The sequence below is a fragment of the Castanea sativa genome, chromosome 9 (genome assembly GCF_040712315.1).
Source record: "Castanea sativa cultivar Marrone di Chiusa Pesio chromosome 9, ASM4071231v1".
Taxonomy (NCBI): Eukaryota; Viridiplantae; Streptophyta; class Magnoliopsida; order Fagales; family Fagaceae; genus Castanea; species Castanea sativa.
Window position 1 is genome coordinate 43,458,871 of NC_134021.1, and position 60,948 is coordinate 43,519,818.

The 60,948-nt window shown below is 34.3% G+C and overlaps 2 protein-coding genes and 1 pseudogene across 2 annotated transcripts; all 3 read right to left on the reverse strand.

Annotated features, from left to right (window-relative positions):
- Positions 1-14,210: 14,210 nt before the first annotated feature.
- On the reverse strand, positions 14,211-15,762 carry LOC142611127 (zeatin O-glucosyltransferase-like). Its single transcript, XM_075783165.1, has one exon. The coding sequence runs from the start codon at positions 15,709-15,711 to the stop codon at positions 14,302-14,304; it is 1,410 nt and encodes a 469-aa protein (XP_075639280.1). The 5' UTR covers positions 15,712-15,762; the 3' UTR covers positions 14,211-14,301.
- An 18,590-nt stretch (positions 15,763-34,352) lies between these two features.
- Positions 34,353-36,987, reverse strand: LOC142609271 (protein FAR1-RELATED SEQUENCE 11-like; annotated as a pseudogene).
- Positions 36,988-41,902: 4,915 nt separating this feature from the next.
- On the reverse strand, positions 41,903-49,094 carry LOC142611136 (TMV resistance protein N-like). Its single transcript, XM_075783176.1, has 6 exons — positions 48,398-49,094; positions 46,098-46,634; positions 44,703-45,789; positions 44,366-44,581; positions 42,427-44,261; positions 41,903-42,025 (listed from the first exon to the last, which is right to left on the reverse strand). Exons 2-5 carry the CDS (start codon positions 46,607-46,609, stop codon positions 42,468-42,470), a joined length of 3,609 nt encoding a protein of 1,202 aa, XP_075639291.1. The 5' UTR covers positions 46,610-46,634; positions 48,398-49,094; the 3' UTR covers positions 41,903-42,025; positions 42,427-42,467.
- Positions 49,095-60,948: the final 11,854 nt, after the last annotated feature.

Genomic DNA, 60,948 nt, shown 5'->3' on the forward strand with positions numbered 1-60,948 from the left:
AATCGTGACTAATTTGTTGAGAACATATTTTATGTAGTTGGCTAATCCTTTGACAAAACGTACTTTACTTGTAATTGGGTAGATCTAGGATATGTTTAATACTTCAAAGAACATGTTGTTCAAGTTTAGTATTAAAGCCATGAAGATTGGACCAAGAAACAAGTGAAGAAAATGTGTTTACTAAAGCTGGACACTTGCTGGACACCTGCGAATAGCTGCTGGACACCTGCGGACAGCTTCTCAACAGCTGCTCGACAGATAGCTATCTATCGAGGTTTAATGAGACTCGACAGATGCTATCTATCAAGGTATCTATCGAGGTTACGGAAATCATGATTTTCAAATCTAATTTTTGGGCCAGGCTTTTGTATTTGTGTAGGGTTTCTTTTCTCACAACCCTAAACATATATAAGGCTTATTTTAAAGGTCGTCACAAAAGATAATACAAGGAGAGCATATGCAAAAGGTGACCGAAACCTTATTCTCTCTAAAAGAAACTACTGCGTCTTTGCGCCTTAGGGTTTTGTAACCAAATGCTTCTTGATCTTCATTGTTGATGAAGTGAAGAACTTTGCAACCAACATTCTTCTTCCTTAAGTTGGTGAGTGAGTCACGTATTGGGATTCGTGCAAAGGAGTGAGTTACGTACTGGGATCTGTGCATCAAAGGGTGGTGTTCATATATTGAAGAGTTCAGAGGTTCTGAAGCGGTAGAAAGTTTCTGCTGTGAGTTCATCTACGGGGATTGTAGAGTCTAGAGACAAAGGTTTTATACTAAATCTGAAACTTCTCTTTACTATAGTGAATTGCTTTTCGAGAAGGTTTCCCCTCAGGTTTTTACTGTGAAACTGGTTGGTTTCATTGGTTTTCTTAAGGCATCATATCTTGTCTTATTTATTTTTTCGCTGCACTTAGTTTTGACATGATATTGATGTTTGTTTGTTTTAACAAGCTTTATGCATAATAAATCTAATTAACAACTTGGATTTAAAACTTGTTAATTTTATCAACCAGAGTCTAAATTTCCACAACAAGTGGTATTAGAGCAGGTACACTTTGATTGGATTAATTTCCTAAGTGTGATCCTTGACCCTCATTGTCATGGATTATGGACAATCTCTTTTGATTCCTCCTTTATTTGATGGCACTAATTATGCGTACTGAAAAGTTTGTATGAAAGTTTTTTTGCAGGCTCTAGGTGAACAGGTATGGCAAGCTATTGAAGTTAGCTAGATTAAGCCAAAGAAAGCGCCAGTGGATTTGGATGATGCAACAATCACATCGGCAAATTTCAACAATAGGGCCTTGAATGCTTTTTTTTTTTTTTGGGTGGAGTGACCAATGAGGAATTCAAGAAAATATAATCCACAGAAGTTGCCAAGGTAGCATAGACCATTCTTGAGACCACCAATGAAGGTACCATGGCTGTAAAGACTGTGAAGTTTCAAAGACTCACTAGTAGCTTTGAAGAAATAAGGATGGAGGAGGATGAGACCTTTGATGAGTTTTATGCTAAACTCAAGGATATTGTGAATTCTGCCTTCAACCTTGGAGAGTCTATAGCAGAATCCAAAATTGTTAGGAAAATTCTTAGGTCCTTACTCGAAAGATTCCATGCCAAGATCACTACCATTGAAGAAGCAAAGGACATTGATCAAATTCCTTTGACTGAGCTTGTAGGGAATCTCCAAACCTATGAGATGGGATTGGGCTCAATAGGAAAAGGTGGAAAGAGTAAAAACTTGGCTCTTACGGGTATAGAGGAGGAGATTGAGGACTCTGAAGATGAAGATGAAGATGAGGATGAGGATGAGGATGAGGATCTAACCTTCATAACTGATGAGATTATCAAGCTTCTTCAATTTAGGAAAAAGGATAAGGGCAAACCTCCTAGGAAATCTAAGAAGCCCTGCATTCAATGCCATGAGTGCAAGGGGTTTGGTCATATGAGGATAGAGTGCCCAAACTACCTTATGAGGGAAAAGACCAATAAGTCAGAAGATAAAAAGTTGGTTGCTACTCGGAGTGACATCGAGAATGACTCTTCTGATGAGAGTGTGGATGAATGTAATCATGTTATGGCCTTTACTGCCTCAACTGATAAGATGATTATGGAGAGTACTAGTGACAGTGAGGATTCTTCTGATGATGAAGTATCCAAGAAGTTGACCCTTCAAGAAGCCTATGATAAGCTATGCACTGAATTCATAAAATCTGAAAAGACTTCTCATCTTTGTAGAAAAGAGCTAAATGAGGTAAAAACTGAAAAGGTTGATATGTTAGTCAAACTGGATGAGACTACAAGGTTAGTTGAGACTCTCATTGTAGAGAACACCTCATTAGAAGAGAAGGTCAAAAATCTTGAGGTTGAGCTTAGTCAAGCTAGAACTCAAATAGAGAGGATGTCTAGTGCAAAGCTTGAAGAAGTCTTGAGTACTCAAAAGCCTAGTTCTGATAAGACTGGCTTAAGATATGCTGTCTCCTCCGGCCCCTCCTCTTCCATGGCTTTTGGATCAAGGACTATCATTGTGCCTCAATCCAAGAAAGGTAATAAAGGTATGAAATCCAAAACTGTTTTGGCTAATTCTAAATCCTTTGTTAGACCTCATGTTTGTCACCATTGTAGTGTTTCTGGACATATTCGTCCTAATTGTTTTAAGTTGTATCCTCAAAAGCAAGTGTCTAAACGGTCACAAGTTTCCTCTCAAGGACCTACACCTTTGTTTGGAGAGTTATTAGAAGCCTTGAGCTTTTTAACTCAATTTCAGGAGAATTTTAATTCTTTTATGTTCTTTAGTAATCATACTAGGATACGTGTCTTTTCATTTTTACGGCCAAAGACTCGTGCTGTGTGGGTGAGAAAGGAGCCTAAGACATAATTGTCTTTTTTGTTTGTTCTCTGCTTTAATTCTTTCTATCTAAAGTAGGATTCTCTTTGCTTGATTTCTTATCTGCTTTTGAAATTATGCTTTCATGCATCTGCATTCTTCTATCATGCCTTCATGCATTTGCATTTTTCTTTCATACTTTTATGATTGTTTATCTGTTTTTGTTTGATTGTTTAGTTTTTATTTTGTTTTGTTTTCAAAATTAAAAAAAAAATGAAAAAAACAGAAAAATACAAAAACAGTGTGTGTTTGTGTACATCGGTTCCTGTGAACTTTAAAATGGTCGTTGAAACAGAGTTTTCTAAACTTTGTATAGCTTAAATGAGCATTCTTATGCACAACTAAGTAAGTGAGTTTTGTGGCTCTTTGTTTGTGATGAGTAAGGTTAAGTGATCTCTTGTACTTAACACTCGTATCACTCTTTTTAACGGGTAGGACTAGAAAATTCTAAGAGAAAGACATAAATAACCATCTCACCACTGTTACTCGCCAATTATGTAATGACATCTATATGCTTCGGTATAGTAAAAGTGCAATGTTAATGACATCTATATGCTTCGGCATAGCAAAAGTGCAATGTCAAAAGCTTAACATAATTGGGTCTTTCTTTTCTCTCCTTTGTATACCCATGCATGATTTGCTTAATAAAAAGAAAATATGCGAAGAAAATAAAAGAAAAAAGACCAAAAATGCTTTAAATATGGTTGCAAGCGTGTTTTCTAGGAGATGTGGGAGCTATAGGATGTACCTCAAAGGTGATAGTCCCCATCAAATAGTTATGATTGTGTGTGAGTTAAAGTGATTTTCTCATATCTCAAATCGTCATAACATAGAGACACTTATGCAATCTTGGGATGTTTTCACACACAACAAGAAATACTCTTTGCTACTTTTGATACATGTGCAGGTACAATGTGATTTGGCCATCACAATGTTTACATGTGTTGATATATGCTCACTAAACTGTCTTGACTTATTTTTGACATATAAAATTGGTTAGACTTGTTTAGTGTGTGTGTGTGTGTGTGTGTGTGTGTGTGTGTGTGTGTGTGTGTTTTTAGGAGCTAAGTGCTTAACTTTTTGTTGTTTGGGAGATGTTTTTGAGAGGTTAAAATGTTGGTTGGATCATTAGCTGAGTTGCATGTTTGATTGCATTCATATCTGTGTTTTTCCCTTTTTGAAAAACTATTTTTAAACCATTTCGATACCTTCTCGACACCTCTAAATACCTAGCTTATCTGTCGAGATCTTCTATTACATCTTATCGCAATCTCGACACCTCTCGATAGCTAGGTAGATCGATCGAGATATCCCCTGTCTTCTCAATAGCTTCTCGATAGCTGTTCGATCCATCGAGGTATGCTCAATAGCTTCTCGACACCTCTCGATTGATCAAGATTCTCTTGCTTGCATTGTTTTTCACATGTTTTGCATGTTTCTCTTATCTTGTCATCCATAGCATCTTATTTCATTACATTCATGCATTTATATGGATTCTTTGTATCCCCTTAATTATTTTTGATCATCTTTATGTTCCTCGAGTGAAGCTTTCTAGTTTCTTGTATCCATTGTCAATCGTGACAAAAATTGGGAGAAATTGAAGAATTTATGATTTCTTTCTTTAAGATTCTACAAGTTAGGGGGAGAAATACATGTCTTTGTAAGAAGGAGTTGTGTTTCATCTTAATAGGGGGAGTGTTTACCTCCTTGCTATTGTAGGAGCTACTTTTAGCTTCTTGTTCTTGTACCTAGATCTTGTGACTATGTTTACATACATTGTGCTTATCTTTGATATATATGTGATGATGCATGTTTTCTTCACCTATCTCTACATGTGTTGTTTCTTTTCTCTCTTTATACACATGTTTCTTTATTTGTATGCAATCTATTATCTCTGTTTCACACTAAGATGCCTTGATGAGTTTTGTTTAAAGTGTTTCAGAAATAAAGGTTGTCAAAGTCTACTTGCCATAAACTCTCTTCTTGCAAAGTTTTTCAAGAGTTTGTGTTAGGATAGATTTTATTGTAATCAACAAGTGAATATGAGTTGAGTAATTTATAACTTCTCTCATATGTTCATTTGTTAGTTGTGGTTTTGTCACGGATTGACAAAGAGGGAGATTGTTAAGGACATATTTTATGTAGTTAGCTAATCTTTTGACAAAACACACTTTACTTGTAATTGGGTAGATCTAGGATGTGTTTAATACTTCAAAGAACATGTTGTTCAAGTTTAGTATTAAAGCCATGAAGATTGGACCAAGAAACAAGTGAAGAAAAGGTGTTTAATAAAGCTGGACACCGGTTCGACACTTGCGGATAACTGCTGGACACCTGCGGACAGCTTCTCGACAGCTACTCGACAGATAGCTATCTATCGAGGTTTAATGAGGCTCGACAGATGCTATCTATCGAGGTATCTATCGAGGTTACGGAAATAAAAATTTTCAAATCTGATTTTTGGGCCAGGCTTTTGTATTGTGTAAGGTTTCTTTTCTCACAACCTTAGACATATATAAGGCTTATTTTAGAGGCCGTCACAGAAGAGAATACAAGGAGAACATATGCAAAAGGTGACCGAAGTCTTATTCTCTCTAAAAGAAGCTACTGGGTCTTTGTGCCTTAGGGTTTTCTAACCAAGTGCTTCTTGATCTTCATTCTTAATGAAGTGAAGAACTTTGCAACCAACATTCTTCTTCCTCTAGTTGGTGAGTGAGTCACGTACTGGGATTCATGCAAAGAAGTGAGTCACGTACTGGGATTCATGCATCAAAGGGTGGCGTTCATATATTGAAGAGTTCAGAGGTTCTAAAGAGGTAGAAGGTTTCTACTATGAGTTCATCTACGGGAATTGTAGATTCTAGGGACAAAGGTGCTGTACTAGATCTGAAACTTCAAAGAACATGTTGTTCAAGTTTAGTATTAAATCCATGAAGATTGGATCAAGAAACAAGGGAAGAAAAGGTGTTTACTTAAGCTGGACACCTGCTGAACACCTGCGGATAGCTGCTGGACACTTGCGGATAGCTTCTGGACAGCTGCTCGACAGATAGCTATTTATCGAGGTTTAATGAGGCTCGACAAATGCTATCTATCGAGGTTACGGAAATCAAAATTTTCAAATCTGATTTTTGGGCCAGGCTTTTGTATTGTGTAAGGTTTATTTTCTCACAACCCTAGACATATATAAGGCTTATTTTAGAGGCCGTCACAGAAGAGAATACAAGGAGAACATATGTAAAAGGTGACCGAAGTCTTATTCTCTCTAAAAGAAGTTACTGCGTCTTTGCGCCTTAGGGTTTTGTAACCAAGTGCTTCTTGATCTTCATTGTTAATGAAGTGAAGAACTTTGCAACCAACATTCTTCTTCCTCGGGTTGGTGAGTGAGTCACGTACTGGGATTCGCGCAAAGAAGTGAGTCACGTATTGGGATCCGTGCATCAAAGGGTGACGTTCGTATATTGAAGAGTTCAGAGGTTCTGAAGAGGTAGAAGGTTTCTGCTGTGAGTTCATCTACGGGGATTGTAGAGTCTAGGGATAAATGTTTTGTACTAGATCTGAAACTTCTCTTTACTACAGTGAATTATTTTTCGGAAAGGTTTCCCCCCAGGTTTTTACTGTGAAACTGGTTGGTTTCATTGGTTTTCCTAGGTCATCATATCTTGTCTTATTTATTTTTCCACTGCACTTAGTTTGGACATGATATTGATGTTTGTTTGTTTTAACAAGTTTTATGCATAATAAATCTAATTAACAACTTGGATTTAAAACTTGTTAATTCTATCAACTGGGGTCTAAATTTCCCAACATAATTCTTTGGTATTATTAGATAAGTCTTTAAACAAAAGTAGAGTTAATAATTCTTGAAATAAAATGACCGTAAAATTAGGTTGTGAAAATTTTCCAATCCCAAATATGTTCACAATGATTAAATTGCTTCAAAGGTGTTTTGTTCCCCTTATTCAAATTTCGGAATTTGAATCAAAATATTATTTAAATTCCGACCAAGAAGCAAATAAAAGAAAGAGATATTTGCTTAGACATTCAACTTCTTAAAAAAAATTATTAGTTCGATTGTCATAAAAGCATGGTCCTTGAGATTAAAACCATTTATTTGACCCAAAACCAGAATTAAGTCGATGCTTAATTAAATACAATGTATATGACTTAAATGTCCATCATTTAAAATTGGGCAAAATTAATTTGATGATTTTAAATCAAAAACCTCACTTTAAGTACGAATTGGCATGATCCTTGTCAAGGCAACGTAGGCAACCTAAAAAAATTATTAGGTGCAACCACAAATAACTAAAAAAACATATCCCCTTAAACATGAAAATTAATAAACTCGAAAGTGGGTGATATTAAAAACAATTGAAAAGCCGAAAGTGGGTGATGGCATGAACGTGAAAGAAGTTAATGGCCCATGAATTTTTCAATTAACTGAAAAAATAGGGGAAAAAGGTTTCCCCAAACATCTATAAACTAAAGCGGCCTTCATCAAGAAAAAAAAATGGAAAAAAAGAAGAGAAGCAGGCACACACAAAAAAAAAAAAAAGAGACACAAGCAGAGATAAAGAGAAACAAGTAAAGGAGGAACACATAGCATTATGTGAGGATTTTATTAGTCCCTTTCTTCTCTAAATCTCAACTTCTTCATCTTTTTCAAATCTGAATTTTTGTTAGGTAAAACAAATAGGGTAGGGTTTCATTAGGAGTTCCCAACTCTACGCGTGAAGCTTTAGGTATGAGTCCCTGACTCATAAATCAAATTTGAACTTTACCAAATAAAAATTCTTTCAAGCTTTTGTTCAGTGTTTTCTCAAGCACAGTCCTTGACTCTACCAAATCAAATTCGTCAATGGATTCCTCGACTCTACCATATTTTATTTGAGTCATTCACTCTACCAAATTAATGGAGTCCTTAAATCTACCATTTCAAAGGATTCCCCGACTCTACCAAATTAATGGAGACTTCGAGTCTACTAAATCAATGGAGTCCTTGACTCCACCAATTTATAATGGCTCCACCATCAAATTAATGGAGGCATTAACTCTACCATATTAATCGTGACTAATTCTTTGGGAATATTAATTAATTCCTTAAACAAGATTAGAGTTAATAATTCTTAAAATAAAATGACTGTAAAATTGGGTTGGGAAAATTTTCCAATCCCAACTATGTTCACAATGATTAAATTGCTTCAAATGAGTTTTCTAATCCCCTTAAACATGAAAATAAATAAACTCAAAAGTGGGTGATATTAAAAACAATTGAAAAGCCGAAAGTGGGTGATGGCATGAACGTGAAAGAAGTTAATGGCCCATGAATTGATCAGCTAACAAAAAAAATAGGGGAAAAAGGTTTCCCAATCCCTCTATAAACTAAAGCGGCCTTCAGCAAGAAAAAAAAAGTAAAAAAGAAGAGAAGAACGCACACACAGAGATTAAAAAAAAAAAAAAAAAAAAAGAGACACAGGCAGAGATAAAGAGCTACAAGTAAAGGAGGAACACACAGCATTAGCTGGGGATTTTATCAATGCCTTTCTTCTCTAAATCTTTCTCTCTTCAACTTTTTCAAATCAGAATTTTTGTTTGGTAAAACAAATAGGGTTGGGTCATTAGGAGTTCCCAACTCCACGAGTGAAGCTTTAGGTATGACTCCCCGACTCGTAAATCCTATTTGAACATTACCAAATAAAAATTCTTTCAAGCTTCAGCTTAGTGTTTTCTCAAGTAGAGTCTTTGACTCTACCAAATCAAATTCATCAATGGAGTCCTCGACTCTACCATATTTTAATGGACTCCTTGACTCAACCAAATTTATGGTTTCCTTGACACTACCATATTTTAATTGAGTCCTTGACTCTACCATTTTATTGGATTCCTCGACTCTACCAAATTAATGGAGTCCTTGACTCTACCATTTTAATGGAGTCCCAGACTCTACCAAATTAATGGAGTCTTCGACTCTACTAAGTTAATGGAGTTCTTGACTCTACCCCATCAATGGAGTCCTTGATTCTACCAATTTTTAATGTAGTTCTTGACTCCACCATCAAATTAATGGAGGCTTTAACTCTACCAAATTAAAAGAGACTAATTCCTTGGGATTATTTATTAATTCTTTAAACAAGATTAGAGTTAATAATTCTAAAAATAAAATGACAGTAAAATTGGGTTGGGAAAATTTTCCATTCCCAAATATGTTCACAATGATTAAATTGCTTTAAAGGAGTTTTCTTTCCCTCAATTGAATTTTGGAATTTTGATCAAAATATGATTCAAATTCTAACAACAATTCAAATGAAAGACAGTGAAATTTGCTTAGACATTCAACTTCTTAAAAAAGAATTATTAGTTCGATTGTCATAAAAGCATGGTCCTTGAGATTAAAACCAATTATTACATCCATAATAAAAATTAAGTCGATGCTTACTTAAATACAAAATATTTGACTTAATTGTCAATTTAAAATTGGGCAAAATTAATTTGAGGATTTTAAATCTAAAACCTCACTTTAAGAACTACGAATTGGCCTGATCCCCGTCAAGGCTTTTAGGCAACCTAAACAAATTATTAGGTGCAGCCACAAATAAATAAAAACACATATCCCCTTAAATATGAAACTGAATAAATTCAAAAGAAAAATATTAAAAACAATTGAAAAGCCAAAAGTGGGTGTTGGCATGAACGTGAAAGGACTTAATGGCCCATGAATTGATCAGTTAACAGAAAAAATAGGGGAAAAAGGTTTCCCAATCCCTCTATAAACTAAAGCGGCCTTCAACAAGAAAAAAAAATGGAAAAAAGAGGAGAAGCACGCACACACAGAGATTAAAAAAAAAAAAAGACACAGGCAGAGATAAAAAGCAACATGTAAAGGAGGAACACACAGCATTAGGTGGGGATTTTGTCAGTCCCTTTCTTCTCTAAATCTCTCCCTCTTCATCTTTTTCAAATCTGAATTTTGTTAGGTAAAACAAATAGGGTTGCGTTTCATGAGGAGTTCCTAAGCCCATGCGTGAAGCTTTAGGTACGAGTCCCTGACTCGTAAATCCTCTTTGAAAATTACCAAATAAATATCCTTTCTAGCTTTGGTTCAGTGTTTTCTCAAGTAGAGTCTTTGACTCTACCAAATCATATTCATCAATGGAGTCCTTGACTCTACCAAATTAATGGAGTCCTTAAATCTACCATTTTAATGGAGTCCCTGACTCTACTAAATTAATGGAGTTCTTGACTCTACCCCATCAATGGAGTCCTTGACTCCACCAATTTTTAATGGAGTTCTTGACTCCCCCATCAAATTAATGGAGGCACTAACTCTACCAAATTAATCGTGACAATTCTTTGGGATTATTGATTAATTCTTTAAGCAAGATCAGAGTTAATAATTCTTAAAATAAAATGACCATAAAATTGGGTTAGGAAAATTTTCCTATCCCATATATGTTTACAATGATTAAATTGCGTCAAAGGAGTTTTCTTTCCCTTAATTAAATTTTGGAATTTCAATCAAAATATTATTAAAATTCCGACAAAGAAGCAAATGAAAGAATGAGAAATTTGCTTAGACATTCAACTTCTTAAAAAAGAATTATTAGTTTGATTGTCACAAAACCATGGTCCTTGAGATTAAAACCAATTATTTCACCTAAAATCAAAATTAAGTCGATGCTTAATTAAATACAAGGTATTTGACTTCAACGTCGATCATTTAAAATTGAGAAAAATCAAATTGAGGATTTTCAATCTAAAATGTCACTTTAAGAACTATGAATTGGCTTGATCCCCGCCAAGGCTACGTAGGCTACCTAAACAAATTATTAGGTGCAGCTACAAATAAAAAATAAAAAAGAACATATATCCCCAAAAATATGAAAATAAATCAATTCGAAAGAAAAATATTAAAAACAATTGAAAAGCCGAAAGTGGGTGTTGGCATGAACATGAAAGAAGTTAATGGCCCATGAATTGATCAGTCAACAGAAAAAATAGGTAAAAATGGTTTCCAAATCCCTCTATAAACTAAAGTGGCCTTCAGCAAGAAAAAAATTGGAAAAAAAGAAGAGAAGCACGCACACACAGAGATAAATAAATAAAAAGAGTCACAGGCAGAGACTAAGAGCAATAAGTAAAGGAGGAACACACAACATTAGGTGGGAATATTATCAGTCCCTTTCTTCTCTAACTCTCTCTCTCTTCATCTTTTTCAAATCTGAATTTTTGATAGGTGAAACAAATAGGGTTGAGTTTCAAAAGGAGTTCCTAACTCCATGCGTCAAGCTTTAGGTACAAGTCCCAGACTCATAAATCCTATTTGAAAATTACCAAATAAATATTCTTTCTAGCTTTGGTTCAGTGTTTTCTCAAGTAGAGTCTTTGACTCTACCAAATCAAATTCATCAATGGAGTCCATGACTCTACCAAATTAATAGAGTGCTTAAATCTACCATTTTTATGGAGTCCCTGACTCTACTAAATTAATAGAGTTCTTGACTCTACCCTATCAATGGTGTCCTTGACTCCACCAATTTTTAATGGAGTTCTTGACTCCCCCATCAAATTAATGGAGGCACTCACTCTACCAAATTAATCGTGACTAATTCTACGAGATTATTAATTAATTCTTTAAGCAAGTTTAGAGTTAATAATTCTTAAAATAAAATGACCGTAAAATTGGGTTGGGAAAATTTTCCAATCCCAAATTTGTTCACAATGATTAAATTGCTTCAAAGGAGTTTTCTTTCCATCAATTAAATTTTGGAATTTCAATCAAAATATTATTAAAATTCCTACAAAGAAGCAAATGAAAGAAAGAGAAATTTGCTTAGACATTCAACTTCTTAAAATAGAATTATTAGTTCGATTGTCATAAAAGCATGGTCCTTGAGATTAAAACCAATTGTTTCACCCAAAATCAAAATTAAGTCGATGCTTAGTTAAATACAAAGTATTTGACTTAAATGTCCATCATTTAAAATTGGGCACAATTAATTTGAGGATTGTAAATCTAAAACCCCACTTTATGATCTACGAATTGGCTTGATCCCCATCAAGGCTACGTGGGCAACTTAAACAAATTATTAGGTGCAGTCACAAATAAATAAAAACACATACCCGTTAAACACGAAAATAAATAAAGTCATGTACAACATCAACGTGGTTGGAATCAAAGGGTTTTCCCTTGAAACAAGGGGTTGTAATTAAAAGATACATTATCTTGAATGGGCACTACTCACATCAATAAAACTCATACGCCAAAAGGCCTATGGGTGAAATTATGTTTGATGAATTGTTAAAAATAATTTGACAACATTTGTTGAACTTAATTTAACGACGTTTGTTAAACAAAAGTCGATAATATTTGTTAAACATAATTTGACAACGTTTGTTAAACATAATCTAACAATTTTCGTTAACAATTTTTGTCAACAAGCATATAAAATAATTATAAACTTAGAGGGTATCAATATTTTATTAATGATCTACATATCAAAGTTGTGTTATTTCTAAATCGTCTGCAATATTGGTGGTTCACTTTAGGGTTATTAATTTAAATTCATGAGTAACCTTGCCTATCCTTTTTGTGGACTAAATATATATATTTTTTTTTATACATGGACTAAATGGTTTTTGAGATGTCTTGAAGATTGCAATTGAAAATTTGAATTTGGATTTAGATTTGGATTCTAAATCAATATATTGAAAGTCCATGATTTCAAATCCACTGAATTTAGATATCACAATTTCAAATCCAAGGATTCTGGAGGTTTAAAATCTTTGGTAGATTTGTCAAATTCAAATCCTTAACCATTTTTAAAGCATCCAAACATAGTTCTTAGATTTTAATCACTCGAATTCAAATCCACATGCCAAAATCTTGCCATCCAAACCCACCAAAATGGTATTTCAAATATAGGTTTAGGACCATGAATGATGGGAATATTTGGGGCTGGGACGGAAAAGGACACAATGAACATTTGAAGGCTTGTATTTTTTAATCCCTTTCAAAATTAAACTATTAATTCCATATGCATGTTTTTTTCTTTTTTTCCAAAGCAAGTTTGCATCATTTTAGTTTCCTCTCTTGGTGTATTTGACCCCACACTATGCTCTATGAGGCCTGAGGTTCCAAAATGATTTGGCAGTGAAAACGATTCTTTTTAATGTAGATTTTATGAACCAAACACACATTTAAGATTTGGTAGTAGAGTCTCTCTATCTCCACTATATCTACCCCTCAATTTGTTGGGTCGGTTATTACTTATTAAAAAAAAGTTGGTTTTTGTAGCACAGATTGTCAAACACCTCTGATTTTGAAGTAGGCCCCTTACAATAAAGGCTAGTCTTTCGATAGTTAGTGCAAAATAATCTTGGTAATCCTTCCATAATGAGATTCATACAAATTGAGTATTGGCCTTAATAAATCTATCGTGTCATTGTTAGTAACTTGACCTCTTATAAGAGGTGTTGTCATTATAGTGATTCTAGCTATGAACGATGATAGATAAATCCATGTGTTAGAATGGAGTTACAAAAGTAATAACACGTTAATGAACTTCTTCATTAATGAATCTAATTAATGAAGTTGTTTATTAATGAATGTAACATATCAGTTACACGAATTGTTGTTACGATAGAAAAGATTTTATGGTTGGTCATGCCCTTTCTAGGTTTATGTTTCCGTACTTGATGACTTTTAAAATAAGCCTTATATATGACTAATTATGGTTGTGAGAAAAGAAACCCTAATCATCCAATAGATTGAGCTTGTGTCGTGCTTCTCTATCAAACTTTGATAGCAGCATCTGTCGAGCTTTTGTCAAGACTTAACGAAACAAGTTTTCTTCACTTGTTTCTTTGATCAATCTTCATGTATTTAATGATGCCACTTGATGTATTTGAATAACATAATTCTTTATATATTAAACCCCACTTAGGTCTACCCAATTACAATAAAAGTGCGATTTGTCAAAGGATTAGACAATTATATAGAAAATATGACCCTAACAGTTGGCAATAGCCATTCTTACTACTAAATGATTAGCTATTATACCACTTGATTTGTTGGAAATTAGTTGGTCTTTCCGCACTTGCACATCCAAACACTCACACACTACTCAAAGAAAGTAACTCACTCACAAAGTACACAAAGGGAGAAAGGGTAAAAAGGGAAGAGTCAGAGAACTCTCTAATACTTGTATTTGTCCTCTTTTTGGATTTATAATTGTATATAATCCACATGCAACCATAACTTTCCTTATGTTTATTACACAACTTCCAAAAACTCTCAAATACATTCATTGCATGATTCTAAAAAAAAAAAAACAATAAAATACATTCATTGCATAAACTTCCCTTATTATTTCATAACATATATTAATAATTTCAAACTTTCCAGGGACTCTCTACCTAGTAATATGAGCAATGAAAGAATCCAACTCCATGCCTGAAACTCCACCTTCTTCAATGGACTGGCCGATAGCACCTCCCAAATCTGCTGTCCTCTTCCTTATCTCATCCCCTTCTTTTGATGCCATCAACAATTTTACAGCCTTTTCTACAGTGGATGATGTCACTAACTCATTTCTACGTGACCAGTCCTTCACAACAATACCAACTTTGAGCAATTTTGTTATCAAAACAGTGTTCATCGGCTGATCAGAGGCCATTGGCCATGCTGCGATTGGCACCCCCATAGTGATACTTTCCACGCAAGAATTCCATCCACAGTGACTCATAAATCCACCAGTTGATGGGTGACTTAGAATTTCCAATTGAGGTGCCCAATCTCTCACTACCATCCCCCTGCCTTTAACTCTCTCTTCAAACCCTTTGGGAATCTCAGCCTTTCTAAGCTCTCCATCAATAAAAATATCACCTTTATCAGCATCCCTTAATACCCAGATGAACTTTTGCTCACTTTTTTCCAACCCAATTGCTAGCTCCTTTATTTGCTCGTCTTCCATGGCAGTTGTTGTCCCAAAAGACACATATATCACCGAGTTTGGTGACTCTTTATCCAGCCACTCCAAGCACTTGTGCCTTTTATTTGAACAAATATTTCTCACAGGGTTGAATGGTCCAATAGCCCAATGCTTCTTGTCTCCCTCTATCTTTTCCATTAAGTCCATATATGCACCCTCTATGACCCTGCATGTATTGTAAAGGTACCCGAAGCTTAACTTTTGGAACTTTACTTGTGAATCAACAAAGTTCATGAACTCGGTTGGGAAACACCCTTCAAGAGATGGAAGGTCTTTTGTGATTATCTTGGACTGCGGATCTAATTCTAGAGCTTTTCCCATTGCTTCCCACAATTGAAAAAAGCAAGAAAAAGCTGATATGCTCTGGAAAGTGTATGACTCGGCGTTAGGGATAGTAACCAAGTCTTGCACCACTGAGCCCATCAATGAATCGTTGATGACAATGATTCTTGTTGCTTTGGATGAAAGTTCACGTAAAAGTGAAGCCATGGGTTCACGAAGATGCAAGGAAGCAATGACTAATGGTTTGAGATGTGAAGGGAACTTGTTTGGTGCATTGGGATTTGGCGATGGGGTGAGAAAAGGTGGGATTTTGAGGTCATGGAAATGGATGTCTGAAACTGAATTTGGGTCCCAACCATGGACTCGAAGCATGGCTTGACGGTTGTGAGTGGCAGTACAGGCATAGTGAACTGGGATATTGTAGGCTAAGATAAGACGTGAGAGGTGAAGGAGTTGGTTGAGATGGCCTTGTGCAGGAAAGGGTACCATGACCACTGCCACCTTGGTTTTGTTTAGGCCATGGTTTAGATGTTGTTGTTGGTTAGCCATTGATGAAAGTTGGAAAATGCTTACTTTGTGGATTGGGTCTCGGGGATTTGGGGGTTTGGAGATTTGTGTTTGGGTTTGGGTTTTTATAAGTAAAAGACATTGAGATTTTCACCTTTTCCTTCCATGATAATGATGATATCTTCCCAAATTTTGAAAGAAAATAGGAATCTACCACTATTTGTAAAATAATTAAAGATTTACCACTTTTTAAAGCTCGAGTTTAATGAAAAATAGTTACCAATTTTTTAATGTAACTCAAATTTCATAAAATAAAATAAAAAATAGTACGGCAAACTTGAAAGCTATTTTTTCAAAGAACTCAAGTTTTTAGAACTCGAGTTACACGGCAAGCTCGAGTTCCAAAATAGTGGTATATCCATGTAATCCAAAATAGTGGTAAATCTCTGCATATTTTGCTAAATAGTGATTGTCATCAAATAACTGTTCTCGTCTCTTCTTATGTTTTGGTTATCTCTTACTTTCTTTTTACTTTTCCTTTTATTCTTGCTTTTTTCTTTGAGGGCGTGATACACGCATGGTTTTAAAAATCAAACTGAACTGGCCGGTCTAATCGGTTCAACCGGGAACCGGACTTTAATCCGGTCCGGTTATTATTAAAAATCAAAAATTAAGAAAAAAAAATGTAAAAACCACCGGTTTAACCAAAAAACCAGAAACCAGTACGGTTAAGCCGGTTTTAAGCTGTTTTGTTCATAAACAGCTCAGCCACTGTGTTTCTAACAAAAAATAAAAAAGATAAGAGATTTCGTTTTAGATTTAAGAAGAAGAGAGTTTTTGACCTTGAAGATGCTATTAAGTCTAAAGCTGTGATGCGCAAGACACCCACATTGACACCAAAAACATCCAATTTACTATTTATGAGTTGACACAGTTGAGGAAGCCCAACTTCCCATTGGTGCATCCCAATGGTTGTGTGGTGCAAGTCAAGGGACGAGGTTGACGCTGTTTGCTCCGCCGTTTCTAACCTCTTTTACTTTTTTTTCACCTCTCTATACAATGACCTTGCGAAGGTAGAACGTGCTCTAGTTTTGGGCAAATTTCGGCAGGCCACAATGAACAAGAACCAGAATATTAGTGCCTAACTAGGAGAGGACAGTGAAGCTTTTTTTTAATCCGGAGAGGGTAGTGAAGTTTTTTGTTTTTTTTAATCCGAAGAGGACAGTGAAGTTGGAAAAGATGAACCAAAAAAAAAAAAACCAAGGTGTGAATGTAAGATTTCAAACTATGTGGTAGGTTGAGTTACTGGAGTATCAACGTGCAAAGGACTAAAGGTAGATATGTGGTGGAAAAGAAATGGAGTGTGGTACTGGTACGGTCAACATGTAAAGCAGTAAAGGTCGATATGTGGTGGAAAAGAAGTATTGGGAAATGATATTGTCACTCACTCTTATGGCTTTTTGTTATTTAAAAAAATGAAAGAATAACTACAATCATTTTTGTAGTGGGATTAAGTTTTGTTGTCTAATATATAAATTAAGAGAGATGCTATATTCACAATATTTTCACAACAAATTATAAGTAGTTAGTTGTTATTGGTTCAAATTTGAACTTAACACTAAAATTACCTTTTTGCCCTAACAATAACAACTAGTAACAACTTGCCACTTAAAATTTGTTGTAGAAATGTTGTGGACATGTCATTTCTTATAAATTAAAGTTAAGGTTTAATGTTTTAGTATTATTTTATTTAATTTTTTATTTAAAATATTAGTTATAAATTTATTAACTTATATTTTATAATTATTATTTATTTATTTATGACATCATCGGTTTGACTATCGGTCCAACCCCGGTCCGACCATAAAACCGAGAACCACTCTCCATTCCGGTTGTTTGACCATACCGGGTTTTAAAACCATGGATACACATACTGCTTATTCTTCTTTTTTCTTCTTTTTTCAGTTTGATTATTCTTTCCTAATTTCTTTCACTTTTTTTTTGGGGTTTTATTGGATGTGCCTTTCTTTTTACCTTCTTTCTTTTTTTTAGCTTTTCTTTTGTACTGACCATGTTTTTTTTTTTTTTTAACAAATTTGGGTGATTGTCATTTTTTTTTGGTTGTTTATTTTTTTTTAGAGAGTTTTAATTTATGGCGTCGGTTCTTGATTGTAGCTTTTTATCATTTTTTTTTTGTGGAGAGTTTCAACTTATGGCATCAGCTCCTGATGATAGGATCTCTTATTCAACCATCAGAGACTTTACCAATTGAATTAACATGAACCCACAACTTCTTATAAAACATTAAAATAAAATATATTTAGTATAAAAGAAAATGCACAAAATAATTATTTATTATATATTTTTACTCAATCATTTATAATCTATCAAAATATAAATCTATCAATAGTATTGTGTCAAAATAATTATTTGAAAAATATATAATAAATAAGAGCAGCACGCACACACAGAGATCAAAAAAGAGACATAGGCAAAGATAAAAAGCAACAAGTAAAGGAGGAACACACAGCATTAAGTGGGGATTTTATCGGTCCCATTCTTCTCTAAATCTCACCCTCTTCATCTTTTTCAAATTAGAATTTTTGTTTGGTAAAACAAATACGGTTGGGTTTCATGAGAAGTTCCTAGTTCCATGTGTGAAGCTTTAGGTACGAGTCCCTAACTCGTAAATCCTATTTGAACATTTCCAAATAAAAATTCTTTCAAGCTTTGGTTAAGTGTTTTCTCAAGTAGAGTCTTTCACTCTAACAAATCAAATTCATCAATGGAATCCTTGACTCTATCATATTTTAATGGACTCCTTGACTCTACCAAATTTATGAAGTCCATGACTGTACCATTTTAATGGAGCCCTGACTCTACCAAATTAATGGAGTCTTCCACTCTGCCAAATTAATTGAGTTTTTTACTCTACCCCATCAATGGAGTCCTTGACTCTAGCAATTTTTAATGGAGTTCTTGACTCCACCATTAAATTAATGGAGGCATTAACTCTACCAAATTACTCATGACTAATTCTTTGGGATAATTAATTGATTCTTTAAACAAGATTAGACTTAATAATTCTTAAAATAAAATTACTATAATTTTGGGTTTGGAAAATTTTCAAATCCCAACTATGTTCATAATGATTAAATTGCTTCAAAGGAGTTTCCTTTCCCTTAATTAAATTTGGGAATTTCAATCAGAATATTACTAAAATTTTGACAAAGAAGAAAATTAAAGAAAGAGAAATTTGCTTAGACATTCAACTTCTTAAAAAAGAATTATTAGTTTGATTGTCACAAAACCATGGTTCTTGAGTTTAAAACCAACTATTTCACCCAAAATTAAAATTAAGTCGATGCTCGATTAAATAAGAAATATATGGCTAAAATGTCCATCATTTCTAATTTTGCAAAAATAATTTGAGGATTTCAAAACTAAAACCTCACTTTAAGAACTACGAATTGGTATGATCCCCATCATGGCAACGTAGGCAACCTAAACAAATTATTAGGTGCAGCCAGAAATAATTAAAAACACATATCCCCTTAAACATTAAAATAAATAAATTCAAAAGAAAAATATTAAAAACAATGGAAAAGCCGAAAGTGAGTGACGACATGAACGTAAAAGAAGTTAATGGCCCATGAATTGATTAGTTAACTGATAAAGTAGGGTAAAATGGTGTCCCAATCCCTCTTTAAACTAAAACGGCCTTCAACAAGAAAAAAAAATAATAAAATAAAATAAAAAAGAAGAGAAGGCCGCACACACAAAGATTAAAAAAGAGACACTGGCAGAGATAAATAGCAACAAGTAAACGGGGAAGACACAGCATAAGGTGGGGATTTTATCAGTCTCATTCTTCTCTACATCTCTCCCTCTTCATCATTTTCAAATCATAATGTTTGTTTGGCAAAACAAACATGGTTGGGTTTCATGAGGAGTTCCTAGCTCTATGTGTGAAGCTTTAGGTATGAGTCCCCGACTCGTAAATCCTATTTGAACATTACCAAATTAAAATTCTTTCAAGCTTTCGTTAAGTGTTTTCTCAAGTAGAGTCCTTGACTCTAACAAATAAAATTCATCAATGGAGTCCTTGACTCTACCAATTTTTAATGGAGTTCTTGACTCCCCCATCAGATTAATGGAGGCATCAACTCTACCAAATTAATCGTGACTAATTCTTCAAGATTATTAATTAATTCTTTAAGCAAGATTAGAGTTAATAATTCTAAAAATAAAATGACTGTAAAATTTGGTTCGGAAAATTTTCCAATCCCAAATATGTTCACAATGAATAAATTGCTTCAAAGGAGTTTTCTTTCCCTTAATTAAATTTTGGAATTTCAATCAAAATATTATTAAAATTCCGACAAAGAAGCAAATGAAAGAATGAGAAATTTGCTTAGACATTCAACTTCTTAAAAAAGAATTATTAGTTCGATTGTCATAAAATCATGGTCCTTGCGATTAAAACCAATTCTTTCACCCAAAATCAAAATTAAGTCGATGCTTAGTTAAATACAAAGTATTTGACTTAAACATCCATCATTTAAAATTGGGCAAAATTAATTTGAGGATTGTAAATCTAAAACCTAACTTTATGATCTACGAATTGGCTTGATCCCCATCAAGGCTGCGTGGGCAACCTAAACAAATTATTAGGTGCAGTCACAAATAATGAAAAACACATATCCCGTTTAACACGAAAAAAAATAAACTCATGTACAACGTCAACGTGGTTGGAATCAAAGGGTTTTCCCTTGAAACAAGGGGTTGTAATTAAGAGATACATTATCTTGAATGGACACTATTCACATCAATAAAACTCATGCGCCAAAAGGCCTATGGGTGAAATTATGTTTGATGAATTGTTAAACATAATTTGACGACATTTGTGGAACTTAATTTAACGACGTTTGTTAAACAAAAGTCGATACTGTTTGTAAAACATAATTTGACAACGTTTGTTAAACATAATCTAACAATTATCGTTAATAATTTTCATCAACAAGCATATAAAATAATTGTAACCTTGGAGGGTATCAATATTTTATTAATGATCTACATATCAAAGTTGTATTATTTCTAAATCGTCTGCAATATTGGTGGTTCACTTTAGGGTTATTAATTTGGATTCATGAGTAACCTTGCCTATCCTTTTTGTGGACTAAATTTTTTTTTTTTTTTATACATGGACTAAATGGTTTTTGAGATGTCTTGAAGATTGCATTTGAAAATTTGAATTTGGATTTAGATTTGGATTCTAAATCAATATATTGAAAGTCCATGATTTCAAATCCACTAAATTTAGATATCACAATTTCAAATCCAAGGATGCTGCAGGTTTGAAATCTTCGGTAGATTTGTCAAATTCAAATCCTTAACCATTTTTTAAGCATCCATACATAGTTTTTAGATTTTAATCTCCCGAATTCAAATCCACATGCCAAAATTTTGCCATCCAAACCCACCAAAATGGTATTTCGAATATAGGTTTAGGACCATGAATGATGGGAATATTTGGCGCTAGGATGGAAAATGACACAATGAACATTTGAAGGCTTGTATTTTTTAATCCCTTTCAAAATTAAACTATTAATTCCATATGCATTTTTTTTTTTTTTTGCAAAGCAACTTTGCATCATTTTGTTGTATTTGACCCCACACTATGCTCTATGAGGCCTGAGGTTCCAAAATGATTTGGCAGTGAAAACGATTCTTTTTAATGTAGATTTGATGAACCAAACACACATTTAAAATTTTGGTGGTAGAGTCTCTCTCTCTCCACTATATCTACCCCTCAATTTGTTGGGTCAGTTATTACTTATTTAAAAAAAGTTGGTTTTTGTAGCACAAATTGTCAAACACCTCTGATTTTGAAGTAGGCTCCTTACAATAAGGGCTAGTCTTTCGATAGTTAGTGCAAAATAATCTTGTTAATCCTTCCATAATGAGATTCTTGCAAATTGAGTATTGGCCTTAATAAATCTATCGTGTCATTGTTAGTAACTTGACCTCCTCTAAGAGGTGTTGTCATTATAGTGATTCTAGATATGAACGATGATAGATAAATCCATGTGTTAGAATGGAGTTACAAAAGTAATGACACGTTAATGAACTTCCTCATTAATGAATCTAATTAATGAAGTTGTTTATTAATGAATGTAACATATCTGTTACACGAATTGTTGTTACGATAGAAAAGATTTTATGGTTGGTCATGCCCTTTCTAGGTTTATATTGAGCTTGTGTCGTGCTTCTCTATCAAACTTTGATAGCAGCATCTGTCGAGCTTTTGTCAAGACTTAACGAAACAAGTTTTCTTCACTTGTTTCTTTGATCAATCTTCATGTATTTAATGATGCCACTTGTTTCTTTGATTATTTTTTTTCCCTAACAATAACAACTAGTAACAACTTGCCACTTAAAATTTGTTGTAGAAATGTTGTGGACATGTCATTTCTTATAAATTAAAGTTAAGGTTTAATTTTTTACTATTATTTAATTTAATTTTTTATTTATGACATCATCGATTTGACTATCGGTCCAACCCCGGTCCGACCATAAAACCAAGAACCACTCTCCATTCCGGTTGTTTGACCATACCGGGTTTTAAAACCATGGATGCACATACTGCTTCTTCTTTTTTTTTTTTTTTTTTTTTTTTTCAGTTTGATTCTTCTTTCTTAATTTCTTTCACTTTTCTTTTTGGGTTTTATTGGATGTGCCTTTCTTTTTACCTTTTTTTTTTTTTTAGTTTTTCTTTTGTACTGACCATGTTTTTTTTGTTTTTTTTAACAAATTTGGGTGATTGTCATTTTTTTTTTGGTTGTTTATTTTTTTTAGAAAGTTTTAATTTATGGCGTCGGTTGTTGATGATCGCTTTTTATCATTTTTTTTTTTTGTGGAGAGTTTCAACTTATGGCATCGGCTCCTTATGATAGGATCTCTTATTTAACCATCAGAGACTTTACCAATTGAATTAACATGAACCCACAACTTCTTATAAAACATTAAAATAAAATATATTTAGTATAAAAGAAAATGCACAAAATAATTATTTATTATATATTTTTACTCAATCATTTATAATCTATCAAAATATAAATCTATCAATAGTATTTTGTCAAAATAATTATTTGAAAAATATATAATAAATAAGAGCAGCACACACACACACAGATAATAAAAAATAGAAAAAAAAGAGACATAGGTAGAGATAAAAAGCAACATCTAAAGGAGGAACACACAGCATTAGGTGGGAATTTTATCAGTCCCATTCTTCTCTAAATCTCATCATCTTCATCTTTTTCAAATCAGAATTTTTGTTTGGTAAAACAAATACGGTTGGGTTTCATAAGAAGTTCCTAGCTCCATGTGTGAAGCTTTAGGTACGAGTCCCTGACTCGTAAATCCTATTTGAACATTACCAAATAAAAATTCTTTCAAGCTTTGGTTAAGTGTTTTCTCAAGTAGAGTCCTTGACTCTAACAAATCAAATTCACCAATGGAATCCTTGACTCTATCATATTTTAATGGACTCCTTGACTTTACCAAATATATGAAGTCCTTGATTGTACCGTTTTAATGGAGTCCCTAACTCTACCAAATTAATGAAGTCTTCGACTCTACCAAATTAATGGAGTTCTTTACTCTACCTCATCAATGGAGTCCTTGGCTCCACCATTTTTTAATGGAGTTCTTGACTCCACCATCAAATTAAGGGAGGCATTAACTCTACCAAATTATTCGTGACTAATTCTTTGGGATAATTATTCAATTCCTTAAACAAGATTAGAGTTAATATTTCTTAAAATAAAATGACTGTAATTTTGGGTTGGGAAAATTTTCAAATCCCAACTATGTTCACAATGATTAAATTGCTTCAAAGGAGTTTCCTTTCCCTTAATTAAATTTGGGAATTTCAATCAGAATATTACTAAAATTTTGACAAAGAAGAAAATTAAAGAAAGAGAAATTTGCTTAGACATTCAACTTCTTAAGAAAGAATTGTTAGTTCGATTGTCACAAAACCATGGTCCTTGAGATTAAAACCAACTATTTCACCCAAAATTAAAATTAAGTCGGTGCTCAATTAAATAAGAAATATATGACTAAAATGTCCATCATTTCTAATTGTGCAAAAATAATTTGAGGATTTCAAAACTAAAACCTCACTTTAAGAACTACGAATTGGTATGATCCCCATCATGGCAATGTAGGCAACTTAAACAAATTATTAGGTGCAGCCAGAAATAGATAAAAACACATATCCCCTTAAACATTAAAATAAATAAATTCGAAGGAAAAATATTAAAAACAATGGAAAAGCCGAAAGTGAGTGACGACATGAACGTGAAAGAAGTTAATGGCCCATGAATTGATCAGTTAACTGAAAAACTAGGGGAAAATGGTGTCCCAATCCCTCTTTAAACTAAAATGGCCTTCAACAAGAGACAAAAAAAAAAAAAAAAAAAAAAAAAAAAGAAGAAGAAGAAGAAGAAGAAGAAGAAGAAGAAAGAGAAGGCCGCGCACAAAAAGATTAAAAAAGAGACACTGGCAGAGATAAATAGCAACAAGTAAATGGGGAAGACACAGCATAAGGTGGGGATTTTATCAGTCTCATTCTTCTCTAAATCTCTCCCTCTTCATCATTTTCAAATCATAATGTTTGTTTGGCAAAACAAACGTGGTTGGGTTTCATGAGGAGTTCCTAGCTCGATGTGTGAAGCTTTAGGTATGAGTCCCCGATCGTAAATCCTATTTGAGCATTACCAAATAAAAATTCTTTCAAGCTTTCGTTAAGTGTTTTCCCAAGTAGAGTCCTTGACTCTAACAAATAAAATTCATCAATGGAGTCATTGACTCTACCATTATTTAATGGAGTCCTTGACTCTACCAATTTTTAATGGAGTTCTTGACTCCCCCATCAGATTAATGGAGGCAGCAACTCTACCAAATTAATCGTGACTAATTCTTCAAGATTATTAATTAATTCTTTAAGCGAGATTAGGGTTAATAATTCTAAAAATAAAATGACCGTAAAATTTGGTTCTGAAAATTTTCCAATCCCAAATATGTTCACAATGATTAAATTGCTTCAAAGGAGTTTTCTTTCCCTTAATTAAATTTTGGAATTTCAATCAAAATATTATTAAATTCCGACAAAGAAGCAAATGAAAGAATGATAAATTTGCTTAGACATTCAACTTCTTAAAAAAGAATTATTAGTTCGATTGTCATAAAAGCATGGTCCTTGAGATTAAAACCAATTGTTTCACCCAAAATCAAAATTAAGTCGATGCTTAGTTAAATACAAAGTATTTGACTTAAACATCCATCATTTAAAATTGGGCAAAATTAATTTGAGGATTGTAAATCTAAAACCTAACTTTATAATCTACGAATTGGCTTGATCCCCATCAAGGCTGCGTGGGCAACCTAAACAAATTATTAGGTGCAGTCACAAATAATTAAAAACACATATCCCGTTTAACACGAAAATAAATAAACTCATGTACAACGTCAACGTGGTTGGAATCAAAGGGTATTCCCTTGAAACAGGGGGTTGTAATTAAGAGATACATTATCTTGAATGGACACTATTCACATCAATAAAACTCATACGCCAAAAGGCCTATGGGTGAAATTATGTTTGATGAATTGTTAAACATAATTTGACGACATTTGTGGAACTTAATTTAACGACGTTTGTTAAACAAAAGTCGATACTGTTTGTTAAACATAATTTGACAACGTTTGTTAAATAATCTAACAATTATCGTTAAAAATTTTCATCAACAAGCATATAAAATAATTGTAACCTTAGAGGGCATCAATATTTTATTAATGATCCACATATCAAAGTTGTATTATTTCTAAATCGTCTGCAATATTGGTGTTTCACTTTAGGGTTATTAATTTGGATTCATGAGTAACCTTGGCTATCCTTTTTGTGGACTAAATGTTTTTTTTTTTTGATACATGGACTAAATGGTATTTGAGATGTATTGAAGATTGCATTTGAAAATTTGAATTTGGATTTAGATTTGGATTCTAAATCAATATATTGAAAGTCCATGATTTCAAATCCACTGAATTTAGATATCACAATTTCAAATCCAAGGATTCTGCAAGTTTAAAATCTTTGGTAGATTTGTCAAATTCAAAATTCTTAACCATTTTTAAAGCATCCAAGCATAGTTTTTAGATTTTAATCTCCCGAATTCAAATCCACATGCCAAAATTTTGCCATCCAAACCCACCAAAATGGTATTTCGAATATAGGTTTAGGACCATGAATGATGGGAATATTTGGCGCTGGGATGGAAAATGACACAATGAACATTTGATGGCTTGTATTTTTTAATCCCTTTCAAAATTAAACTATTAATTCCATATGCATGTTTTTTTTTTTTTTACAAAGCAAGTTTGCATCATTTTAGTTTCCTCTCCTGGTGTATTTAACCCCACACTATGCTCTATAAGGCCTGAGGTTCCAAGAAAATTTTGCAGTGAAAACGATTCTTTTTAATGTAGATTTGATGAATGAAACACACATTTAAGATTTGGTAGTAGAGTCTCTCTCTCTCTCCACTATATCTACCCCTCAATTTGTTGGGTCGGTTATTACATATTTAAAAAAAAGTTGGTTTTTGTAGCATAGATTGTCAAACACCTCTGATTTTGAAGTAGGCCCCTTACAATTAGGGCTAGTCTTTCGATGGTTAGTGCAAAATAATCTTGGTAATCCTTCCATAATGAGATTCATGCAAATTGAGTATTGGCCTTAATAAATCTATCGTGTCATTATCAGTAACTTGACCTCCTATAAGAGGTGTTGTCATTATAGTGATTTTGGATATGAACGGTAGATAAATCCATGTGTTAGAATGGAGTTACAAAAGTAATGACACGTTAATGAACTTCGTCATTAATGAATCTAATTAATGAAGTTGTTTATTAATGAATGTAACATACCTGTTACATGAATTGTTATTACGATAGAAAAGATTTTATGATTGGTCATGTCCTTTCTAGGTTTATGTTTCCGTACTTTATGACTTTTAAAATAAGCCTTATATATGACTAATTATGGTTGTGAGAAAAGAAACCCTAATCATCCAAGTCATCATGGGCCAAATTTGAGATCTAGAAATTTTGAAAGCATATATCTCGAGAGATTGAGCTTGTGTCGTGCTTCTCTATCAAACTTTGATAGCAGCATCTGTCGGGCTTTTGTCAAGACTTAATGAAACAAGTTTTCTTCACTTGTTTCTTTAATCAATCTTCATGTCATTAATGATACCACTTGATATATTTCAATAACATACTTCTTAATATATTAAACCCAACTTAGGTCTACAATAAAAGTGCGATTTGTCAAAGGATTAGACAATTATATAGAAAATATGACCCTAACAGTTGGCAATAGCCATTCTTACTACTAAATGAGTAGCTATTATACCACTTGATTTGTTGGAAATTAGTTGGTCTTTCCGCACTTGCACATCCAAACACTCACACACTACTCAAAGAAAGTAACTCACTCACAAAGTACACAAAGGGAGAAATGGTAAAAACGAAAGAGTCGGAGAACTCTCTAATACTTGTATTTGTCCTCTTTTTGGATTTATAATTATATATAATCCACATGCAACCATAACTTTCCTTATGTTTATTACACAACTTCCAAAAACTCTCAAATACATTCATTGCGTGATTCTAAAAAAAACAATAAAATACATTCATTGCATAAACTTCCCTTATTACTTTATAACATAAATTAATAAGTTCAAACTTTCCACGGACTCTCTACCTAGTATTATTGTAGGCTAAGATAAGACGTGGGGGGTGAAGGAGTTGGTTGAGATGGCCTTGTGCAGGAAAGGGTACCATGACCACTATCACCTTGGTTTTGTTTAGGCCATGGTTTAGATGTTGTTGTTGGTTAGCCATTGATGAAAGTTGGAAAATGCTTACTTTGTGGATTGGGTCTCGGGGATTTGGGGGTTTGGAGATTTGTGTTTGGGTTTGGGTTTTCATAAGTAAAAGACATTGAGATTTTCACCTTTTCCTTCCATGATAATGATGTAATCTTCCCAAATTATGAAAGAAAATAGGAATCTACCACTATTTGTAAAATAATTACAGATTTACCACTTTTTAAAGCTCGAGTTTGTGAAACTCAAGTTTGCCATATAACTCGAGTTTAATGAAAAATAGTTACCAATTTTTCATGTAACTCAAGTTTCATAAAAAAAAAATAGTATGGCAAATTTGAAAGCTATTTTTTGAAAGAACTCAAGTTTTTAGAACTCGAGCTACACGGCAAACTCGAGTTCCAAAATAGTGGTATATCCATGTAATCCAAAATAGTGGTAAATCTCTACATATTTTGCTAAATAGTGATTGTAATCAAATAACTGTTCTCATCTCTTCTTATGTTTTGGTTATCTCCTACTTTCTTTTTCCTTTTCCTTTTATTCTTTCTTTTTTCTTTCAGGGCGTGATACACTCATGGTTTTAAAAATCAAACTGAACTGGCCGATTTAACCGATTCAACTGGGAACCGGACTTTAATCCGGTCCAATTATTATTAAAAATAAAAAATTAAGAAAAAAAACGGAAAAACTGTCGGTTTAACCAGAAAACCAGAAACCGGTATGGTTAAACTGGTTTCAAGCTGTTTTGTTCACAAACAGCTCAGCCACTGTGTTTCTAACAAAAAATAAAAAAGATAAGAGATTTCGTTTTAGATTTAAGAAGAAGAGAGTTTTTGACCTTGAAGATGCTATTAAGTCTAAAGCTATGATGCGCAAGACACCCACATTGACACCAAAAAAATCCAATTTACTATTTATGAGTTGACACAATTGAGGAAGCCCAACTTCCCATTGGTGCATTCCAATGGTGGTGTGTTGCAACTCAAGGGACGAGCTTGACGCCGTTTGCTCCGCCGTTTCTAACCTCTTTTACATTTTTTTGACCTCTCTATACAATGACCTTGCAGAGGCAAAACGTGCTCTAGTTTTGGACAAATTTCGGCAAGCCACAATGAACTGGAACCAAAATATCAGTGCCTAACCAGCAAAGGACAGTGAAGCTTTTTTTTTTAATCCGAAGAGGGTAGTGAAGTTTTTTTTTTTTTTTTTAATCCGAAGAGGACTGTGAAGTTGGAAAAGATGAACCAACAAAAAAAAAAAAAAACCAAGGTGTGAATGTAAGATTTCAAACTATGTGGTAGGTGGAGTTACTGAAGTATCAATGTGTAAAGGACTAAAGATAGATATGTGGTGGAAAAGAAATGGAGTGTGGTACTGGTATGGTCAACATGTAAAGCAGTAAAGGTAGATATGTGGTGGAAAAGAAATATTGGGAAATGATATTGTCACTCACTCCTGTGGCTTTTTGTTATTTAAAAAAATGAAAGAATAACTATAATCATTTTTGTAGTGGGCTTAAGTTTTGTTGTCTAATATATAAATTAAGAGAGATGTTATATTTACAATATTTTCACAACAAATTATAAGTGGTTAGTTGTTATCAATTCAAATTTGAACATAACACTAAGATTACTTTTTTGCTCTAACAATAACAACTAGTAACAACTTGCTACTTAAAATTTGTTGTGAACATGTCGTTTCTTATAAATTAAAGTTAAGGTTTAATGTTTTACTATTATTTAATTTAATTTTTTATTTAAAATATTAGTTATAAATTTATTAACTTATATTTTATAATTATTATTTATTTATTTATGACATCATCAGTTTGACTATCGGTCCAACCCCGGTCCGACCATAAAACTGAGAACCACTTTCCATTTCAGTTGTTTGATCATACCAGTTTTTAAAACCATGGATATACATATTGCTTCCTTTTTCTTTTTCTTTTTTGATTTTTTTTCAATTTGATTCTTCTTTCTTAATTTCCTTCACTTTTTTTTTTGGGTTTTACCAGATGTGCCTTTCTTTTTTCCTTTTTTTTTTTTTTTACTTTTTCTTTTGTACTAACCATTTTTTTTTATTTTTTTAACAAATTTGAGTGATTGTCATTTTTTTTTGGTTGTTTAGTTTTTTTTAGAGAGTTTTAATTTATAGCGTCAGTTCTTGATGATAGCTTTTTATCAATTATTTTTGTGGAGAGTTTCAACTTATGGCATCGGCTCCTGATGATAGGATCTCTCATTCAACCATCAGTGACTTTACTAATTGAATTAACTGGAACTCACAACTTCTTATAAAACATCAAAATAAAATATATTTAGTATAAAAGAAAATGCCCAAAATAATTATTTATTATATATTTTTACTCAATCATTTATAATCCATCAAAATACAAATCTATCAAGAGTATTGTGTCAAAATTATTATTTGAAAAGTATATAATAAATAAGAGCAGCACGCACACACAGAGATAAAAGAAAAAAAAGACATAGGCAGAGATAAAAAGCAATAAGTAAAGGAGGAACACACAGCATTAGGTGGGGATTTTATCAGTCCCATTCTTCTCTAAATCTCTCCCTCTTCATCTTTTTCAAACTGAATTTTTGTTTGGTTAAACAAATACGGTTAGGTTTCATGAGAAGTTCCTAGCTCCATGTGTGAAGCTTTAGGTACGAGTCCCTGACTCATAAATCCTATTTGAACATTACCAAATAAAAATTCTTTCAAGCTTTGGTTAAGCGTTTTCTCTAGTAGAGTCCTTGAGTCTAACAAATCAAATTCATCAATGGAGTCCTTGACTCTACCAAATTTATGAAGTTCTTGACTTTACCATTTTAATGGAGTCCCTGGCTCTACCAAATTAGTGGAGTCTTTGACTCTACCAAATTAATGGAGTTCTTTACTCTACCCCATCAATGGAGTATTTAACTCTACCAAATTAATCATGACTAATTCATTGGGATTATTAATTACATCTTCAAACAAGTTTAGACTTAATAATTCTTGAAAAAAACTGACCGCAAAATTGGGTTGACAAAAATTTTCCAATCCCAAATATGTGCACAATGATTAAATTGCTTCAAAGGAGTTTTCTTTCCCTTAATTAAATTTGCGAATTTCAATCAAAATATGATTAAAATTCCGACAAAGAATCAAACGAAAGAAAGTGAAATTTGCTTAGACATTCAACTTCTTAAAAAAGAATTATTAGTTCGATTGTCATAGAAGCACGGTCCTTGAGATTAAAACCAATTATTTCACCCAATATCAAAATTAAGTCGATGCTCAATTAAATACAAAGTATATGACTTAAATGTCTGTCATTTAAAATTGTACAAAAATAATTTCAGGATTTCAAAACTAAAACCTCACTTTAAGAACTACGAATTGGTATGATCCCCATCACGGCAACGTAGGCAACCTAAACAAATTATTAGGTGCAACCAAAAATAAATAAAAACACATATCCACTTAAACATTAAAATAAATAAATTCGAAAGAAAAATATTAAAAACAATGGAAAAGCCGAAAGTGAGTGACGGCATGAACGTGGAAGAAGTTAATGGCCCATGAATTGATCAGTTAACTGAAAACTAGAGGAAAATGGTGTCCCAATCCCTCTTTACACTAAAACGGCCTTCAACAAAAAAAAAAAAAAAGGAAAAAAAAAAGAGAAGGCCGCACACACAAAGATTAAAAAAGAGCCACTGTCAGAGATAAAGAGCAACAAGTAAAAGGGGAACACACAGCATTAGGTGGGGATTTTATCAGTCCCATTCTTCTCTAAATCTCTCCCTCTTTATCTTTTTCAAATCTTAATTTTTGTTTGCTAAAACCTCACTTTAAGAACTACGAATTGGTATGATCCCCATCATGGCAACGTAGGCAACCTAAACAAATTATTAGGTGCAGCCAGAAATAAATAAAATCACATATCCCCTTAAACATTAAAATAAATAAATTCGAAAGAAAAATATAAAAAAACAATGGAAAAGCCGAAAGTGAGTGACGGCATGAACGTGAAAGAAGTTCATGGCCCATGAAATTATCAATTAACAGAAACAGTAGGGGAAAAAGGTTTCCCAATCCCGCTATAAACAAAAGCGGCCTTCAGCAAGAATAAGGAAAAAAAAAAAAAAAAAAAGAGCAGCACACACACACAGAGACAAAAAAAAAAAAAAAAGAGACATAGGCAGAGATAAAAAGCAACAAGTAAAGGAGGAACACACAGCATTAGGTGGGGATTTTATCAGTCCCATTCTTCTCTAAATCTCTCCCTCTTCATCTTTTTCAAATCTGAATTTTTGTTTGGTAAAACAAATAAGGTTGGGTTTCATGAGGAGTTCCTAGCTCCATGTGTGAAGCTTTAGGTACGAGTCCCTGACTCGTAAATCCTATTTGAACATTACCAAATAAAAATTCTTTCAAGCTTTGGTTAAGTGTTTTCTCAAGTAGAGTCCTTGACTCTAACAAATCAAATTCATCAATGGAGTCCTTGACTCTACCATATTTTAATGGAGTTATTGACTCTACCAAATTTATGAAGTCCTTGACTCTACCATTTTAATGAAGTACTTGATTCTACCAAATTAATGAAGTTCTCGACTCTACCATTTTAATAGAGTCTTTGACTCTACCAAATTAATGGAGTCTTCGACTCTACCAAATTAATGGAGTTCCTTACTCTACCCCATCAATGGAGTCCTTGACTCCACCAATTTTTAACGGAGTTCTTGACTCCACCATCAAATTAATGGAGGCATTAACACTACCAAATTAATCGTGACTAATTCATTGGGATTATTAATTATTTCTTTAAACAAGTTTAGAGTTAATAATTCTTATAAAAAAAACTTACCGCAAAATTGGGTTGAAAAAAATTTTCCAATCCCAAATATGTGCTCAATGATTAAATTGCTTCAAAGGAGTTTTCTTTCCCTTAATTAAATTTGTGAATTTCAATCAAAATATGATTAAAATTCCGACAAAGAATCAAACGAAAGAAAGTGAAATTTGCTTAGACATTCAACTTCTTAAAAAAGAATTATTAGTTCGATTGTCATAAAAGCATGGTCCTCGAGATTAAAACCAATTATTTTACCCAAAATCAAAATTAAGTCGATGCTCAATTAAATACAAAGTATATGACTTAAATGTCCGTCATTTAAAATTGTGCAAAATTAATTTGAGGATTTCAAAACTAAAACCTCACTTTAAGAACTACGAATTGGCATGATCCCTGTCAAGGCTACATAGGAAACCTAAACAAATTATTTGGTGCAGCCACAAATAAATAAAAGCACATATCCCCTTTAACATGGAAATAAATATATTCGAAAGAAAAATATTAAAAACAATTGAAAAGCCGAAATTGGGTGATGGCATGAACATGAAAGAAGTTCATGGCCCACGAATTGATCAGTTAACAAGAAAAATAGGGGAAAAAGGTTTCCCAATCCCTCTATAAACAAAAGCGGCCTTCAGCAAGGAAAAAAAAAATAGAGCAACACGCACACACAGAGACAAAAAAAGAGACATAGGCAGAGATAAAAAGCAACAAGTAAAGGAGGAACACACAGCATTAGGTGGGGATTTTATCAGTCCCATTCTTCTCTAAATCTCTCCCTCTTCATCTTTTTCAAATCTTAATTTTTGTTTGGTAAAACAAATAAGGTTGGGTTTCATGAGGAGTTCCTAGCTCCATGTGTGAAGCTTTAGGTACGAGTCCCTGACTCGTAAATCCTATTTGAACATTACCAAATAAAAATTCTTTCAAGCTTTGGTTAAATGTTTTCTCAAGTAGAGTCCTTGACTCTAACAAATCAAATTCATCAATGGAGTCCTTGACTCTACCATATTTTAATAGAGTTCTTGACTCTACCAAATTTATGAAGTCCTTGACTCTACCATTTTAATGAAGTACTTGATTCTACCAAATTAATGGAGTCCTCGACTCTACCATTTTAATAGAGTCTTTGACTCTACCAAATTAATGGAGTCTTCAACTCTACCAAATTAATGGAGTTCCTTACTCTACCCCATCAATGGAGTCCTTGGCTCACCAATTTTTAACGGTGTTCTTGACTCCACCAATTTTTAACGGAGTTCTTGACTCCACCATCAAATTAATGGAGGCATTAACACTACCAAATTAATCGTGACTAATTCATTGGATTACTAATTAATTCTTTAAACCAGTTTAGATTTAATAATTCTTAAAAAAAACTGACTGCAAATTGAGTTGAAAAAAATTTTCCAATCCCAAATATGTGCACAATGATTAAATTGCTTCAGAGGAGTTTTCTTTCCCTTAATTAAATTTGTGAATTTCAATCAAAATATGATTAAAATTCCGACAAAGAATCAAATGAAAGAAAGTGAAATTTGCTTAGACATTCAACTTCTTAAAAAAAAAATTATTAGTTCGATTGTCATAAAAGCATGGTCCTTGAGATTAAAACCAATTATTTCACCCAAAATCAAAATTAAGTTGATGCTCAATTAAATAGAAAGTATATGACTTATATGTCCATCATTTAAAATTGAGCAAAATTAATTTGAGGATTTCAAAACTAAAACCTCACTTTAAGAACTACGAATTGGCAGGATCCTTTTCAAGAATGCATGATATTCATTGGCATAATATTGTCAAAATGATAATATAACACCGACAAAAATAAAAAGTTGACAAACATCATATTGGTGATTTTTTAAGCAATGGACCTAACATTTCAAATGAAATATTGGGTTCAATCCCATATCTATTGAAGTACAATTTTTCATTTTCTTTGCACCATTTGAGGAAGTCGAGTTTTCCTTCTCCTTCTTCGGACATGTAGGATGTTATGGCCAACATGCTTACAAAACCCACAAGTTCTCTTTTGCTTTCCCAATTCTTTTCCACCTTTCATTCTTTTTTGCTTTGGGCGACCTTTCGTCTTTGAGAGCGGAGGACAACGAACAAAACAATCTCCATCAATAGCATCATTAGCATTAGCATTAACCATATTTTCCTTGTACACTAAATTTTCATCACTCAGCACTATCAATTCTTTTCCACCTAATGATGTTTTGCGACACCAACGTGGTGGAAGATACAAAGATGGAATTCGGTAACAATCTTTGTGAATGAATACACTAAGTGTGTGACGACAAAGTATACCCCAAAATTCAAAATTCTTGCAACTACAACTAGCCTTCTCACCATCCCATAAGACCAACTGTTTTTGACTAGTTTTTTCTTCATAATATTGCAACACAAATTCAATACCGTTTTCTTGAAGCACCGAATATTGTGTGGCTCTTCCAAACTCCTCTTGAAAAATTTTGAAAGCATAGGGTGTCAACACACTATGTGCTTGTTCTTCTATCGGTGAAAAAGTTCTTAAAGAAGAACCTCTATATTTCTCCAACATTGTATCATGTGATTGTGTTTGCTCAATATCTTCAATGGCAAGGTCAACCTAAAATTACACATTGTAAATAATTTAAAGACAAATAAAGACTACAAATATTAAAAAATAAAAAAATAAATCAAATTCTACAATAAAAGAAGGCAATGATAAATAATGACTTACTTGTTCAATAAATTGCGTCAAGTTTATGTGGGAACTAACAAACCATTTGATAAATACATTTATACTTTCGAATCTTCCAGTTGTTGTCATTCCCCCAAAAAAATAGCCACGAAGGTAACATGGTACCCAAAAATGCTTGATTTAATATAAACCACTTACATGATTGTTAGTAAGCATGTCATATTTTGCCATAACTTGAGACCATTGATGCTCAAATTCTTCACATGAGTCTAACTTATATAGCTTGTAGAAATCCGTGCACCAATTTGAATATTGACTACGAAGAATTGCTGTAAACCAACCACTAAATTTAGCAATAATGTGCCATATACAAAAAGCATGTTTTGTGGATGGCAATTCTTTTGATATTGCCTCTGTAATCCATGGATCTTGGTCTTTTAAAACTGCCTTAGGTGACTTCTTCATTAAATTTGCAAAAGTCTATTAATCAAATACAAAGTTATTAGCACATGAAAAAATATAGTAGGATATATAATATTAAACTACTAATTAATCAAGTAAAATTGAAAAATAATTGCACAACCTTACAAGATAATTAAATAATTTACGTACCTTCATTAACTATTGAAATGCACTAGTTGTTTCATTTCGAAGAAGTGCACAACCAAAGAGAATTGTCTTTCCATGATTATTGATGCCAACAAAAATACCAAATGGCATGTCATATGCATTTACTTTGTAAGTAGTATTAAAAACAACGACATCCCCATATTTTTGGTACTAATCAAAACAAGGAGTCGGCGCCCAAAAAATATGCTCCAACCTACTCTCTTCATCAGTTGTATATGCATATTGAAATTTAGAATTCTTTTCCTTAGCAACTTTGCACAATTGTAAGAGACCCATAGCATCATTCATCGCATGCATCTTTCTCATTTTCACATAAAGATTATGGATATCTCTTTTTAAAAATGGAAGATCTCCATGCTTCACACTTTTCTCAAGCTCCATAACACGTATTATTTGCCAAACCGAAAGTCCACCCTTTTTCAATAAGAGAATGCGATCTTTATCTTCTTTAGTGATAACTCGATTGGCCAAAAGAAACCTCACTTCTGAAGGGGACAAACATTCATGATTGTGATCTATAACAAACTTAGTGACATGCCATTCTCGTGGAAAAATGTCAAATGAATTTCGCAATGTGATTCTTAGATGAGCTTTGCATCCACATCTTGTAGATATCTTATTTCGTTGCTCCTTAGATCAATCCATTGTTTTTAATTGTTGTCTACCTTCTCCGTGACAAAAGAAATCACGTCTTGCATTTTCTCCATTTTTTGTGACAAAACAGCCTTTTCGAATTGTAAAACCATATCGATTTGCATAATTTTTATAGAAAATGAAAGCCTCTTCTTCACTAAGAAAACATTGACCAACAAAAGGTTCAAACTCATTTTCTATTGAATTAATATCTTCATTTTCTTCAATAACTCCTATTTCTTCCATTGGATATTCATTCCAAACCACTAATTCCTCCCCACAAATATCATTATTTTCTCCATCATTTGGAAGCTCATTTAAGTCAACACAATTCCTTGAAACACTTTGATAAATCTCACTAGCAATTACAATATCATTCATTTGTTCTATGTTGTAAAAAAAAAAATCAACATCATATTCAATTATAAATGAAATATAAACTATAAATAAAATAAAATAGAATAAAAGAGTATACCTTCTTGAGGTAATTCATTTAAGTCAAAACAACTCATTGGAACTAATTGATGAATCTCATTTGCAACAAAATTCTCATCCATTGATTCTAAAATAATTTAACAAAAATGATAAATAAATATTAACATCATATTTCAATATATTTGAAAAATAAATTAAAAACAAAAGAAATATATGTACCTTATTTATAATTCCTTGAACACTATATTTTTGTAGACATTCTTGGATCATTCATTGAACTCTTCTTTCTTTCTTGTCTTTTTGTTAAACATTGAACTCTTCTTTTAGTTTTTTCTAGGATATTGGTAAAGTGGAGGAGAAGAAAAAGTAAATATTAGTAAAGTGAGTATTGGTGGGAGATGAAATAGGTAATGGGGGGAAATTGCAAAAAGAGCATTTTTGTCATTTTATTTGATAAACAGATTGACATGACTGACCCGTTTAATAAATGGGTTGTGTTAGGGTTGAGAAATATTGACCCATTTATTAAACATGTCGAGTTAGTATTGACCTATATAGTTAGATACTCATGAGTTGATACGACATAACACGACACGAACCTGGCAAGCGAACACGAATTGCCACATTTACACATGGGCAAAGGTACAAATAGTTTAATGAACAAGTACTTCACCATTACTAGATGCAAAACAAATCAAGAGATTGAATCAATTGTAGAATCTGAAATTTCTTTGTTGGGATTGTATGATTCTGGGGGTCGGTATTTTTTCTTACCATGTTGTAGTACCATTGGATTGATATTCAGATTTTGAGATAATGTCAGATGAGCTTGTAATATGTTCAAGGATTAAATATTTTCTATTGAAAAACATGATAGGTGCAAAATATTACAGAATTCTTATGTTCTGCCCAATGCTCAATAAAAGGTGTTTTTCGTTCATTGAATAAATCGATCAATTATATGCTTCAATGCAAAATTAAAAACTGTAAATTCAATTTAGGGTTTTCCTCATTAAATGTTAAAAAAGTTTTTGAATTTTCTTTAAGATAATGAAAGATGCATAATGAGCATATAAAATAATTGTAACCTTAGAGGGTATCAATATTTTAGTAATGATTTACATATCAAAGTTTTATTATTTCTAAATTATCTGCAATATTGGTGGTTCACTTTAGGGTTATTAATTTGGATTCATGAGTAACCTTGCCTATCCTTTTTGTGGACTAAATGGTTTTTTTTTTTTTTTATAGATGGACTAAATGGTTTTTGAGATGTCTTGAAGATTGCATTTGAAAACTTGAATTTGGATTTAGATTTGGATTCTAAATCAATATATTCAAAATTCCATGATTTCAAATCCACTGAATTTAGATATCATAATTTCAAATTCAAGGATTCTATAGGTTTAAAATTTTTGGTAGATTTACCAAATTCAAATCCTTAACCCTTTTTAAAGCATCCAATCATAGTTTTTAGATTTTAATCACCTGAATTCAAATCCACATGCCAAAATCTTGCCATCCAAACCCACCAAAAAGGTATTTCAAATATAGGTTTAAGGTCATGAATGATGGTTATATTTGGCGTTGGGATGGAAAACGACACAATGAACATTTGAAGGTTTGTATTTTTTAATCCCTTTCAAAATTAAACTATTAATTCCATATGCTTTTTTTTTTTTTTTTGCAAAGCAACTTTGCATCATTTTAGTTTCCTCTATTGGTGTATTTGACCCCACACTATGCTTTATGAGGCCTAAGATTCCCAAAATGATTTGGCAATGACAAGGATTCTTTTTAATGTAGATTTGATGAACCAAACACACATTTAAGATTTGGTAGTAAACTCTCTCTCTCTCCACTATATCTACTCCTCGATTTGTTGGGTTGGTTTTTGCTTATTAAAAAAAATGTTGCTTTTTGTAGCACAGATTGTCAAACACCTCTGATTTGAAGTGGGCCCCTTACAATAAGGGCTAGTCTTTCAATGGTTAGTGCAAAATAATCTTGGCAGTCATTCCATAATAATATTCATGCAAATTGAGTATTGGCCTTAATAAACCTATCTTGTCATTGTCAGTAACTTAACCTCCTATAAGAGGTGTTGTCATTATAGTGATTCTGGATATGAACGATAGATAAATCCATGTGCTAGTATGGAGTTACAAAAGTAATCAAACGTTAATGAACTTCTTCATTAATGAATCTAATTAATGAAATTGTTTATTAATGAATGTAACATATTTGTTACATGAATTGTTATTACAATAGACAAGATTTTATGGCTGGTCATGTCCTTTCTAAAAATTATAAATATTGTCAAAGCCACACTTGCAAGGGGTGTGAGAAGAGAAAAAAAAAATCTTATTAATCCTGACCAACTGGGGAAAGCATCCTAATTGCTTGTGAGATTCTTGAATAATATAATTTAGTATGTAAATTTCTCACATCTTAATTTTTATTACATATGCATATGATATAATTGTTTATTGATAGATTTATTATATTTGTTTCTCCTGAATTACTCCCTAAGTAAAATTCCAACAGTGGTTTGCATGCAGATTTATGCCCAAGGCATAAATTAGTTTCGAAAGGGTGTAAACATTTTTTTCTTTTTTTAATGCTTGCGTTTGGTTTTTAGATACAAGAATGTCTGAAGAGTTGGCTAATAGTAGAGTTACAAGCCCAAAAAATGTTCACAAGACTCTGAAGCATTAGTAGACAGGGCCCTAGCATCTCCTGGGACCTCTTATGCACAAAATGTATAACCATTGGCGTAAACCAACTTCCATGCACTTGTGATCTTCAATCAGCACAGAAAGTTGCCAAGGAACTTATGGAAACATCAAACAAGTCTTCAAAAACCAAGCTGCATAGCCTTATAATGGTTCTTGAACAGCCGGGCATCTAGCTGCATGACCTTTAAGGCTTTAATTGGTTGCATATGAAAGAACTGCCATAGCCTGCCGGTGCAAGAATTGGCTACATAGCCAAAATCAACCCGTACACACCATCTATGTTAGTGTCCATCAATTGTCAGCAACACCTACAACCCTCCACAGCTGGACACACTTGCCTTGGTGCTTTCTGCCTTATGTGCATTACAGACTTGTGAATACTTGCAAAACAAAGTTTTACTGAGCATTAGCACTTCTTAAGCAAACTGTTTTGTACCCTCAAACATGAATTTACAGAACATCACATATTCCTGTTACATAAGGCCATATAAATTTATCAGCAACTCCTCACCTTGAGAGAGGGGTAGCTAAAATTTGAGCTGCCACTTCAGCAGAGTATCTCTCCCTAACCAGGTCCTATTTCCAAGTCAAAGTGTAAAGATAATTTTAAACACATATTAACAAATGCAGATTGTTTTGACTTCACTAAGGGAATCCCAAAATATAAAATTTTAAGAAATGAAGGATAATGATTATCAAAGTTTAGCATCTTTCCACTATGAAATATAATACATCCTGTTAGATAACAAACCCAATGGAAAGAATGTGAGAAAACTTAAATTCAAGATGTGGAACAACATTAATAAAAAGTAGAACAGAAGGGCTTACCAGTCCAAGCAGGCTACATTCTACATTTTTCAACCTTGTCTACACACTTATTTGCCTTCTCGAGTCTAATTACTGTAAAGATGAATATACCTCAGATGATATGGTTCATCATATATTATCAAGTTTATTGTATGGTAATGATCTGAAATGGGTATGAACAACTTTCAGTCAATAATTTGATTCAGCACAAAAGTTGTAAAAAGGTAGAAAAAACTCTTTAAGGACATCAGGAGGTTATTATCAAAAAAAAAAAAAGTACATCAGGAGGCAAAGCACAATAGTCTTATATTAAAAACTTACTCAAGTAAAGAGCTGCTGCTCCATGTTAAAAGAATTTAAACTGCTAATATTTACAGATTAATGAGGAAATTCATGTGGAACCATTTTTTTTTAAACTTAGCCGAGATCATATATATATATATAGCCAATGAAACTCCTAGATGTATGAAAAAATCTAGTAACAGAGGGAAAAGATGTTACTTTCAAATAGGATTGAAATATTATTAAGTTATCACCAATGCTTCTAAACAAGCGTCACATAGAACAATGATAGGAATGATGATTTCCTTACATTGCAGAATAAAAGCAGCACATAGTTAAGGCCATTTAGTACTACTTACTATTCAAAATTCTATTATGGTAAATCGTTGATCCATCATGGCATGTTTAACAATCAAGCAATATATGACATTCATAAAAATATTTTGGTTACAGATAAATCGAAATTAAATGCTTTTAGCTTAGAAGATTGTCTCCTGTGAGAGTTTTTCATTTAGTTGGTTATCACACATATATTTACATATAGCCAGTATAAGGTTCCAAAAGATGATAGCTTAAGAAAATTGCCAAAAACATGACTTACGCTGATGCAGAACCTTTTAAGTTGACCCATGGATCAATAGATTATGAATAATGTTGATGATATTTGGATACATCAAGAACTCAATTGAATGATTTGGTCAATGAGGAAATTTTGCTTATCCACATTAAGTCCTCATAAAAGTAAGCTATTCATGGTTTAAATTTTGAACATTCACTAACTGCAATTTGAGTCTAAAGCCTGTTGCATTATAAGAATTACAATAACAATGTCCTGGAACATGCTAATAAAAAATATTTTTATTAACTTCTATATTTTTTATCATTCTTTAAAATAATAAAGATTTTAGAGCAAAAAAAAAAGAATAGAAAAATCAGTTGTTCTCTTAAACTGAAAAAAGTGCATTTTCTTTGGTTGAAGTCAAAGGTTAGTACAGAACCTTAGAAAACCTTCATCAAGGGAGGAAGCTAGATGCTACCTCTAGGTAGGCTAATCATCCTGATTGTGATCTATACATGAGTTCACATATGTAATATGAAACGACATAATAAGTAATTCCAATTGTAATGTTTGCAGTGGCATGCATTTATTATTTTTGCATATTGAATAATTTTAAAACAATGAACTATAGGAAACAAAATGAAGATTCTACCCTGCATTCCAATAGAACGAGTAAAATTAGGAGCATACAGTGGACTGGACTTGTCTTCTTGTCTTCTTGTTTCTTGGGCGTGTGAAAGTTTCTCCTTATGAACCAGAACAACTCCAATAAACCTACATCAAGGAGGCAACCAGCACAAACAGGTAAACACATATACTAAACCAAGATTTCCCTAATCATTGTTTATTTCAAGACTTCTTCTTTTTTGTGTTTTTGGATTAAAAGAGTAGCTTCAAGGACAGGGATGATTCTTTTTATCAATTGTACCAATCCTCTAGATTCAATAATATACATATTAAATTACCTAAGAGTACTGCTTTATCTTATTTGATCAAGGAAACATACCAAATGAGAGTTGGAATAAGTGCCAATAATGAAGCTAAGGTACAGCTAGCAAAAGACTATTTTGAAGTTAAAGTTAACCCCAAAAGGTACAACTACATGCCAAAGCTAAGGAAAAAAGATAATGCAACAACCAACAAAACTTAAGTTAAGAAAAAGGGTAGTGCCTTACGGATAATCAAGAGGAAAATGTTGATTAAACTTCCCGGGACACTAATCGCTATCACTTGACTCATCACAATCAGAGATACCATGGGCCAAAAATTCTGGGACTCTTTCAATCCTTTTTGGGTGTGGTACATCATTAGAGCTTCCTTTTCCGCTAGGTCCAACCCCATCATAGTCATCACGGCTTCGCTTGACTTTGTTGCCTTCCTCTACAATGACTGAATTGTCGAAATTATGATGGAGAACATCCAAACCCTGATAAGGAGTGATGCTATTGTTGGTACACTGAGCCATTGTTTGGTTGAGATCTGCCATGTCTTTCTTGTATACCATGCGGAACCCAAAGCTCCTCACCTCTAAGCCTGTATTATGCGTTGTGATTTGAATTCCAATATGACTGAATCCATTTACATCACATTGCCACAATGATTCTATGGCTTCCTCTCCATATAATTGAGGAAGTGCATAAGATAGCATAATATGTTCTATTTTATAAATGCGTCTAGGTCTAACGACTGTTCCACACACTTCTTCTCCATTGGCTGTCAAAACACAATAACTTGTACAGCAGTCAATTGGGTTGGTTTTGTAAGGTGGAGTAGAACAAAATACAACGCAAGTAGCAATCCCCATCCACTCATCACGCAAATGACTTGGTACTTTTACACTTATTTCAGTCCCATTAGTTTGATGGCTAAACCACCTTGGAATCCTATTTCCAGGAATCATTAGTTCATATAAGTAATTGTATTTGTAGCCAGAATGGAGTCCTAGAAACATACACATGTTGTTGAGATAGAAAGGGAGAGAGACCTGAAGATGCTTTCTTATGACTGCAAAAAACGTGTTAATGATGTCTTGATTGTTAGCCAGGCTACTGCAATTTGAAAGGAGGAGTGTTGGCTCACATAAAAAATTTGGTTTCAATAGATTTGCCACCGCTTTAAGTGATGGACAGTGAAATGCCTTGATTGAACGAATACTTGATGGAAGCTCTGGTAATGATATAAGCGTCATGCAATCCGCCACATTCAAAAGTTGCAGAGCAGATAGTTGACTGATGCTTTCCGGAAGGCATTCAAATTTATTATCACTTAAATTTAAAATTTCTAAAGAGGATAAGCAACAAATATCAATGGGGATTGCATTGAGATTGCATCTACATATATCCAAATTGGTCAAAGAACCCAAACCCATTAGAGAAGTTGATAACTGGCACATGGAATCGGGAATTCTCAGCTTAAATCCACTAAAAGCTACATTTTTAAGAGTTTCGAAGAGAGCATTCGAAGAAGCCATAAATCTTGTTAGAATTCCACTTGCACCAGGCTCCTCTACACTCTCATTAATCCTCCATAAGCTCTCTAGTAGTTTCGAGCATCCAGAAAAGTTGAGATTTTTAAGGGACTTCATATTAAAAAAGGTGCTAGGAAGAGACATGAGATTTTTGCAGTCTCGTACATCCAATAAAGCAAGACCAATTAAATTCCCAATCGACGTGGGTAATTTTGTGATAGCAGTGCCATCCAAGCAAAGCTTTGATACACATTCCATGTTCTCCCCAAATTCTGGAATTCTTTTAACTTTTAAGCAATCAGAAAGGATAAGAATCTCAAGAGACTCCATTTCAAACTTGCTTGGAAGACTTCTGAGGTTTTTGCAACCTTTTAGATTAAGAAGAATGAGCTTTTTATGAACTCCAATTGATGGGTGCAAGCCAAGTAAATTCATACAACCCTTAAGAACCAATTTCTCAAGATTTGGGATTTTGTTGAAGTTAAGGGTTTCAATCAATTGTAGGGATTGCTTCAAGCGAATGAATTTTAACATCTCAAAAGACTGTTAAATCCACACCAAAAACAAAATGTAAAACAATTAGCTTCCACCTAACCTAACAGTTTAATGAAACTTAAAAATAAAATTGTATAAGGTACCTAAATTACCTGTTGTTGGAAACTTGATGGAAATGATTTTAAAGGGTATCCACTCCAATCAAGATATCTCAAAGCATTAGGAAGATGTTTGGGTGCACGCAAAAGGTGAACATTATCAATTATGAGCAATTTAAGATGATGAATATTTGAAAATGATTCAGGATTCCAATATGCCTCTTTTGGTTCATGCAACTTTAGGACCATGCCTTCAATTGCTTGTGTTCCCTAATAATTATAAATAAAAGGGATTAGTAAACTGCAAAATGTAAGATTACCAAAACTACTCTAAATTAGACTTTGTTGAATCATATAAAAGGGTGTATGCTCAAGTTTTCAAAATATTTACCAAATTATTTGTAAGAACATCATCTATGTCCTTAAATAACCACAATCGGCTACGCTTTCCAAGCTCTTTAGGACACTCTTGAGAAACTATGTTCTTCCCCATTTCACGTAGTAAATCATGCATCCAAAAATAATCCTTCCAAACTTTTATGAGAGATTTATCAATAAGAACCTGTAATCCAATATTAGGGTAAAGGCCAAGATAATCCAGTATTTCTATTACATTTTTGTCTTTTTGCTTAAAGAAACATGCAATATGTAGGAATATTTCCTTCTCTACTTCATGTAGTCCATCAAAAGTTACTTCAAGTACTTGGAGAATTTTAGGTTCATGAAATTCTTTAAGCCTATTTAATGTACTATTCCATTGATCAATTAATCTGCCAAACAAAAAGGAACCCAAAATCTCAACTGCTAAAGGAAGGCCACCAGCGTAATATACAAAATCTTTGGACAACTTCAAATAATCTTGGGGAGGATGGTCTTTTTTAAAAGCTCTCAAACTCATAAGATGAAGAGCTTCATCATCATTCAATTGATCAACCTCATATATATCATCTACTCCAAATGTCTGTAGCAAATGCTTATCTCTTGTTGTTAAGATAATCCTACTACCTGGACCAAACCAAATATGCTTCCCAGCTAACTTGTTTAATTGGTCTAATTGATTTACATTATCAAGAACTAGAAGAATTCTTTTATGACGTAACCTATTTTTTATCAAAAGAACTCCATCATCAACATCTTGTATAATCATACTTTCATTCAAAATTTGAAGAATAAGTTGTTGTTGTAATACAACTAAACCAGCTCTTTCGGAAACTTCCCTAACATTAGCAAGAAAACAAGAAGCTTCGAATTCATTAGAAACCATACGAAAAACAACTCTAGCGATAGTTGTTTTACCAATTCCTCCCATCCCCCAAATCCCAATAATTTGAACATCATTGGACCCTAGAGCCAAACATATCTTTAATTTCTCTACTCGAGAATTTATTCCTACTAGATCTTCGTTATTTTCTGTGAATGCATAAGGCAATTTATGCAATAACTCTCTCACAATATTTTGGATAATTTTTGACTCAGGCCTGCAATGAAGAGAGAAAAAATTGTTCTTAGTGTACTAGTAAACCACAAACAAATAGGTCCAGAGAGAGAGAGAGAGAGAGAGAGAGAGAGAGAGAGAGAGAGAGAGAGAGAGAGAGAGAGAGAGAGAGAGAGAGAGAGAGAGAAGTAGAAACCCAACATTCTATTCTATAGATTCAAAATAATTGGATCGAGACGAAATTGAAAGAACTACAAAGATATATGTAGGTTTGTTTGAAGTTAAAAAAAGCAATATATGAGATGGTTGTTATGTGAATATATGGAGGAAAGAAATGTCAAATTGAATTACCTATCCCGTTTATGCAACCCTTTGAGATTGGCCACTTCTATCAAAGCAAATCTCCATATTTGCACCTTCTCTATGCAATCCTTAAAACATTCGTTGTATTTAGCAAAGACTTGGGCAAAAGTACCAGTTTGTTTCCGTACGTCAGATGGATCCACATCATAAAAAATCGGAAAAATCATCATTTTCTTCTCTTTCATGCATCCAATGATCTTTACAAGTTCATCCAAACACCAAGTAGAAGATGCATAGTTTTTTGAGAGAATGACAATCGCGGATCTTGATTCTTCTATTGCTTTCAAGAGTGCTGGTGCAATAGATTTCCCTATCTCAAGTTTTTCCTCATCTCTGAAGGTCTCAATGCCTTTTTGTTTCAAAGCAGCATATAGATGATCTACAAAACTATTGCGGGTATCCTCGCCTCTAAAATTAAGAAAGACATCATATTTCCACTGTGGTGTTGATGAAGAAAATAATGATGAAGACGAGGCTTTTTGAGTGCTTATGGAAGCCATTAGAAATACTTTGGCAAATCTTGAACTACAATAAATATAGAGAAAAGTACATTCAATTAAAATTGAAAGGAAAACTAAAAGGGAAAAAAACTGAGAAGAAGAGAACAATTTGATGTGGAGGCTCTCACATTTTCTAGTTTCAATCAAGTAGTCAACAATTCTGTCTTAAAAAAAAATACAAAAAAACAAACAAACAAAGTAGGCGTGCACGGGGCGCTCTCCTTAATGGAACTGTCGTGACAAACTCAAGATTATATAACTGTATTTATCATGACAAAATATTTTCTAAGTGTCAATCCGCTTGAGCTTAATTTCAGGATGAGCCCTTCCCATGTCAATAAATCCACTCATTAGTTTCTGTTAAAATGATGCATCCTTTTAATTTCCCATAAATAGTATAAAATTATGTCAGATTTACAACGATTCCCTAACATGCCATCAGTTAGCTTTCACGTAATAATACAAATATGAAGAGGAAAGGATTGTAATTTGACAATCACAGTTGTTATAAGGGGGAAGTTCAGATATTAAACAATAGGAATAAATTGTAAAAAGCAGAGCTAGTGGCCGCTGTACATGTTCTTTGGGGTTCAAATGAACCCGTGACTTGAAAAAAAAAATTCTATAGCATTTTTGCACACCCTTATCACTATCAGTCTAACCCAAAACCAAATAATAATACAAATTAGCTCATTCCAAAATCAAACTACAACATAGATCAGCTCATCAAAAAACAAACAACAAACATAGATCACATATCACTCACTCTCTCTCTCTCTCTCTCTCTCTCTCTCTCTCTGATATCTGATCTCATTATCTTGAATCTCATCTCTATCTGATCATCTCAGTATCTTAAACAAGAGTAAAGAGCGACTGTTTGTAAGTTGTAACTATTTCTCTTTTTATAATAAACTAGTCATAGACTCACACGATGTATATGAATAGTTAATTATTTTGTAATTGTAATATAATCTATAATTCGTTCTCTAAAATTTGTTGAAAATAATTTTATTCTCCCTAAAAGTTAAATAATTTCTAAAATTATTTTTCATCTTTCTATCTCTATCAATGTATCATACTATTATTTTGAGCGTGTTTGATTAATATTATTCTTGTATAAGGTGGTCTATATTCTTCGAAATTAATTATGTTACAGTATGCTATGATTTTCTTTTTCTTTTTCTTTTTTTGTACAACTAAAATTTTTAAATTTCAAATAAATTATTCAAATTATATGTTCTCTTAAATGATATTATCATAATAATCAAAACTCATAACAAACTTATATTGAATATGTATAATTTATACTCTAAATTTTATTGTAAATAATTTGTTCTTCCTAAAAATTAAACAATTTCAAAAAATAATTTCCATCACTCTATTTCTACAAATATATAATTTTTTATTTTTTATTGATATTGTTATTCTTTTTTGAAATGGCCAATGTTCTTCTAACTATTGTTATTTTGCATTATATTTTACAAATTTCTTTTAGTACAACTAAAATTTTTAAGTTTTTAAATTATTATTCAAATTCTCATTCTCTTAAGGAGATTATTATGATAATCAAAACTAATCCTATAATTACTGAAAGCTTGATATTACTAATGACAGAACTTGTTTAGACACCAATTTTAATTGCGGCATGATTAATTTTATGCTTAACACACTTAATGTGGAATATACGTGATTAGAAAATTAATCAATCGAAGCATTCAACAATTGCATGGATGAACAAATAAGTGCAATGCTAAATTGGAAAGGGCAGCGGGTGAAAGAATAACAAACCCAAGATAACATAGCGCTATGTTATTGAAAAGGAAAACCGAAGAACTCGACGTAAAAACCTCTCCGCGGTCCTCCAAGCCAAAATGATCCACTAGTGAATAAGTTGGTGTATAAGGATACCAAAAAGACCCTCCAAGCTTAATCTATCCAAAGTACTTAAGCCCTCCAAGCTCCAACTACTAACGAACTTCTTGGAGTCTTGTTTTTACTAGCTTCCTGAATCTTGCAACACCGCCCGATTGCACCATCTAGCCTTACCGGCTTATTTTGGCAAACCCAATCCTTCCCAAGCTCCAAAACACTTTCTACACTATGAATATGTGTGAGTTGTGTTTCGGTACAAATCTTCTCTTAAGGTATAACAATGGGAGAGGAAAAGAAGAAGAGTCTACAAGGGAGTAGCTCTCTCTAAAATGGTGAATGTTGTAGAAACCTCTCTCTAGGGTTTTCTTCTAAATAGCCTCCTTACAATCTTGTGAGTAATATGGGTGAAGAGTATGAGAGTCACACTTAAAATCTCAGCTATCAATGCATCTCACGTGTTATCTCGCGACTTGGACAACTTGCGAGAGGAGTAGCAAAACACACTGACTCTTCAGCTTCCGGTATGTGCTCCTCATGTGACCTTCAACTATCTTGATCAAATTTTCACCACTTAAAACTAAACACATTACAAATAAATCCCACAAAATACAAGGGAATAAATTAATACAATTACAACACTTTTTGTCATGGAATTAAAGCCAACATAAATGTTATGTGAAGAACCATAACTTAACAATTACAATTAATAATATTCAAATAATTGATAGTACTTTTAACCAAAAATTGTCTTATTTTAATTCTTATAAAAGTACACCGAATTGGACCAAAGTGATCTGAAATGGACTGATTAGACAAAATGGACCAAAGTGGACAGAATGGACCAAATTGGACCAAATTAGACAAATGTTGACCAAATGAACCGAATAGACCAAAGTGGACTGAACTAGACTGAATTGGACACTCTGACTTAAATTTTGCACACCCTAATCACAAATAAGTCCAACTCAAAACTAAACAATAACACAGGCCAACCCAATCCAAAACTAAAACAACACAAATCAGCTCATCCTAAAACAAACAACAGCACAGATCATATAGATCTCTTTCTCATGAATCTCATCTTATCTCAATTAATTTTGACTATCTTGTTATCTTCAACTCTAAGAATAAAAAGTGAATATTTGTGAGTTGCGAGTGTCTATTTCATTATAAATTTTTATTGTGTGTGTGTGTGTGTGTGTGTGTGCGCGCGTGTTTAATATTGATTATGAACATTTTTTTAATAATTTTTTTTGTGTGAATTGTGATGTGTGCGAATGTGTGCATGTATAGTACAAACATGATATAACTTTATATAATTTAATTTTTAGGAAATACAAAGGGTTTGTAATGATTCAAAATGAGAAAACTCGTAGAAAGAAATTGTAAAACTTTATGCATTTACTAGTTTTTTTGTTGGTCACTCGATATAGTCAAGTTTTATTTTAATTAAATTTTGTTTTAACTTATATTTCTTAATGAACCCTCTAAATAAAATTCCTAGAGCCACACTGCTCCTACTTTGATACCATATTAAATTACCAATTTTTTCAAAAGTTTAAGATAATAGGAATGACGACTTAACCATAATTCTAACAATTTACGCAAAGCATTGCATAAATTAGTGTAGAGTAAAGACAGGGGTCAAACACATGATCTCATGCTTTGATACCATATTAAATTATTAATTTTTCCACAAAGTTTAAGATAATATGAAATGATGACTTAACCATAATTCTAACTATTTATGCAAAGCATTGAATAAAGGAAGAGAGAGGACCTTGAGGATGCGGATCACACGTTGTCAAGGAGACAAGAGGCTCAAATGATGTCTCAAAAAAAGAACTCTGTGCATGCTCAGTTAGAGAAAGCAAATAGAGAGAGAAGCTTACATAAAGAGGAAAACTATGCACCGATTATGGAAAAGAGAGAGCAGTAGAGAAGTAATGTAAAGTTCAAGAACCTCTTGAAAGAACACCAGATTCAGTTCCTATTATATAAAGGAATGGCCATTCACATCCTCTGCTTTGGTCATTTTTGCTTTAAATACTCCAATTTGTTTATTCATTTCAATGCCAGATTCAGCGTATATTATGCAAGCATGGGCATAAGATAGAAGCACGCTCATCCTCGGTTGGCAGTGAGGTCATGACTTATTGTTTAAAGGGTAAATTGCAAATTACACCCCCTAAAATTTGCGGTGTTTAGATTTTCCACCTTGAAGTTTCAGAATTTGGATTTTATCCCCTGAAATTTGGAGTGTCTAGATTTTACACTCCGGCATTTTAAAATTTTGATTTTACCCTCTAAAGTTTAGAAGTGTTTGGATTTAACACCCCTAAATTCTAAAACTTTGGAGAGTAAAATCCAAATACCCCTAAAGTTTAGGGGGTAGATTCCAAATTTTGAAAAGTCAAAGTGTAAAATTCAAGCACTCTTATGGAAAAGAGAGAGCAGTAGAGAAGTAATGTAAAGTTCAAGAACCTCTTGAAAGAACACCAGATTCAGTTCCTATTATATAAAGGAATGGCCATTCACATCTTCTGCTTTGCTCATTTTTGCTTTAAATACTCCAATTTGTTTATTCATTTCAATGCCAGATTCAGCGTATATTATGCAAGCATGGGCATAAGATAGAAGCACGCTCATCCTCAGTTGGCAGTGAGGTCATGACTTATTGTTTAAAGGGTAAATTGCAAATTACACCCCCTAAAATTTGCGGTGTTTAGATTTTCTACCTTGAAGTTTCAGAATTTGGATTTTATCCCCTGAAATTTGGAGTGTCTAGATTTTACACTCCGGCATTTTAAAATTTTGATTTTACCCTCTAAAGTTTAGAAGTGTTTGGATTTAACACCCCTAAATTCTAAAACTTTGAGGAGTAAAATCCAAATACCCCTAAAGTTTAGGGGGGTAGATTCCAAATTTTGAAAAGTCAAAGTGTAAAATTCAAGCACTCTTATGGAAAAGAGAGAGCAGTAGAGAAGTAATGTAAAGTTCAAGAACCTCTTGAAAGAACACCAGATTCAGTTCCTATTATATAAAGGAATGGCCATTCACATCTTCTGCTTTGCTCATTTTTGCTTTAAATACTCCAATTTGTTTATTCATTTCAATGCCAGATTCAGCGTATATTATGCAAGCATGGGCATAAGATAGAAGCACGCTCATCCTCGGTTGGCAGTGAGGTCATGACTTATTGTTTAAAGGGTAAATTGCAAATTACACCTCCTAAAATTTGCGGTGTTTAGATTTTCCACCTTGAAGTTTCAGAATTTGGATTTTATCCCCTGAAATTTGGAGTGTCTAGATTTTACACTCCAGCATTTTAAAATTTGGATTTTACCCTCTAAAGTTTAGAAGTGTTTGGATTTAACACCCCTAAATTCTAAAACTTTGGGGAGTAAAATCCAAATACCCCTAAAGTTTAGGGGGGTAGATTCCAAAATTTGAAAAGTCAAAGTGTAAAATTCAAGCACTCTTAAACTTCAGGGAGTAAAATCCAAATTCTGAAACGTCAAAGTGTAAAATTTAAGCACTCTTAAACTTTAGGGGGTAAAATCCAAATTCTGAAACTTTAGGGTATAAAATTCAAACACTCCCAAATTTTAGGGATGTAATTTGCAATTTACTCTTGTTTAAACCAAGTTGGTCAAAAAAAAAATTTGGGAAAGAGGCCAAAAATTATTTACTTACTTAAAATGAAAAGGAAAATAATTATGAGAGACTAAAATCACAGTTCCATAAAAAATGAATAAATAAATAAATAAAATTTTAAAAAAAATGACAGCTGGGAACAAAGTTCATCTTCATCAACATATATGCAATGGATTTCTCTCTAAACAGCCTGACTAATCTTTAAAAATTTTTGAAAATGATGATGCCGAAAATAGTTAGTAAGCCACACGGTCCTCACGTGCTCTCGATGAAATACCTACACAACACAAAAACTAAAGACCTTAAGAGGAGTACCGGTGTGGTACCGGCCAAATACCCTCCGACGGTCAAGTTAGAGAAAATCTCTTACTCGCAACTCTAAAGTGCTAGAGCTGAGGTGAATTATGCGTACCTTGGTTCATGAGGGCTTTGGGGTATTTATAGTAGTGTAGAGCCGAAATTCATGCTTTGGTAAAGAAGCCCTTTCCTTCTAGGAGAGTAACTCGTAGATCTTGTGTATCTCTTAGAGTTCTTTTCCTTATAGGAATCTTCTCAATTAGGGCTAAGCGTGTAGCGCAAGAATTCTCCTTATGCACATATGTGTGGAGGTCAAGCAAGGTCATGGACGGAGATTTTGTTCAACCTCTTCAGCTTATTCGCGTCAGCCTTCAGCCTCGTTTATTCCGTAAGATCGTCAGCTTATTATCTATAGCACAAGGTCGTCAAGCCGAGGTCATCAGCTCGAGGTCGTCAGATTTAAGGTCGTCACCTCATCACCTTTGGCTTACCGTGCCACAATTGACGCCGTGAGGTAGGTAGTTAAGTAATGAAGCTGACGACCTTTCCACACCCGTCGCCTTTAGATTTGTCAAGAGCCCAACATAAAATCATCCTCATCAAAAAATAATCTTTAAATTCAGTGGATTTCAATTGTGTTATTAAAAATTTATGACTTTGCTAACGGATTTGCATCATGACCCATGCGCTAGGCATATAGGGGTTTTCTGTAAGTTCACTAGTGATTTGCTAAGTACTCGCTCAGGAACGAATCCTCTACCACTGCTTATGTTGTGCTGAACCTTAAAATTGAAACTCTCTGTGCTATTTTCTTCTTTTTCATTACTCTCTTTGCGAGCTTTTCATGTTTTTAAAGTATTAATTTACTTATTATCTTAAAAATTTAAACTATATTAAAAGCTTAAGTGGTTAAGAGATAATGAATTTATTCATTTAATCTAGTACTACCCTTTCACATGTGGGCCACGTAAGCTGTCACATTAAAAATATTTAAATTTTAGTGGGTACTTTGTTAATAAAGGTTACCAACTTTACAATTTATTTATTTATTTATTTAATATTAAATCAATTAGAACATTATTATAATTGAACCTTAATTTGACTTCAAAACCTTGAACCTATCTATTAACGTATCTTTCAAGGATCTAGCTACTTTTTTAAACCTTGCTCCCATATTAGTATTTGCAACAAATAAATTAAGACTTAGATAATATGAATACGAAATTAACACAACCTTTGTTTCCTTCCTTAAACTTCAAAGGCTAAAATCACCTACCTATACAGAAAATCCAATAAAACTTAAAAGATGTGAAAAAAAAAAAATGATCTCCATTTTTGCACCTTCTCTATGCAGTCCTTAAAACATTCATTGTGTTTAGCAAAGGCTTGGGCAAAAGCAAACCAATTTGTGCTCATACATCAGATGGATCCACATCATAAAAAATAGGTAAACTTTTCATTTTCTTCTATTTCATGCATCTAATGATTTTTACAAGTTAATCTAAGCACCTTATAGAAGATGCATAGTTTCTTGAGAGATTGACAATCGCAAACCTTGACTCTTCTATTGCTTTCAAGAGTTCTGGGACAACAGATTTCCATGTCTCAAGTTTTTCCTCACCTCTAAAGGTCTCAATGCATTTTGTTCCAAAGCAACATATAGATAGTACGCAAAACTATTGTGGGTGTATATCCTTGCCTCTAAAACTAAGATAGACTTCATATTTCCATTGTGGTATTGAAGAAGAAAATGATGATAAAGACAAGACTTTTTGAGTACTTATGGAAGCCATTAGAAATACTTTGGCAAATCTTGAACTCCAGTAGAGATAGACAAAAGTTCATTCAATTAAAATTGAAAGAAAAATTAAAAGGGGCAAAAAATTGAGAAGATGAGAACGATTTGACGCGGAGGCACTCACATTTCTAGTTTCAGTCAAGTTAACGATTCTCTCTCTCTCTCTCTCTTTTTTCTTTTTCTTTTTTTTTGGTAAATTCCACAAACCACCCCTGAGGTTTGTGATAATATCCAATTAAGTCCATAACATTTTAAAACCTACCAATTTCATCCTAAAAAGACAATTTTGTCCCTGAAGGCATTCTAATTCCTAACCCCTTTAACTAACATCTTATCCCTTTCTCTAACTCACTAACTACACCATCTCTCTCTCTCTCTCTCTCTCTCTCTCTCTCTCTCTCTCTCTCTCTCTCAGTAAACAAACAACAACAAAATGCTTGAATGAAACCAACAATCAGAATTCACTTTCTTTGAATGAGGAGGAAAACAGAACAAATTTAAACCCAAACCACAGAACATGCAATCAAGAATCAAGAACTGTGACCAAAAATCAACCAATCAACCATCCAACATCAAACCTCAAACATACCCAAATCAAAAATATTTCAAAACAAAACTCAGACCCACAACAAAGACCATCATGTGGCCCAGCAACTGCCGTCTGCCACGGCACCACCTATCACTACCCACTCATCTTCCTCAAACCCAAACAATTCCAACTATCCAACATCATATGATTCCTACCCAAACCCAAGCAAACCCAAATCAAAATTAAAAAATTAAACTCATACCCATGGCAGTGAGCTCCACCAAACTATGATCTCGCAATCGCCGGCCACCACCAACCACCCCCATAGAAAACCCACCACCGCCAATCGAAACCTAACCATCCCTAACTCACACCACGGCACCGCCACAAACACCACGAGAGAGAAAACCCACCCAAACCCTTCAATGTTGATCCACGCCAAAACAAACGAATCACCACTTACCCACACCACGACTTTGCCGCAAAGACCACAAGAGAGAGAGAAGGGAAAGACTCCAACGCTGATCCACACCAAAATCCACACGTCGTCTAGGGCCCTCTGGCTTATAGATCGAAGAGTGGGTTTGGGGTTTTGAGGGAATGAGAATCAGATAGGGAAGAGAGTGATTTTCAGTGAGTGGGTTTGGAGTTTGTGGTTTTGTGGTGGTGTTGGCTGAGATTCATTGTGGAGGAGCATGAAGGCTCTACTCCGTTTAGTTCGGTGAGATCGAAGAGGGAAGAGAGTGATTTTCAGTGAGGGAAGAGAGTGATTTTCATGGTTGATTAGCCATGGTTGGTTTTTGGTTTCTGGAGAAAGCTCCAGATCGGAAAGACAGAGAGAAGGGAGAGCTCGGCGTGGGTGTGATGAAGAAAAGGGAAAAAAAAAAAACTATTTAATAACGGTGCACAGACGGTGTTAGTGACCTTTCGGGACAATATAGTCTTTACAGACCAAATTGGTCAATTTTGGAATATCTTGGACCTAGTTGGTATTAACCCAAACCTCAAGGGTGGTCGGTGAAATTTACCCTTTTTTTTAATAAAGTAGGCATGCATGGGGCAGTCTCCTTTAATGGAATCATCCTAAAAAACTTAAAATTATATAACTGTATGAATGAAAACAAAAGATTTTCTTAGTATCAATCATTCTTGATCTTTATATTCAGATCAACCAGGGGAGTTGATTTCGTACCGTACTGGCCGGTACGGCCGGAATTTATCATACCGAAACATAAATCGGTACAGAAATACTGATGTTTCGTACCGGTTTGAATATCGGCCATACCAGACCCGTTTCAGTCATACCAGGATATATACCAGATTTCGGCCGATAACCGGATATCAGAGCGAAACAAAAGTTTTGATTTTTTTGCAAATCTTTGAGAAATAAGAGGGTTGAAAAGAAGTAGAGTAAGAAGAAGAGAATTTCGTAAAACCAAATTTAGCAGACGTTGTTGCTGTAAAACACCATTGCTGCTACTTTTGCTTCTTCTTCTTCTTGGTCTCGCTCTCACCACTGCATCTGCCAAGCCTCTTCTCTTTTTTCCATTTCACCTTTTGGTTTTTACCCCACGTGAATTTCTAATGGACATTTAAATTGAGATGGGAAGTGAGAGGACCTTGTCCTTATCTTCACTCTTTACCTCCACATGAGTGAAAAGACACATGGGTTAAAGCTTTGGACAGATGGCCATGAGGCAAGCCTTCACTCAAGTGACTCAAGTCCTCGTAAATGGTTCCTACTGTTCCGTTCTCACATCAATGTACTTATATTCACCTATTGTAATAAAGGTTCCATATTTTCATATATATATAGATATATTATTGGTTTTTTAAGTTTTGAAATCATAGATTACCATTATTATTATTGATTGATTGGATAGGTGACATATGTATTCTAAAAATAAAAATATCTAAGATGTAAATTTATTATTTTAAATATTTTAACTAATTATATATATAATTAGCGGTAATTCTGAAACGGTACACCGAAATTATTATGCTTTTTGGGCAGAAGAATAATGGATAATCTTGTAAATATAGTTCTAGAGATTGTGTGTGTGTATGTGTGTGTGTGTGTGTGTGTGTATATAATATATAAAATAACAGTAAACCCGAAACAATATACCAGTATTGACCGGTATCCGAAATATATCGTACCGCTGGCCAAACCGGTACAACCTCCGGTACGATATTGACTTCCTTGAGATGAACACTTCCCCATGCCATGTCAATACATCCACTGATTAGTTTTTGTTAAGATGATGCATCCTTTTATTTTCCCAAAAAGAATATAAAATTACGACAAATTTATAACGATTCCCTAACATGTCATCAGTTTTAGCTTTCACGTAATAATAAAAATATGAAGAGGAGACGTTTGTAATTTGACATCCATAGTTGTTATAAGGGGGAAGTTCAGATATTAAACAAAAAGAATAAAATATTGCATCCCGGTCCCCTATACTTTGCTCTAGTTGCTCCCTCTCTCATTGGAGAAAATACATGCAAAGTGTGGGGTCCACCCCCGTGAGGGGGAGTACACATGCAACGGAAACAACATATACTACCTCCTCTCATTGGTCATACATTAATCTTTCCTCTAGTGGCAGCGCTACATGTACTCTTCCGGTTCAAATGATTCCCTTGCCTTGAAAAAGATAATTATATATAATTTTTTTTTTTTTAGAATACTAAGTATTTTAACACACACTGATGATGCCGAAGAAATCACCAGTGAGCTGCGAGTACCCCTCCGATTAAAGCAACACCTGCGAAGAGAAAGTAGGTGATCGACAGAGAGCACCGGTGTGGTGCCGGCCAAAGACCCTCCGACGATCAAGTTAGAGTCTTTGAAACAACCCTAGAGTGCCAGAGTTGAGGTAATAATGCGTACCTTTTGTCATGAGGGTTTTTGGGGTTTATATAGTGGTGTAGAGCCGAAATAAACGCCTTGGCGAGGAAGTACTTTCCTTTTAGAAGAGCAATTCGCGGATCTTTGCCTATTGTATTGAGCCCTTTCCTTATAGGAATCTTCTTGACTAAAGTCGAACGTGAGACGCAAGAACTTTCCTTATATTCACATAAGCAGAAGTCAAGATAGGCTAAAAATGAAAGTTGGATTACTCCTTCAGCTTTCGTCTGCCAAGGTCGTCAGCCCACGTGTACCTCCTACACTGTCGTCAGCTTATGTACATCAACGTGATCCGTCAGAAAAGGACGTCAGCCAAGGGCCTTACAGCCAAGGTCGTCAGCCATGTCTCGTCCACGTGATCCGTCAGCTTATTGTCGCTACGTAAGGGATATAGCCCTGAATGCCAGAAAAGGCGGCATCCTAATGAGATTAGCTGATGGGTTGGGTATTCCCGTCAGCTTCTTAATGTGCCGTCACTTAAAATAACGTCACTATCAGCTGCCCCCCACTCCATTATCTCGTCAGCTATGGGCGACGGGTCATGGAGTTGGTGTTACCGGGGAAATGGTGTTTTCATGGTGATTTGTGCCATGTTCATTAAATGGTGGGACACATGTCATAGACTGATTGGCTCCGCGTCTGGACGAGTGTGTCGCTTCGTCTTTCGCGCCTCCTCTCTCCTATATATATCTCACTATTTACCTTTTTCCCACTTTTTTCGCCTTGTTCATCTTGAGAGAACGAATCCGTCACTGCCAGCTTTATCACATCGTCAATCGCGCAGCCGTCAGCTTCCTGAGACCGTCCTCCTATACGTAAGTTTTCGCTACTTTACTTTTTACTTTTTACAGTGTCGCCCTTTAGTGAAGTCGTCTACCTAGGATCTTAGAAAGAAACCCGTCGTTTGTAGGTAGTCAGATGTCTAGGGAGACGCCGAGTGACCAGTCGTCGATCCGCGACGGAGCGGGTTACGACGAAGTCTTCCCGTCAGGTCGTGAGCCCGCAGAGGGCCTATCCTGGTCGTCAGAAAGAGAATCGTCAACTCATTCTGATGGTGAAGTAGAGAGTTCTAGAGGAAGTGGGGTGAGCGGTGATGTAGACGATGAAGACCAGGGGATTCACGAAAATGCAAGTATCAGTGACGGGGGAGAGAGTGACGACGATGAGGAAGCCTTAGAGAGCACCTCGGGATCCTCTGGTGATGACCGTCCTTTCGTCTTACCCTCAGAGTGGTCCGTCAACAATTTTCTCCCAACGATGACGGAGAACGTTTTTAAAAGTTTGCGGTCCCGTTATCAAATACCAGACGATATTCCCATTCGTCTTCCTGAGGAAGGTGAGAAGTGCTACTCCGGACGAACCGCGGATGTCGGCATGTATGATGCCATGTTCGCGGCTGGGCTAAGGCTGCCGCTGACGGCATTACACCGTCAGCTGGCTAACTTCCTTGGGATATCCGTCAGCCAGATTGCCCCCAATGCTTGGCGAACCTTCATTGGTGCCGAGATCTTGTGGGGTCGTCTAAGTGGTGGGAACCGTCAGCTGACCTTGGACGAGTTCTTTTGGTGTTATCGTCCTCAGCACATTTCCTCGTCAAAAGGAGTGTATCATTTTGCAGTAAGGGATAAGGAGTTGAAGTTAGTGTCCGATATGCCTGACTCCAATAGGAAGTGGAAGGGCATATACTTCTTTGTAGAAGGAACGAATTGGGTATGTCGTCCAGAGGAGTGGGAGACAATGCCCAATGGTTTTGACAACACATGGGCATATGTTAGACATTCAGCCTTGCTCTGTTCCTGAGACAAAGAGTTGTATGGTACTCACTCGATCGATGGCAACAGTTAACAACCAAGGCGACGAACCGCATGCTACAGTGCTAGAAAGGCAAGTTCAGACGCTGGCTGCTGCCGTCGAGCGCCTTACTAAACAGAATCACGACTTAGAAGAACAACTATGGCAGGTGACCGCGCACCAAAGTGCACCAGGGGAGGACCAGGAAGTAGCAAGCCCGGAAGGGAGGAATGCCGTCAGGCCTGAAGGTAGCACCGCACCAACAAGGCTGGAGCGGCCGGAGACAAACCCGCCATCTGCCTCGGACTCCCTACCACCTCATATCGCGGCCGAGATGCAGGAGATGAGGGAACGCATGGATGTGATGATGAACGCCCTTAGAGGACGGGTGTCCAGCAACCTGGACGACCTAGTCCATAGAACGGATTCACCTTTCACAGCGTTGGTAAATTCATGCCCCGTTCCTCCAAAGTTTCGCATGCCCCATGTGGAAAACTATGACGGATCCAAAGACCCGTTGGACCACCTGGAGTCTTTTAGAACCCTAATGCATCTTCAGGGTGTACCGGACGAAATCATGTGCAGGGCTTTTCTTACCACCTTGAAGGGGCCTGCGAGGGATTGGTACACCAGGCTGACGCCTAATTCTATCGGCACCTTTAAGGAACTGGGCGCACAGTTCGTGTCACACTTTATTGGAAGTCATCGGCACAAGAGGTCTATTGCGTGTATACTGGGCATTAAGCAGCAAGAAGACGAGACGTTAAGGTCCTATATAGCCCGCTTTAACAAGGAATCCCTCTCAATAGACGATGCGGATGACAAGATACTTGTGGCAGCATTCACGAACGGGCTACAAGAGGGTAAGTTCTTGTTCTCTCTATGCAAGAATGACCCGAAGACTATGTCCGATGTATACTACAGGGCGACGAAGTATATGAACGCGGAGGATGCCTTGCTGGCCAGAGACGACCATAAACCCAGAAAAAGGGAGAGACAGGAAGATACGAAACCCGACAATGGACGAAAAAGGGGGAGAACCAGAGAGGGACGAGATGATCGACGGCCCAAGCCGCCTACAAGAAGGTACACGAGCTTCACTCCCCTGAATGCGCCCATCGACCAGGTGTTGATGCAGATTAAAGACGAGGAAACTTTGGCCTTTCCTGGAAAACTGAAGGGAGATCCCAACAGGAGACCAAGGGATAAATACTGCCGATTTCACCAAGACCACGGCCATGACACCGCCGATTGCTACGACCTGAAACAGCAAACAGAAGCTCTCATTAGGCGAGGGAGGTTACAGAGGTTCGTCAACAAAGAAAGGGCGGACCCGCCACAAAATCAAGCCCCTCAGCGAGATAATAATCGCCCCAGGCAACCTGTAGGAGACATAAGGATGATTGTAGGAGGCACCACGAGGGCCAGATCTTCCAAGAAAGCCCGAAAGACATACATCAAAACGGTCCAGAACGTCCAGT

Excerpts from the sequence above, each read along its gene's own strand:
- LOC142611127 (XM_075783165.1), bottom strand. The coding sequence starts at position 15,711 with ATGGCTAACCAACAACAACATCTAAACCATGGCCTAAACAAAACCAAG.
- LOC142611136 (XM_075783176.1), bottom strand. The coding sequence starts at position 46,609 with ATGGCTTCCATAAGCACTCAAAAAGCCTCGTCTTCATCATTATTTTCT. Across the intron at positions 44,582-44,702 it reads ATGTTCTTACAAATAATTTG|GGAACACAAGCAATTGAAGG; the intron begins GTAAATATTTTG and ends TATAATTATTAG. Across the intron at positions 44,262-44,365 it reads CATCAAGTTTCCAACAACAG|TCTTTTGAGATGTTAAAATT; the intron begins GTAATTTAGGTA and ends TGGATTTAACAG.